This window comes from Capra hircus, assembly GCF_001704415.2.
Source record: "Capra hircus breed San Clemente chromosome X unlocalized genomic scaffold, ASM170441v1, whole genome shotgun sequence".
In the NCBI taxonomy this organism is placed as follows: Eukaryota; Metazoa; Chordata; class Mammalia; order Artiodactyla; family Bovidae; genus Capra; species Capra hircus.
In genome coordinates, this window is record NW_017189516.1 from 5,764,905 (window position 1) to 5,836,993 (window position 72,089).

At 37.1% G+C, this 72,089-nt stretch overlaps 1 protein-coding gene across 1 annotated transcript; it reads right to left on the reverse strand.

Annotated features, from left to right (window-relative positions):
* Nucleotides 1–5,641: 5,641 nt before the first annotated feature.
* CYLC1 (cylicin 1) lies at nucleotides 5,642–51,412 on the reverse strand. The gene is made up of 6 exons (XM_005700584.2): nucleotides 51,377–51,412; nucleotides 43,483–43,536; nucleotides 38,435–38,475; nucleotides 33,099–33,217; nucleotides 30,076–31,827; nucleotides 5,642–5,795 (listed from the first exon to the last, which is right to left on the reverse strand). Exons 1-6 carry the CDS (start codon nucleotides 51,391–51,393, stop codon nucleotides 5,763–5,765), a joined length of 2,016 nt encoding a protein of 671 aa, XP_005700641.2. The 5' UTR covers nucleotides 51,394–51,412; the 3' UTR covers nucleotides 5,642–5,762.
* Nucleotides 51,413–72,089: the final 20,677 nt, after the last annotated feature.

Below are 72,089 nucleotides of genomic sequence, written 5' to 3' on the forward strand. Positions count from 1 at the left end.
CATCTTTGTCAGGTTTTGGTTTTAGGGTGATGGTGGCCTCATAGAATGAGTTTGGAAGTTTACCTTCCTCTGCAAATTTCTGGAAGAGTTTGAGTAGGATAGGTGTTAGCTCTTCGCTAAATTTTTGGTAGAATTCAGCTTTTGTTTGCTGGAAGATTTCTGATTACAATTTCAGTTTCCAGGCTTTTGATGGGTCTGCTAAGATTTTCTATTTCTTCCTGGTTCAGTTTTGGAGAGTTGTACTTTTCTAAGAATTTTTCCATTTCTTCCAAGTTGTCCATTTTATTGGCATATAATTGCTGATAATAGTCTCTTATGATCCTTTGTATTTTTGTGTTGTCTGTTGTGATCTCTCCATTTTCATTTCTAATTTTACTGATTTGATTTTTCTCCCTTTTGTTTCTTGATGAGTCTGGCTAGTGGTTTGTCAATTTTATTTATCCTCTCAAAGAACCAGCTTTTGGCTTTGTTGATTTTTGCTATGGTCTCTTTTGTTCCTTTTGCATTTATTTCTGCTCCAATTTTTAAGATTTATTTCCTTCTACTAACCCTGGTGTTCTTCATTTCTTCCTTTTCTAGTTGCTTTAGGTATAGAGTTAGGTTATTTATTTGACTTTTTTCTTGTTTCTTGAGGTATGCCTGTATTGCTATGAACCTTCCCCTTAGCACTGCTTTTACAGTGTCTCACAGGTTTGCGGTTGTTGTGTTTTCATTTTCATTCATTTCTATGCATATTTTAATTTCTTTTTTGACTTTTTCTGTGATTTGTTGGTTATTCAGCAGCGTGTTGTTCAGCCTCCATATGTTGGAATTGTTAATAGTTTTTCTCCTGTAATTGAGATCTAATCTTACTGCATTGTGGTCATGAGAGGGTAACAGGCAGGAAGGCCAGGGGGTCTCAAAAAGGAGGAAATAGCCTGCAAGTGTCAGACATTTTTATCTCTCTTAAGCAACAAGAGGAAACAAACTAGTGATATTTTTTCCTTCTGTATGCAAATTTAAAAGGACATTTCTCTTAAAATACTTGTTGCCATAATAACACCTGTTTTCACCTGAAGTTAACTATTCTCAAACCTTGAGATAACCAATGCATTTCTCTTATGAAATGTTTGTCTTAAGCTATGCTAATGTACTATGCATTTACCCCAGACTCTGTCTTCAAGTCGGTTCTGCCTCATGGCTCAGAACTTACTTGACAAACCAGCATGCTATACTCAGATATTTTTCCCCTAACCTATGTAACTGAAACTATTTGTATGTTAATCTGTCCTTCTACAAGATTCAAGTTAATCACTTTATGGCCCAGGATGAACCATTTGGTGTCATGATTAGCCCAAAATGCATCTTATGGGTGAGGGGCCTGGTGCCATTCTGAGTTTTAGGACATTCCTTTCTTTCATTAACAGACTGCTAGTGACTATGTAACATCTGGCTGAAGACTAGGAGGGGAGTACTCTTTCTGCCCCCTTCTGATGCCTATCTCAAAGCTTTCTCTATCTCCTTTATACTTTAATAAGACTGTATTACACAAAAGCTCTGAGTGATCAAGCCTCGTCTCTGGCCCCAGATTGAATTCTTCTCTCCAGGGGCCAAGAATCTCATCATCTTTTCGTTCAACAACAAACTTTCAGTCAGAAAAGATGCTTGGAATGATTTCCTTTTTTTTTAAAATTTATTTATTTACCAAGGCTAGATTTATGGCCCCAGATGTGATCTATCCTGGAGAAGGTTCCATGTGCACTTGAGAAAAAGGTGAATTTCATTGTTTTGGAGTGAAATGTCCTATAGATATCAGTTAGGTTTAACTGGTCTATTGTGTCACTTAAAGTTTGTGTTTCCTAGTTAATTTTCTGTTTAGATGATCTATCCATAGGTGTGAGTGGAGTATTAAAGTCTCCCACTATTATTGTGTTATTGTTAATTTCCCCTTTCATACTTGTTAGCATTTGTCTTACATATCGTGGTGCTCTTATGTTTGGTGCATATATATTAATTATTTTTATATCTTCTTCTGGACTGATCCTTTAATTATTATGTAGTGTCCTTCTTTGTCTCTTTTCACAGTCTTTGTTTTAAAGTCTATTTTATCTGATATGAGTATTGCTACTCCTGCTTTCTTTTGGTCCCTATTTGCATGGAACATCTTTTTCCAGCCCTTCACTTTCAGCCTGTATGTGTCCCTTGTTTTGAGGTGGGTCTCTTGTAGGCAACATATATAGGGGTGTTATTTTTGTATCCATTAAGCCAGTCTTTGTCTTTTGGTTGGGGCATTCAACCCGTTTACATTTAAGGTAAGAATTGATAAGTATGATCCCATTGCCATTTACTTTATTCTTTTGGGTTCGAGTTTATACTTTCTTGTGTTTCCTGTCTAGAGAAGATCCTTAGCATTTGTTGGAGAGCTGGTTTGGTGGTTCTGAATTCTCTCAGCTTTTGCTTGTCTGTAAAACTTTTGATTTCTCCTTCATATTTGAATGAGATCCTTGCTCGGTACAGTAATCTGGCCTGTAGGTTATTTTCTTTCATCACTTTTAAGTATGTTCTGCCATTCCCTCCTGGCCTGAAGACTTTCTATCGAAAGATCAGCTGTTATCCTCATGGGAATCCCCTTGTGTGTTGCTTGTTGTTTTTCCCTTGCTGCCTTTAATATTTGTTCTTTATGTTTGATCTTTGTTAATTTGATTAATATCTGTCTTAGATACCCCAAGACACATTTTGAGTTTACCCTGTTTTGGACTCTCTGGGTTTCTTGGACTTGGATGATTATTTCCTTGCCATTTTAGGGAAGTTTTGAACTATTATCTTCTCAAGTATTTTCTCATGGTCTTTCTTTTTGTCTTCTTCTTCTGGGACTCCTATGATTAGAATGTTGTGATGTTTAACATTGTTCCAGAAGTCTCTGAGATTGTCCTCATTTCTTTTAATTTGTTTTTCTTTTTTTCCTCACTGCTTCAATGTTTTCTACCATTGTATCTTCTACCTCACTTATCCTATCTTCTGCCTCTGTTATTCTACTATTTGTTCCCTCCAGAGTGGTTTTGATCTCATGTATTGCATTATTCATTATTGATTGACTCTTTTTTATTTCTTTTAGGTCTTTGTTAAACCTTTCTTGCATCTTCTCAATTCTTGTCTCCAGGCTATTTATCTATAACTCCATTTTTTTTTCAAGATTTTGGATCATTTTCACTATCATTATTCAGAATTCTTTATCAGGTAAATTCCCTCTCTCTTCCTCTTTGTTTAATTTGGTGGGCATTTATCCTGTTCCTTTACTTGCTGGGTATTTCTCTGCCTCTTCATCTTCCTTATATTGCTGTGTTTGGGATAGCTTTTCCATATTCTGGCAGTTTGTAGAGTTCTCTTTATTGTGGAGTTTCCTTGCTGTGGGTGTGGTTTGACGGGTGGCTTGTCAAGTTTTCCTGGTTAGGGAAGCTTGTGTCAGTGTTCTGGTGGGTGGAGCTGGATTTCTCCTCTCTGGAGTTCAATGAAGTGTCCAGTACTGAGTTATGAGATGTCAATGGTTTTGGAGTGACTTTGGGCAGCCTGTATATTGAAGCTCAGGGATATGTTCCTTTGTTGCTGGAGAATTTGTGTGATATGTCTTTCTCTGGAACTTTTTGGCCCTTGGGTAATGCTTGGTTTCAGGGTAGGTATGGAGGCGTTTGATGATCTCCTGCCGATTAATGTTTCCTGCAGTCAGGAGTTCTCTGGTGTTTTCAGGATTTGGACTTAAGGCTCCTGCCTCTGGTTTTCAGTCTTATTCTTTTAGTAGCCTCAAGACTTCTGCATTTGTCACTTCCAAGGCGGTTCCCTCTGTTTTAGCTTCTTCTGTTTGCTAGCCTCTTCCGTGTCTAATTTCCACCCTGACACAGGGGGGCGGTGGTGGACACTTTTTTAGACTAATTTGTTCATTTGTGGTGTGGGGAGGGAGGAACGCTGCAAACAAATAACACTGGTGTCTGTGGGGAGTGCTCACAGTGTCTCAGCCACACTGGGTTTGCCCCCGCTCATGGTGTGTGTGCTTTCCCAGTCTATACTGCTTAGACTGTAGGTTTTTCTGCTGGAAGCTGTCTGATGCCAGCCCTGTGTTGCATGCACTTCCTAGGTCTAAGCCGCTCAGGTTCAGGTACTTGGGTACTTCACAAAGGTGCAGACTTGGTTGGGTCTGCGTTTTCTGCCCTTCCCTGGTCTGAGCAGCTCAGGTGACCAGGTGTTCGGTGAACATGGTCGGTGTGACTTATCAGCTTCCCTATCCCTGCCACTCAGTTTTCTGGGTGTACAACCAGTGCACCTTCTCAGGCAGATGTCAACCGTCCAGAATCCCAAGAAGTCTTGGTTAGCAGTGAAGTCTGTTTGCAGTTTGGTAGATGATGCGTCTCTGGGGCCATAATTGCCCCCTTCTGGCTCTGGCTGCCCTTGCCTGCTTGTCTCCAACCGGGGATGGGCCAGTCTGCAGCCAGCTAGCTCTAGTCAGTCCTTTGTTCTATGAGCGGGCCGTCGGTGTTTGGTTAGGGCTTTTCACCTTTTCGCGGGGTAGCTATCCCAGGGTTTGGTTTGCTATTCCAAGTTAGTTCCCTCAGATTGCCCTTGGGGCATTCAGGCCCGGTCCTTACTCTAAGCAATGCAGCCCGTGCCTCCCTGCCCAGCCCCCACTTGCTATGCACTGCTTCTTCCCTGGGAGTTATCATTGGGTACTGGGCCCATAATCTGTGGGTTTTAATTATTTATTTTTCCTCCCAGTTATGTTGCCCTCTGAGGTTCCAAGGCTCGCCAGACTCGTCAGTGAAAGTGTTTCCTGGTGTTTGGAAACTTCTTTCTTTTTTAAGACACCCTTCCCAGGATGGATTTCCATCCTTACCTCTTTTGTCTCTTTTTATTTTTTATATTTTTTCTTACCTCCTTTCAAAGACAATGGGCTGCTTTTCTGGGTGCCTGATGTCCTCTGCCAGCATTCAGAAGTTGTTTTGTGGAATTTACTCGGCGTTCAAATGTTCTTTTGATGAATTTGTGGGGAAGAAAGTGGTCTCCCCATCCTATTCCTCTGCCATCTTAGGGCCGCCTCTCAAAGTGCATTTCTAAAGATGGTTTGCAACAGTCTGGTTCAGTCAGGAAGAAAAAGCAACTACCAGAAATGCAGTGTAATTGTTTGTCTATATGCATGCATGGATGCATGCATGTATCTTTCCTTCCACATCCAGAAGGAATATGAAAAGCATATTCATAGGAATTTGTATAATGATTGATAAGCATATTTTATCCTCCTATGGTCACTTGCAATTTATCATTAAAGAAAATAATAAACTAAAGAAATAATTTCTAAAGAAAAATGATTGCAGTTGGAATTTTGTTTATGTATGTGGGTAGTAGGGATTATGATCTACATATATCTCTGTTTATTTTAATGGTGTGAAAGATCTGGTTCCTTCCATTTTATTTTTTCTAAATATAAAGTAAAACAGAAATTTAACAGAACACATAAGAGAATCCCAAGGAACATTTGAACACAGAAGTAGCTTCCAAAGTGAAGTGATGTAAAATGCTGCAAACCTTTGTCTTGAGTAGATCAGGCTTTTAGTAAATAAATCATACACCTCTATACATCACCTTTATAAATTACATGTAAAAAAATCAACTCCTGGTGCTCACAGAAGACTTGTTTTTATTTATTACAGTTCCACAGAAGTAGAAATGCTCATTTGAGAGTAGCTATTGTTAATTGTGGTAAGGCCATTCTGTGAAATGAAGTGATCAGTTGTTCTTTAAAGCAGCTTATGAATCCATTTTGCTTCAGGCTGAGGAATAAAGTAGCAAAAAGATTAAAATAAATAGTAGCATTGAAAAAAAGCTAGTAATTATAGAGAGTTCCTGATGTGTTAAAGACCACAATAAAACACACAAGTGGAAGCAAACTTGGATATAATTTTTATGTTTTATTATTAAAAATGTAGATCCCTGGATCCCACCCTAGAGTTAGCATTAAAAGCCTGAGATGGGGTCAGAAATAGCATGTTTAATAATTTCTCTGCATGATCCTAATCTTCCCTTAAAGATGTGAAATACTGAATACTAGTCCAACCACCAGCATTTGTGTAGGAACCAAGTCCTAAGCAATGTTACATTATGAACACAACTACTTTAATGGACTAGGACTTCAAAAGTTGATAATATAAAAACACAGAAATACATTTTAAATACTAATAGTCTCTCTAAATTCCACCACATTAATAAAAGTGTTTTCACATTTGCACATTATTGTCTATTGTTTGTGGAGTAGTTGCAAATTTCATCTAGTTGCAAACCTATAGTATTTTCCTCTATGTTCTCCCTTAACATTATAGTATAAACTTTTCCCTCTAAACTCAAGGTCTCACAACTTGTATTTTAATGAATAAATACTATGCTTTATATTTTAGAAACCCAATCTTCTAATTTTCTACATTTAGTTCAATTCCAAAATTTTTGTCTTATAGACAGTACTGAAATTGTCATCTTTATGCCCAGAGGGTTTTTTTTTCTTCTGCTGACTTGTTTTTATTACAATACATTTTTAATAATGGGATTACTGAATCAGATAGTACCATCCCATTTGTGACTTTCCATACATAGTCCCATATAAGTCTAGAAGAAATTTAACCAGTTTGTGTTGTTCTTCTTTTGCCATCAGCAGTGAATTAATGGTATAGATATATAGATATACATATATCTGTATATCTTACTTGGAACTGTTGAGGCTTCAGGGATAATGATGTATTTATTAATTTATTCACTATTCAGAGAGTAGTAGTAGAATTTCTCCCATACATAAAATAGTTTTGGGAGTGTTCAAAAAATGGAAATTTGCCTGAGGAAGGCAGATCATGGAATTAGAGCTTATTCTTGACAATCAGACGTCAGCAAGAAGACATCAAAACTAATGGTAAGTGAACGGAAAGGGTAGACTAGTTGCACACTTAGAGCGGAGCAAAGCAGCAGTGTATCAACACAGTTACATAACAGGTAAAAAGAAATATCTTGAAACTATATAATTTTTTTAAAAAATCAAAGAATCATCATGAAACAAATCAGTACTTTGCTCATCTTCCATTTATTTCTAGCTTAGTATTTCTTAAAAAAACAAAAACAAAAAACACTGTAACTGTAGGAGAGGTATCACAATTTTCCATTGCTGCTTTTATACCCCTTAGCCTTGCTTTATGCTTACTATGCCTCTTGCCAACTCTGTGTCACTCCCATCAACCATTTTATCTGCTTCCTTGTCTGGAAATTTTGTTTCTTCCTTCAGTTAATATCATCTTTCAATATCATACTCATATTCCATTTCATGATGCAATTTCATAAATTGGTTTTGGTATTAACTAGTTGGGTATTCTTGAACAGAAACTTCTCCCATTGCCTTTGCCTTTCAAAAATCTTTCTTATCTTTCATAACCCAGTTCATATATCACTTTTTCACCCTGATTGAATGAGTAAATGAGTAAGTTAATTCATAAACTGGGCAGACTAAAATTTCATACTATCTAGCACCGTCTGGAGTTTTAAAAATTCCCAGCAATTCTTTCATTCATTTCTTGCTAATTTCTAATAAATGACAAATTAATTGATTTATTAAATTAATATTGAGTGCCAGCCACTCTCTTGGACATATAAGTAAAGAGTTTTTGTCTTCAAAGAGCTTGCCTTTTACCAAAAGATACACACACACACACACACACACACACACAAAACATAATAAATAAGTAAATTACATAGTGGAAGGTAGAAAATTTCATAGGGAAAAAAGTAGATGAGGTGAGGACTAGTATGCTGTAGTGGGGATTGTTGCAATTTTAAATTGTATGATTAGATTAACCTCATTGAAAAATTGATATTTGAGCAAATATTTGAAGAGAGAATTAACCATATTGAAATCAGAGGAAATAAGATTCTAGGTTGAAGTGTGGATTTATGCAAAGTCCTATTCCTGGGATGTATGGAAGGATGCCAGTATGGCTTCATCAGACTGATGAAAAGGTAAGATCAGAGAGAACAGCAAGTCAGATTATCTAGGATCTTATTGGCAATTATAAACATTTTGACATTCATTCTGAGTGAAATTAAGTACCAGTGTTTGTTGTTGTTCTCAAGTTTTGGTTCATTAGGTTTAATTTAACTTTGTTAATTCTAAGTATATATTTTAATAAACTTTATCAATTAAATGATGTTCAATAAATTGAATCCATGTTAAGGACATGAAGAGGAAAGACTAGAATCAAGAAATATCTTAGGAGGCTACTGAAGTAATAAAGGAGAGAGATAATAGTGATGAGGACCAGGCGGGTAGCAATGTGGTTCATAAGCGGTCAGATTTTAGATATATACTGAATCAACAGGATCCAAGAAAGATTGTGAAAGAAAAATAATTAAGATGTTTATAATGAATTATAATATTATTCTTAATCTTCAAGAAAATGTGTCTTGAGAGTTTACTGTTTCCTTCAGTCTTTGTTAGATAGCTATCATCAAGATAAGGAAACTATTCCTTTTTATTTTTTAATATAAATTTATTTATTTTAATTGGAGGTTAATTACTTTACAATATTGTGTTGGTTTTGCCATACGTAAATTGGTGTTTTCATCTTAAGTAAATGCTGAAATTTATCAAATACTTTTCCATACATTTCCAGTTCTCAAGAATAAAGTAGAAGAGCAAAGAACATAAAGATGGAAAGTTTGTGTGGTATTTTTGACTGTTTCTATTCTCAGGGAGCTTCCCAGGTGGCTCAGTGGTAGCCAAGCAGGAGACAGAAGTTCAGTCCTTGGGTCAGGAAGATCCCCTGGAAAAGGAAATGGCAACTCACACCAGTGTTCTTGCCTGGGAAATCCCATGGACAGAGGAACCTGCTGGGCTACAGTCCATGGGATTGTACATGAATTAAAGTTGGACACGAGTTAGTGACTAAACAACAACAATTCTCAAGGAAGACTATCTTCAAGATTCTTATTGTTTAGTCACTAAATTGTGTCTGACTCTTTGTGACCATATTGACTGCAGCATGTCAGGCTCCTCTGTCCTTCACTATCTCCTGGAATTTGCTCAGATTCATGTCCATTGAGTTGGTGATTCTATCTAACATTCTCATTCTCTGTTGCCACCTTCTTCTCTTGCCCTCATTTTTTCCTAGCATCAGGGTCTTTTCCAGTGAGTCAGCTCTTCACTTCAGGTGGCCCAAGTATTGGAGCTTCAGCTTCAGCATCAGTCTTTCCAGTGAATATTCAGAGTTGATTTCCTCTGGGATTTACTCTTTTGATCTCCTTGCAGTCCAAGGGACTCTCAAGAGTCTTATCCAGCACCACTGTTCAAAAGCAACAATTATTCGGCATTCAGCCATCTTTATGGCTCAAATCTCATATCCATAGATGACTACTGGGTAAACCATAGCTTTGACTATAGGGTCGTTTGTTGGCAAAGTGATGTCCTTGTTTTTTTAATATGTTGTCTAGGTTTGTCATAACTTTCCTTCCAAGGAGCAAGCATCTTTTAACTTCATGATTTTAGTCACCATCTGAAGTGATTTTGGAGCCCAAGAAAATAAAATCTGTTACTGCTTCACGTTTTCCCCTTCTATTTGCCATGAACTGATGGTACTGGATGCCATGATTCTAGGTTTCTAATTTTGAGTTTTAAGCCATTTTTTTCAGTCTCCTCTTTCATCATAATTAAGAGGCTCTTTAGGTCCTCTTCACTTTCTGTCATTAGGATGGTATCATCTGTGAATCTGAAAAGTGAAAGTGAAGTCGCTCAGTCGTGTCCGACTCTTTGCGACCCCATGGACAGTAGCCTACCAGGCTCTGCAGTCCATGGGATTCTCCAGGCAAGAATACTGGAGTGGGTTTCCATTTCCTTCTCCAGGGGATCTTTCCAACCCAGGGATCTAACCCGGGTCTCCTGCATTGCAGACAGATGCTTTACTGTCTGTGTATCTGAGGTTGTTGATATTTCTCCTGGTAATCTTGATTCCAGCTTGCAACTCATCCAGCGATATTTTGCATAATGTACCCTATATCTGGAAGTTCTTTGATCATATCTTATTGAAGCCTAGCTTGAAGGATGTTTAGCATAACCTTGCTAGCATGTGAAATGAATGCAATTGTACAGTAGTTTGAACATTATTTGGCATTTTCCTTCTTTGGGATTAGGATTGGAATGAAAACTGATCTTTCCTAGTACTGTGGCCACTGTTGAATTTTCCAAATTTGCTGACATATTGAGTCCATCTTTCAGAATTTGAAAGTAGGGTGACAATATACAGCCTTGTGGTATTCCTTTCTCAATTTTTTTCTGTTGCATCTTGACCTGCATATAAGTTTTTCAGAAGACAGGTAAGGCGGTCTGATATTCCCATCTCTTTAAGAATTTTCCATAGTTTGTCATGATCCACACAGTCGAAGTCTTTAGCATGGTCAATGAAGCAGAAGTAGATGTTTTTCTGGAACTCTCTTGCTTTCTCAATGATCCATTGAATGTTAGCAATTTGATCTCCGATTCTTCTGTCTTTTCTAAACCAAGCTTGTACATCTGGAAGTTCTTTGATCATGTCTTATTGAAGCCTGGTTTGGAGAATTTTGAGGATAACCACGCTAGCATGTTAAATGAGTGCATTTGTACAGTAGTTTGAATACTCTTTGGCATTTCCCTTCTTTGGGATTGCAATGAAAACTGACCTTTTCAAGCCCTGTGACCACTGATGAGTTATCCAAATTTGCTGACATATTGAGTCCATCACTTTAATCACATTCTTTTAGGATTTTAAATAAGTCAGCTGGAAATTCATCACCTCCACTAGCTTTGTTCGTAGAAATGCTTCCTAAGGCCTACTTGACTTCTCAAAGAAGTCTGGATCTAGGTGAGTTGCCACACCATCACAGTTATTTGTATCATTAATACATTTTTTTTTATTGTTCTTCTGTGCATTCTTGCCAACACTTCTTAATCTCTTCTGCTTTGGTTAGGTCCATATCGTTTCTATCCTTTATCATGCCCATCTTTGTATGAAATGTTCCCTTGATATCTCCAAGTTTCTTGAAGATATTCCTAGTATCCTATTTTATTGTTTTCCTCTATTTCATTGCATTGCTTATTTAAAAGCCTTTCTTATCTCTCTTTGCTATACTCTGGAAATTTGCAGTCAGTTGGGTATATCTTTCCCTTTCTCCTTTGCCTTTCATTTCTCTTTTTTTTCCCCACTATTTGTAAAGCCTCCTCAGACAACCATTTGCCTTCTTGTAACTTTTTTACCTTTGGGATGGTTTTGGTCACTGTCTCTTATACAATGCTATGAACATCCATCCATAGTTCCTCAGGCACTCTACCTACCAGATCTAATTCCTTGAATCAATTTATTACCTCCATTGTATAAATGATTTGACTTAGATCATACATGATTGGCCTAGTGGTTTTCCCTACTTTCTTCAATTTAAGCCTGAAGTTTGCAACATGAGCTCATGATCTGAGTCATAGTCAGCTCCTGGTCTTGTTTTTGGTGACTGTATAGAGCTTCTCCATCTTTGGCTGCTAAGAACACAATCAGTCTGATACTGGTATTGACCATTTGATGATGTCCATGTATAATTATCTCTTGTGTTTTTGGAAGAGGGTGTTTCCTATTACCAGTTTGTTCTTTTGATAAAACTGTTAACATTTGCCTTGCTTCACTCTGTACTCCAAGGCCAAACTTGCCTGTTACTCCAGATATCGCTTGACTTCCTAGTATTGCATTCTAATATACCCTGTGAAGAAAAGGACAACTTTTTTTTTGGGGGGGGGTGTTAGTTTTAGAAGTTTGTCTAGAAGTTTAGTTCTTGTATGTCTTCAGAGAACCAGTCAACTTCAGTTTCTTCAGCATTAGTGGTGGGGGCATCAACTTCTATTACTATGATAATAAATGTCTTGCCTTGGAAACAAACCAAGATCATTCTTTCATTTTTGAGATTGCATTGGATGCAATCTCAGACTATTTTGTTGACTATGGGGGTACTCTATTTCTTCTAAGGGATTCTTTCCCACAGCAGTAGATATAATGGTCGTCTGAATTAAGTTCACTCAATTCTGTCCATTTTAGTTCACTGATTCCTAAGATGGCAAAGTTCACTCTTGCCATTTCCTGCTTCACCAATTTATCTTGGTTCACGGATCTAACATCCCAGGTTCCTAAGCAATATCTTTCTTTACATCACTAGACTTTCCTTTCACCATCAAACAAAGTCACAGAAGAGCACCATTTCTGCTTTGGGCTACCCACTTCATTGATTCTGGAGCTATTTGTAATTGCCCTTCACCCTTCCCCAGTAGCATATTGGATGTCTTCTGACTTGGAGGACTCATCTTCTGGTGTCATATCTTTTTGCCTTTTCACACTGTTCATGGGGTTCTTGTGGAAAGAATACTAGAGTAGTTTGCCATTTCTTTCTCAAGTGGACCACATTTTATCAGAACTCTTCACTCTGACCTGTCCATCTTGGGTGGCTCTGCATGGCATTACTCATAGATTCACTGAGTTATGCAAGTTCTCTTGTCACAACAAGGTTGTGATCCATGAAGGGGAGCTTTAAGAAAGAGTACAAGTGCAGGCATTTTCATTTCCTGGGAGAAGATCTTATGTTTTATGACAGAAATAGACATGTATCTGTGTATCTGCTTTGTTTAGTTCAGTGTTTGACACAGAATATTTGTTCAAGAAATATTTGTTGACTGATTAAACAAAAAATGAAGACGGATGATTCTACTGAATACTGAATTTTTCTAAATATAGTTACAATTCTAAATACAAATTTTTGATGTAACTGAACAAAACCAGAAATTGCTCTGGCAACATCTCAAAGTTCATCAGTCAACCTTCCTTACACGGCTTTTTTTTTTTCTTTTTGCTGGATAACTTAAACAAAAGCACAAAATAACTCCTATTTAGTGGTGGAGTTCAGTCTCAAATCCAGTTTTTGCGTTTCCTTCAACTTAGAAGTTGAATGAAAGGAGACAACCTACAAGAGTATGGATAAAAGAATAGGCTAAGGATACAGACTTGGAGATGCACACAGAAAGGTGAAATTTAAGACATAATAATAGATGAATGCTTCCAAGTACAGTGGAAGATGGAAACATAACATAGTCAGGTTCAAACATGCAAAAAAAGCATATCTATTTAATCCATATCTTTATGAGTGGTTGCTTGTTTTTGGAACAGGGTGTTTGCTATGACCAGTGCATTCTCTTGGCAAAATTCTGTTAGTCTTTGCCCTGCTTAATTTTGTATTCCAAGGCCAAATTTGTCTGTTACTATACCTGTATATTTGCACAATTGCACTCATCTCACACGCTAGTAAAGTAATGTTTAAAATTCTCCAAGCCAGACTTCAGCAATAAGTGAACCATGAACTCCCTGATGTTCAAGCTGGTTTTAGAAAAGGCAGAGGAACAAGAGTTCAAATTGCCAACATCCGCTGCATCATCAAAAAAGTAAGAGAGTTCCAGAAAAACATCTATTTCTGCTTTATTGACTATGCCAAAGCCTTTGACTCTGTGGATCCCAATAAACTGTGGAAAATTCTGAGAGAGATGGGAATACCAGACCACCTGACCTGCCTCTTGAGAAACCTGTATGCAGGTCAGGAAGCAACAGTTAGAACCAGACATGGAACAACAGACTGGTTCCAAATAGGAAAAGGAGTACATCAAGGCTGTATATTGTCACCCTGTTTATTTAACTTATATGCAGAGTACATCATGAGAAACGCTGGACTGATGAAGCACAAGCTAAAATCAAGATTGCTGGGAGAAATATGAATAACCTGAGATATGCAGATGACACCACCCTTATGGCAGAAAATGAAGAGGAGCTAAAAAGCCTCTTGATGAAAGCGAAAGAAGAGAGTGAAAAAGTTGGCTTAAAGCTCAACATTCAGAAAACGAAGATCATGGCATCCGGTCCCATCACTTCATAGCAAATAGACAGGGAAACAGTGGATGACTTTATTTTTCTGGGCTCAAAAATCACTGGAGATGGTGACTACAGTATTAAATTAAAAGAGGCTTACTCTTTGGAAGAAAAGCTATGACCAACCTAGACAACATATTAAAAAGCAGAGGCATTGCTTTACCAACAATGGCCCATCTAGTCAAAGCTATGGGTTTTCCAGGAGTCATGTGTGGATGTCAGAGTTGGACCATAAAGTAAGCTGAGCACCAAAGAACTGATGCCTTTGAACTGTGGTGTTGGAGAAGACTCTTGAGAGTCCCTTGGCCTGCAAGGGGATCAAGCCAATCAATCTTAAAGAAATCAGTCCTGAATATTCATTGTAAGGACTGATGTTGAAGCTGAAACTCCAATACTTTGGCCACTTGATGTGAATAACTGACTCACTGGAAAATACCCTGATCAAGGAAAGACTGAAGGCAGGAGTAGAAAGGGATGATAGAGAATGAGATGGTTGGATGGCATCACCAGCTCGATGAGTTTAAGTAAGTTCTGGGAGCTGGTGAAACCTCCAGGGAAGCCTGGAGTCCGGTACTGCATGGTGTTGCAAAGATTCGGCCACGACTCAGCAACTGAACTGAACTGAACTAATGAGTGGTTGCTAGTACTGATAATTAGGGGCAGAAAAATTAACTTGCTGGAAGTAAGTATATTTTTTATGGCTTATAACAGTCTCTTCAAGGTTAACCCCAAAAATGAACCATAGGAAAAACACTGAGTTTGGCATGGGATGAAGAATAAGTGACAAACATGAATATAGATACATAGTAATTAAGAAGGATAAAAGAAAACAATAGTTGTAGAAATTCAAAAATAGTTAAAGGTGGAGACATTTCCAATGAAAGCAAGAAGTCACAAGGTAATGAGGATGGAGACAAGGTCATAGCGTTTGGTGAAAGATTATTTCAGGACATCCCTAAAAGAATGCTTTTAATAGAAAAACTAGAGTAAGGGGACAAGAAAGGAGAACTGAAGAGAAAAATTCAAGAGCACTAGGAAAAAAAAATTACAAATACAATGTTTCAAGTTACAAGTGTAATTAACAAATGAACTAAAAATAAAGATTCATATTAGACAAAGAGAAGATGAATAAAATCTTCCATTTTGGAAGCGAGCCAACAGAAAATGTATAAAACTGAGAAAAAACTATATAAATACATTATGTAGAGATATAGAAGGGTCACAAAGAGTCAGACACAACTGAGCAACTGAACTGACTGACTGACTGCTATCTATTCTAATCCAATCATAGGCAGACATATTGCCTACATCTTTAAACCACCAGTAGGGAATACCAAGCTCTTCCTCCTGTGCTGTCTACAGTTGCAATTTATAGTTCATCTAGTTTAATTCGTCATTCTGGAAATGAAGAAACACGTTTGGAATAAGAAAGGGATTTATGTGCCTTATTTTATCATGAAGCAACATGTGTTTTAGGAAGAAAGTATATTTTAAACCTAGTTCTATAATTCAACAATTCCTATCTGTTTAACTTCAATTTGTAATTTGGCTGATTTTTAATAGAAGAAGTATGTTGAGGTCTTGAGGCTACTATTGGAGAAGGATCAAAAGCCAGAGGCAGGAGGCTTAACTCCAAAACTTTAGAATATCATAGAATTCCAGACTCCAAGGTACATTAATAGACAAGAGATCACCCAAAAGTTTCCATACCTACACTGAAACCAAGCTCCACCCAAGAGCCAATAAGTTCCAGCGCAAGACACAGCACAATAATTCTCCAGGAAAATAGGAACACAACCATGAGCATTAAAACATGGGCTGCCCAAAGAGATGCCAAGCCCATAGACTGTCCAAAAGTCACTACTGCACACCTCATTGCAAGCCAGAGAGTGGATCCAGCTCCACCAACCAGAACAGAGACACGAATTCTCCCAACCAGGAAACCTTTACAAACCACTGGTCCAACCCCATCTTCAGGGAGCAGTCTCCACAATAAACAGGAATCATGACCTTCCAGCCTGCAGAAAGGGCACCCCAAACACAGCAATCTAAACAAAGTGAAAAGGCAGAGAAATATTCATCAGGTGAAGGAACATGATGAAAACCCCCTGAACCAAACAGAAGATAAGGAGACAGGTAGTCTGCCTGAAAAAGAATTCAGAATAACAATAGTAAATATGATCCAAAATCTTGAAAACAAAATGGAGTTACAGGTAAACAGACTACAGAAAAGAACTGAGAAGATGCAAGAAATGTTTACAAGACCTAGAAGAAATACAGAGGAGTCAATCAATATTGAACAATACAATAGCTGAGATTAAAGCACTATGGAGGGAACCAGCACTAGAATGACTGAGGCAGAAGAGAAGATAAGTGAGGTGGAAGATAGAATGGTAGAAATAAATGAAGCAGAAAGGAGAAAAGAAAAATAATTAAAAGAAAGGAGAACAATCTTAGATACCTCAAGGACATTGTTAAATGCCCCAACATTCAAATCATAGGTGTCCTAGAAGAAAAGAAAAATAAGGGGCATGAAAAAGTACTTCAGGGGATACTAGTCGGAAACTTTCCTAAAATGGAGAAGGAAATAGTCATCCAAGTCCAAGAACCCAGACAACTCCTAACGGGATAAACCCAAGGTGAAACAGCCCCAAACATGTATTAATCAAACTTACAAAAATTGAAAACAAAGAACAAATATTAAAATCAGCAAGGGTAAAGCCAGAAGGGAATGGTTGGACATACTTAAAGTGAAGAAAGAGGAAAACCTTCCACCAAGACTACTCTACCAAGCTAAGATCTCATTTAGATATGAAGGAGAAATCAAAAGCTGTACAGACAAGCAAAACTGAGAGAATTCAGAACACCAAACGAGCTCTTCAACAAATGCTAAAGGATATTCTCTAGAAAGAAACACAGAAGAGTCTTATAAAAACAAGCCCAAAACAAAGGAAAGGGTAACAGGGTCACACTTATTGATAATTACCTTAAATGTAAATGGGTTAAATGCTCCAACCAAAAGACAAAGGCTGGCTGAATGTATACGAAAACAAAACCCCTCTATATGCTGTCTAAAACAGACCCACCTCAAACCTAGGGACACATGCAGACTGAAAGTGAGGGGCTGGAAAAAGATATTTTATGCAAATGGAGACCAAAAGAAAGCAGGAGTACGAATACCCATATCAGATAAAATAGACTTTGAAATAAAGCCAGTGATAAGAGACAAAGACCAAAGTATCAACCCAAGAAGAAAATATAGCAATTATAAATATATATGCATTCAACATAGGAGCACCAAATACATAAAGCAAATCTCAACAAATATGAAAGGAGGAATTAACAATAACACAATAATAGAGGGGGACTTCAATACTGCACAGTCACCTATGGACAGATCAACCAAATAGAAAATTAGCAAGGTAACATAAGCTTTAAATGATACAATGAGCCAGTTAGACCTAATTGATATCTACATGGTATTTCACCCCAAAACAATGGATTTCAACTTTTCTCAAGTGCACACGGAACATTCTCCAGGGTAGATCACATCCTAGGCCATAAATCAGCCTTGGTAAATTTAACAAAAATGAAATCATTTCAAGCATCTTTTCTAATTGAAATGTGCTAAGATTAGATGTCAACTACAGGGAACAAAAACATATTAAAATCACAAACATATGGAGGCTAAACCACACACATCTAAATAACTAACAGATCATGGAAGAAATCAAAATATGCATAGAAACAAATGAAAGTTAAAATATGACAAACAAAACCTATGGAATTCAGTAAAAGCAATGCTAAGACAGAGATTCATAGCAATACAAGCCTACTTCAAGAAACAAGAGAATCATCAAATAAACAACCCAACTTTTCACCTAAAGCAACTAGAAAAACAAGAAGAAAAAGAACTCAAAGTTAGTAGGAGGAAAGAAGTCATAAAAATCAGAGCAGAAATAAATGGGAAAGAAAAAAAAAGAAACTATAACAAACAACAACAAAACTAAAATTTCTTTCTTGAGAAGATAAACACAATAGACAAACTGTTAGCCAACTCATCAAGAAAAAAGGGATACTATTCAAATTCATAAAATTACACACAGAAATGAAGAAATCACAACAGACAAAACAAATATGAAGGAACATAATTGACTAATGTGAGCAACTATATGCCAATAAAATGGACAGTTTGAAAGAAATGGACAAATTTCAAAACTGAATCAGGAAGAAAGAGAAAATCTGAACAGACCCATCACAAACATGGAAACTGAAACTGTAATCAAAAATCTCCCAACAAAAGCCCAGGACCAGATGGCTTCAGAGGTGAATTCTACCAAAATTTTAGAGAAAATCTAACACCTATCCTACTCAAATATTACAGAAAATTGCAGAGTAAGATCAACTCCCAAACTCATTCTATGAAGCTACCATCACCCTAATACCAAAAACAGGCAAAGATGCCACAAAAACAAAACAAAACAAAACAGAAAACTGCAGGTCAATATCACCGATGAACATAGGTGCAAAAATCGTCAACAAAATTCTAGCAAACAGAACCCAACAACATATTAAGAAGACCATACATCATGACCAAGTGGGCTTTATCCCAGAGATGCAAGGATTCTTCAATATTTGCAAATCAATCAATGTGATACACCATATTAACAAATTGAAAGATAAACACCAAATGATTATCCCAATAGTTGCAGAGAAAGCCTTTGACAAAATTCAATACCAATTTATGATAGAAACTCTCCAGAAAGCAGGCATAGAAGGAACATACTTCAATGTAATAAAAACCTTATACAACAAAGCTACAGCAAATACTATCCTCAATGGCGAAAAATTGAAATCACTTCCTTTAAAATAGGGAACAAAACACGGGTGCCCACTCTCACCACTGCTATTCAACATAATTTTGAAGTCTTAGCCACAGCAACAAGAGAAGAAAAAGAAATAAAAATAATCTAGATTGGAAAAGAAGTAAACTCTCACTGTTTGCAGATGACATGATACTCTACATAGAAAACCCTAAAGATATCACCAGAAAATTACTAGAGCTAATCAATGAATATAGTAAATTTGCAGGATATAAAATTAACAACAGAAATCTTTTGCATTCCTATAAATTAATGATGAAAAACGGAAAGAGAAATTAAGGAAACAATCCTATTCATCATTGCAACAAAAAGAATAAAATATTTTGGAGTAAATGTACATAAAGAAACAAAAGATTTGTATACAGAAAACTATAAAACACTGATGAAAGACCTCAAAGATGACACAAATAGATGGAGAAATATACCATGCTCATGGATTGGAAGAGTAAATATAGTGAAAATTAGTATACTCCCAAAAGCAATCTATAAATTCAACACAATCTCTATCAAGTTACCAATGTTATTTATTAAAGAACTAGAACAAGTAATTCCACGATTTCTATGGAAACACAAAAAAACATGGAAAGCTAAAGCAATCTTGAGAAAGAGGAATGGAACTGGAGAAATCATCCTTCCAGGCTTCAGAATATACTACAAAGCTACAGTCATCAAGACAGTATGGTACTGGTGCAAAGACATAAACGTAGATCAATGGAACAAAATAGAAAGCCAAGAGATAAATCCATGAACCTATGGACAACTTATATTTGACAAAGGAAGCAAAACAAAAAAAATACTATGGAGAAAAATCAATCTCTTTAACAAGTGGTGCTGGAACAACTGGTCCACCATATGTAAAAGAATGAAACTTGAACACTTTCTAACACCATACACATAAATAAACTCAAAATGGATTAAAGATCTAAATATAAGACCAGAAACTATAAAACTCCTAAAGGAAAACAGGCAGAACACCCTCTGACATAAATCACAGCAAGATCCTCTATGACCCACCACCCAGAATAATGGAAATGAAAACGAACAGATGGGACCTTATTAAACCTAAAAGCTTATGCACAATGAAGGAAGCTGTGCAACGTGAAAAGGCAGCCTTCAGGATTGGAGAAAATAATAGCAAATGAAACAACTGATACATAATTAATCTCCAAAATATATAAGGAGTTCAGGCAGCCCAATACCAAAATGAACAACCCAAACAAAAAGTGGGCCAAAGAACTAAACAGACATTTCTCCAAAAAAGACATACCTATGGCAAAAAACAAACAAACAAACACATGAATAGATGCTCAAAATTACTGATTATTGGAGAAATGCAAACCAAAACCACAATGAGGTATCATCTCATGCTGTTCAGAATGGCCACCATGAGAAAGTCTATAAAAGATAAATGCTAGAAAGGGTATGGAGAAAAGTGAACCCTCTTACACTGTTGATGGGATTGCAAACTGATCCAGCCACTATGGATAACAGTGTGGAGATTCCTTAAAAAACTGGAAACAGAACTGCCATGTGACCCAGCAATCTCACTTCTGGGCATATACACCAAGGAAACCAGAACTGAAAGAGACACACGCACCCCAGTGTTCATTGCAGCACTTTTTATAATAGCTAGGACATGGAAGCAACCTAGATATCCATCAGATGAATGGATAAGGAAGTTGTGGTGCATATACAAAATGGAATATTACTCAGCTATAAAACAGAATATTTTGTATCAGTTCTAATGTGGTGGATGAAACTATAGCCTATTATACAGGGTGAAGTAAGCCAGAAAGAGAAACACTTATACAGTATATCAATGCATATATATATATATATATGGAATTTAGAATCAGTAACAATGATCCTATAGGGTAGAAAAGAGACACAGACAAATATTGATATTGAATTTCTATACATAGAAAATCCTAAAATAACTAGTATAGCTCATCAGTGAATTTAATAAAGCTATAATACAAAGTAAATACACAGAAATTTCTTGTATATCTGTTCACTAACAATTAAAGATCTGACAAAGAAATTAAATTAAAAAATTACATTTGCCATTGCATCAAAAAGAATAGTGAAATACCTAGAAATAAACCTACCTAAGGAAGCAAAAGACCTATAGTCCAGAAACTATAAGATGTTGATTAAAGAAATCAAAGACAACACAAACAGATGATGATATATACTATGTTCTTGGATTGAAATTATCAATATCATCAAAAAGAATATCCTACTTAAAGCAACCCCTGTCAAATTACCAATGAAAAATTCCCCATAAGTACAACCACAAAAATAAAAATAAATAAAAACCTTACAATTTTTATGGAAACACAAAAAGACCCCAAATAGCCAAAGGAATTTTGCAAAAGAAAAGCGGAGTTTGAGGAATGAGACTCCTTGATTTTAGGCTACACTACAATGCTACAGTCATCAAAACAGTATGGTACTGGCACTGAAATAAAAATACACATCCAATAAACTGGATCAAAAGCATAGAAATAAACCCACACACCTATGGTCAACTAATATAGGACAAAGAGGGCAAGGATATACAATGGAAAAAAGGCAGCATCTCCAATAAGTGTTTCTGGGAAAAGTGGACAGCTACATGTAAAAGAATAAAATTAGAAAATTCTATAACATCATACACAAAAATAAACTCAAATCGGTTAAAGACATAAATGTAAGATAAGATACTTTAAAACTATAATATCATATAAGAAATGAATTGCCAGTCTAGGTTCGATGCAAGATACAGGATGCTTGGGGCTGGTGCACTGGGATGACCCAGAGGGATGGTATGGGGAGGGAGGTGGGAGGGGGGTTCAGGATTGGGAACATGTGTACACCCGTGGCAGATTCATGTTGATGTATGGCAAAACCAATAAAATATTGTAAGGTAAAAAATAAATAATAAAATAAAAGATTAAAAAAAAAACTCTTAGGGGACAGTATAGGCAGAATGCTCTTTGACATAAATCATAATAAGTTCCTCTATGACTCACCTCCTAAAGTAATGGAGATAATAGCAAAAAATAAGCAAATGGGATCTAGTTAAAGTTAAAAGCTTTTGCATAGCAAAGAAAAACATAAACTAGATGAAAAGAAGACCCTCAGAATGAGAGAAACAATTGCAAATGAAAGTGAAAATTGAAGCCACTCAGTCGTGTCTGACTCTGCAACCAACTGACAAAGGATTAATCTCCAAATATCCAAGCAGCTCAGGCAGCTCAACATCAGAAAAACAAACCACCCAATCAAAAATGGGCAGAATACCTAAACAAACATTTCTTCAAAGAAGACATACAGATAGCTATTAAACACATGAAAAACTACTCAACATGGCTGTTATTAGAGAAATGCAAATCAAAACTATAATGAAGTATCACCTTGCACTGGTCCGAGCGGCCATCATCAAAAAATTTACTAATAATAAATGCTAGAGAGAATGTGGAGAAAAGGGAATGCTCTTGCCCTGTTGGTGGGAATGTAAATTGATACAGCCACTATGGAGAACAGTATAGAGATTTATTAAAAAAAAAAAAACAACTAGGAATAAAACTAGCATGTGACTCAGTAATCCCACTACTGGGCATATATCCTGAGAAAATCGCAACTTTAAAAGGCACATGTATCTCAATATTCACTGAAACACTATTTACAATAGCCAGGACATGGAAGCAAAATAGATACCCATTGGCAGATGATAAGATGAACAAGTTATGGTACATATATACAGTGGAATATTACTCAGCCATATAAAGGAACACATTTGTGTCAGTTCTAGTGAGATGGATGAACCTAGAGCCTGTTATAAAGAGTGAAGTAAGTCTGAAAGAGAAAAGCAGATATCACATAAAAATGTATATATATGGAATCTAGAAAAATGGTACTAATGAAGCTGTATTTAGGGCAGGGTTAGAGATGTAAACAGAGAATAGACTTGTGGACACAGCGGGGGAAGGAGAGGGTGAGACAAACTGAGAGAGTAGCTTGGAAACATATGCATTACCATATATAAATATCCAGTGGGCATTTGCTATATGACAGAGGGAGCTCAACCCAGTGCTCTGTCACAAGCTAGAGGTGTGGAATGAGGTGGGAGGAAGGTGGAAGATTAAAGAGGGAGGGAAAATATGTGTACCTATGGATGATTCATATTGATGTGTGGCAGAAACCAGCACAACATTGTAAGGCAATCATCCTACAATTAAAAATAAATTGTTAAAAATGTGGTACATATATACAATGAAATATTACCAAACTATTAAAAAGAACAAAATACCACCATTTGCAGCAACATAGATTGACTTATAGATTGTCATACTGAGTGAATCAAGAGAGAAAGAGAAGGACAAATATATGTTATCACTTATATGTAGAGTCTAAAAAAAAAAAAAAAAAGAGGTACAAATGAAACTATTTCCCAAACAGAAATAGAGTCACAGATGTAGAAAATACATTTATGTCTACTAGAGGGATAATAGGAAGGGAGGGATTAATTGGGAGATTAGGATTGACATATACACACTACTAGACATAATACAAATGCCTAATAAGGACTTATCCTTCAGGCCAGGGAATTCAATACTCTGTCATAATCTATATGGGAAAGGAATCTATAAAAAAGTGAATATATGTACATGTATACCCTGTATCCTTAGAGATAACAAGAGAACATTTCATACAAAGATGGGCACAATACAGGACAGAAATGGCATGGACCTAACAGAAGTAGAACATATTAAGAAGAGGTGAGAAAATACACAGAACTATACAAAAAATCTTCACGACCTAGGTAACCATGATGGTGTGATCACTCACTTAGAGCCAGACATCCTGGAATGTGAAGTCAAGTGGGCCTTAGGAAGCAACAGTACGAACAAAACTAGTGGAGGTGATGGAATTCCAATTGAGCTACTTCAAATCCTAAAACATGTTGCTGTTAAAGTGCTACACTGAATATGCCAGCAAATTTGGAAAACTCAGCAGTGGCCACAGGACTAGAAAAGGTCAGTTTTCAATCCAATCCCAAAGAAAAGCAATGCTAAAGAATGTTCAAACAACCACACAATTGCAATCATCGCACACATTAGCGAAGTAATGCTCAAAATTATGCAACATTATGTAAATTCAACAGTATGTGAACCAATAACTTCCAGATATACAAGCTGGATTAAGAAAAGGCAAAGGAACCAGAGATCACATTGCCAACATCTGATGGATCATAGAAAAAGCAAGAGAATTCCAGAAAAACATCTACTCTGCTTCACTGACTTCACTAAAACCTTCGACTGTGTGGGTCGCAATAATCTGGGAAACTTCTTAATGACATGGGAATTCGAGACCACCTTACCTGCCTCCTGAGAAGTCTGTATGCAAGTCAAGAAGCAACAGTCAGAACTGGACATAGAACAATGGCTGCTGCTAAGTCACTTCAGTCGTGTCTGACTCTGTGCGACTCCATAGATGGCAGCCCACCAGGCTCCCCTATCCCTGGGATTCTCCAGGCAAGAACACTGGAGTGGGTTGCCATTTCCTTCTCCAATGCATGAAAGTGAAAAGTGAAAGTGAAGTCGCTCAGTCATGCCCAACTCTTAGCGACCCCATGGACTGCAGCCTACCAGGCTCCTCCATCCATGGGATTTTCCAGGCAAGAGTACTGGAGTGGGGTGCCATTGCCTTCTCCGATAGAACAATGGACTGGTTCCAAATTGAGAAAGGAGCATGAGAAGACTGTATATTGTTACCCTGCTTATTTAACTCATAAGCAGAGTACACCATGTGAAATGTCAGCTGCATGAAGCACAGGCTGGAATCAAGATTGCCAGGGGAACTATCAATAACCTCAGATATGCAGATGACACCACACTTATGGTAGAAAGTCAAGAGGAACTAAAGAGCCTCTTGATGAAATTGAGAGAGTGACGTGAACACCAATGTTCATCGCAGCACTGTTTATAATAGCCAGGTCATGGAAACAACCTAGATGTCCATCAGCAGATGAATGGATAAGAAAGCTGTGGTACATATACACAATGGAGTATTACTCAGCCATTAAAAAGAATACATTTGAATCCGTTCTAATGAGATGGATGAAACTGTGAAGTAAGCCAGAAAGGAAAACACCAATACAGTATACTAACACATGTATATGGAATTTAGAAAGATGGTAATGATAACCCTGTATGTGAGACAGCAAAAGAGACACAGATGTATAGAACGGACGTTTGGACTCTGAGGGAGAGGGAGAGGGTGGGATGATTTGGGAGAATGGCATTGAAACATGTATACTATCATGTAAGAAACGAATGACCAGTCTATGTTTGATACAGGATACAAGATGCTTGGGGCTGGTGCACAGGGATGATCCTGAGAGATGATATGGGGTGGGAGGGGGGAGGGGGGTTCAGGATTGGGAACTCATGTACACCTGTGGTGGATTCATGTCAATGTATGGCAAAACTAATACAGTATTGTAAAGTAAAATAAAGTAAAAATAAAAATTAAAAGAAATAAAGCTGACTTAAAAGTCAGCATTCAAAAAAGGAAGATCATTGCATCAGGTCCCATCAGTTCATGACAAATAGATGGGGAAACAATGGAAACAGTGACAGACTTTATTTTCTTTGGCTCCAAAATCACTGAAGATGGTGACTTCAGCATGAAATTAAAAGACCTTTGCACCTTAGAAGAAAAGCTATGACCACACTAGATATCATATTAAAAAGCAGAGACATTACTTTGCCAACAAAAGTCTATATAGTCAAAGCTATGGTTTTTCCAGTAGTCATGTGTCTATGTGAGAGTTGGACCGTAAAGAAAGCTGAGCACTAAAGAAGTGATGCTTTTGCACTGTGGTATTGGAGAAGACTCTTGAGTATTCCTTGGTCTGCAAGGAGATCAAATCAGTTTTCCTAAAGGAAATCAGTCCTGAATATTCATCAGAAGAAAAGATGTTGAAGTTGAAGCTCCAATATTTTGGCCACCTAATGTGAGGAACTGACTCATTAGAAAAGACATGATGCTGGGATAGATAGAAGGCAGGAGGAGAAGGTGATGACCGAGGATTAGATGGTTGTTAGACATCACCAACTCGGTGGACATGAGTTTGAGCAAGCTCTGGGTGTGGGTGATGGACAAAGACCCCATGGACTGGGGTCACAAAGAGTCGGACATGACTAAGCAACTGAGCTGATCTGATGGACATGTATAAGTGAATTTCTTTGCTGTACACCAGAAACCAACAACATTGTAAATTAACTATACCTCAGTAAAAATTTAAAAAAATAAAATATTGTGTGATATCATATACAGAAAATTTAGAAAGAAAAACAAAATACTAAATTACGGAGAACAGATTGGTTGTTGTCAGATGTGGGGAGTGTGGGTGGTGGACAAAATGGTTAAAGGGAGTTAACAAGTACAAACTTCCACTTATAAAACAAATGTCATGGAAATACAATGCACAGAAGGGCAACTACAATTAATAATACTGTACCTATGTTTGACAATGTTAATAGAGTGCTTTTAAAAAATTTTCATCACATAAAAATAGTTTGTAGCTATGCACAGTGATAGAGTTGCATATACTATTGTCATGATTATTTCTAAATATATAAAAATATCAAATCTTATGTTGTAGACCTGAAACTAAACTGCCAGAGTATGCCAATTATATCTAAATAAAAATAGAAAAATTAGAATGGAAAACAAACACTCTAAACTTAGTTTTCTACCTACATTAAATGGAACAAAAATAATTCATTCAAACTTGAGGAGCAAGTCAATCTTCACAAGCATAATTTCATTGTGAATTATTTTAATCCAGGAATAATGCTGACCCTGAATCAAGGTACTAGCCTTATTTATGTGCTGCTGTAAGAATCAGAAGGACTCTGATTGGAGGAGTAAGGACATGGTTTTTCAAGCTCATACAAAAAAAGACAAGATGCATTAACACAGTCTGATCATTAATTTCCCACACAAAAGTGAGGTTATATATATTTTCTATTCAGGTATCAATTTAGAATGTAACTTGCACTATTGTGACTTCTTTCCTTCTAAAATGTCTCATTTGTTCATTTTAGTCTAATATTGCTAGAAAAGAAATACTAAGGAAAATGGATGTCAGATATGATATGATTTGCAGCTCTTTTAGAGATATCAAATTCTTAACCAATGAAATATAGGCCAGGTGACACTTTTTGAACTGTGGATACAGAAATAAAGAATAATAAAGGTCAGGTTCACTGTTGCATGGAGCCTAAATTCTAATGGTTAATATAATCAGCAAACATGAATAAACATACATTTTATATTAAGATACATTCTATGAAGGGGCTTCCCTGGTGGCTCAGTGGTAAAGAATCCACCTGCTGATGTAAATGTGGGTTTGGACTCTGGGTGGAGAAGACCCCTTGGAAAAGGAAATGGCAAGCCATTCCAGTATTCTTGCCTGGGAAGTCCAATGGGCAGAGGAATTTGGCAGACTATAGCCCATAGGTTTTTAAAAAGAGTCAGACATGATGTAGCAAACTAAACAACAGCAGCAACAACAACAATAATATTCTATGAAGAAAAATAAAGTAGGATTCTGAGTTAGAAGAGTAACTGGACAGTTGTGGGAGGGGATAACATAAGATATAGTAAATCAGGGAAGGCTTATCCAAAAAAATAATATTTAAGTTGAAAAACCAAATGATGAGAAGGACTAGTCATGCAAAAACTGGGGAGAATTCCAAGCGGAGGGAACAGTATATGCAAAAACTTGGCAAGAGAGCAATCTTAATGTATATGAGAAGCAAAAATAATAGTAGTTTGGGTGGGTCAAAAAATAAAATGGGTAACTGGTTCAGGATGAGGGTAGAAAATAGAGGCTGGATAATGTAAGCATTGAAAGCCAGGGTAAGAAGCCTGAGTTTATTATGAATGCAATGGGAAACCGTTAGTGTTTTAAGCAGTGGGCAATAGAGGCAGCAAGACTCTTCCAGTACTTCAGCAAAGATTATGATGAGTTTTGGGACCATTTAGGCAGCAGTAGTTGAGATAGAAGAAGCGGACTGATTCAGAATATATTTTGGAGTTAAGGTAGACAAGTTTTAGTGATTGATCTCATATGGGGGATGAGGAAAAGAGCAGAATCATAGATGATATCCAGATTTTAAAAGATTAAATGGGTGGATGGCAGTGCCATTTACTAAGACGGAGAATACTGGGAAGGACTAGGTTTTGAAATGGGTTAAGAATGTTGTTTATATATGTTAAATTTGAGATGTCCAGTAGACTCTACACTGAAAATTCCAAGTAGGTGTTTAGAATTTGTAACTCATTGGAAAGACCAAAGTTGGCTATGTTACTTTAGGAGTAATCAATACATAAATGACATTTAAAACTATTGAATTGGATGAACTCACCAAAGGAGAATTTTAGAGAGAAGGTCCAGGACCAAGTCTTAGATCATTCTAACATTAAAGGTGAAGAAGAGTAAGACATAATGAAGGTGGTGAAAAGCTACCAGTAAGTAGAAAGAACAGGATAGGATAGAGTCAAGTTAAGTAAGTGTTTTTTGAAAGAAGAGGTTGGTTTACATGATGCTGGATTATAGAATAACATGAGGAGAGAAGAGAGCTCAGTATGTGTGGCTACAAGAAGATATTTGGTAATCTTGAAAAGAACACTTTTGATTAGATGGTAGCTATACAAATTTAAGCTTATTACAGTGATAGTATGCATATATGCAAGGCCAGAACATATCCTGGAAGGTTTTTTTTTTTTTTTTTTACAACTAAAATTAATCCTCAGATTCAAGGATTTTTGTAGTATTTCTTGTATTTTACATATTTTTTCATAAAAACTGCTTTTGGAAGAGAGTTCAGCTTTTGAAGGGTCTCTTCTTCTCAATTACCTTAAAATTATCCACCAATATATTTTAATTTCTTACAAATTTTTTTGCTTTACTGGTTATCTGCCCGTTGACTTAGACTGAGCCCTAAACAATGGGGTCATTAACCAGCTTTGTCACAAAGCTGACATTTTGAGTCTGCCAGGAGAAAAATGGACTTAAAATCAGCCTTTTTGAAAGAGATAATAAGGATTAATTAATCTCTCCCACAAATGTAAAATATATGAAGAGCAAATGGAAGTCAATACATAAAGCTTTATTATAAATAAACCAAGGGTAGAAAAAAACTTGGAATACAATGTAAAGTGAGATTCCCACCATTCAGAAAAGGAAATGGAAGCCTTTTGAGAGATAAGAACAAGAATGGGGAGACAGAGAGGACGAGGAAGAAAGGGTGGGGGAAAATTAATTAAATATAAGGTCCAATCCCGCCATATCTACAGATGTTCTGAATTTAGCAGGACAGAGAACATGAAACCTACCATGCTGAGAATAGTCAATTAACACTGTGGGAAAGCAGAGGAAATACAAACTGATGCCCAGAAACCATGCAAATGAATCACACCTCAACTAAAGATCAGCGAGCCAACAAGTGAGATGTTCAACTAAGCTTCCCTTTACAGCCCTGTTTTAAAGGAAGGGGTATTGAAAGGGAGATCCTCTGTAGGAGAAAAATAGAAAACTTCAAATTTACAGATCCAAAGAGATTGGATCAACCTTGAAAATACTCCCCACCCCCTCGATTATCAGTACTAGTGACACCTCATAAAGATACTGTTAAAAATTAAATAATTAAATATACTTTTTTTGCATATCTGAATCCTAGTATGTTATGTTTCCATCTTGCTGTGTCTGAATTTGGTTGAATTTTTTACCATATTCAGCAACTTCCTAGGAAATGTCTTTATATCCTACTAAAATATGCCCCTTGAAAATTTTAGCAATTTTCCTTTTTTTTCCTTTCATAAGTGTAGAACAGTTACCACATTTGTAATATGATCCTTTTTACAAATAATTATGAATGATTATTTTTCAAATTATTTTACAAATAATCATGAATAGTTTCTTAAATCCCAAGCCAGTTCTCTCTGCTCCAATCTGAATACTATTCTTAACTTTTTGACATTTGTTTTGCAACTCTTTTGAGTCCTGGGGAAGTACTCTATCTTTTCTCATCTGTGAGTCTCAAACTTGTTAATATTCCAGTAAAAGAGAACTAATCTTCAGAGAAAATATGAATTCAAAATTTAAAATATATCTTTCATTTTTAATCCAATTTTCTCTAAAAATAAAACAGGAGCAAACATACCAAAGGAGCATATCTTGGCTTTAGAGGTGGAGGAGGCATCTGGCACCGACAGAGATGTTTGACTCTAGGTGATGGCAGTATAGGCTCACAAGGAGGTAGTGGTGGTCTTTCTCTTGACGGAGGAACTCTACCTGTACCTATTTTTTTTCCTTTTTCTTTGAATGTAGTCCTCCGAGATGGCATTTTGATTCCTCTTTTTGGTTCCACTGCATCCTTCTTTGAATCTGTAGATGTGGCATCTGATTCATCAACTCTCTTTTTAGGCCCAGGTTTAAATAGAGACTCTTCAGACTCAGCATCTGAACTTTTGAACATTTCAGTCTTCTTTAGGTATCTTTTGGAAGACACATCAGATTCAGCACCACTAGACTCTGTATCCTTTGCACTCTTCTTGGCGTCTTTCTTTGAATCTCGCTTAACCTTCTTTGACTCCCAATCAGACTCAGTTTCAGTAGACTCTCCAGACTTCATTGTAGACTTCTTTTTGTCATCTTTCTTTAAATCCTTCTTATCTTTCTTTGAATCTTTTTCACTCTTTTTTGCATCCCCTTCAGATTCAGAATCAGCATCAGTAGACACAACATCCTTCTTGGCATCCTTTTTATCATCTTTCTTGTCCTTTTTCGAATCTTTCTTGTCCTTTTTCGAACCTTTCTTTGCATCCTTTGAGTCTCCAGATTCTGCATCAGTAGACTCTGCATCTTTTTTGGCATCCATTTTTTTATCATCTTTCTTGCCCTTTTTTGAATCTTTCTTTGCATCCTTTGAGTCACCAGATTCTGCATCAGTAGACTCTGCATCTTTCTTGGCATCCTTTTTCTTATCATCTTTCTTTGAATCTTTCTTGCCCTTTTTCAAATCCTTCTTTGCATCCTTTGAGTCTCCAGATTCTGCATCGGATGCAGCATCCTTCTTGGCATCCATTTTCTTATCTTTCTTTGACTCTTTCTTGCCTTTCTTTGCATCCTTTGAGTCTCCAGATTCTGCATCAGTAGATTCTGTATCCTTCTTTGCATCTTTCTTGGTGTCTTTTGCACCCTTCTTATCTTTCTTAGCATCTTTCTTTGCATCTTTTGAATCTGCAGATTCAGCATCAGAGCCCTTCCCTTTTGCATCTTTTTTTGCATCCTTCTTTGTTGGCTTCTTTGAATTATTCTGTGAATAATTCTTTAACCACATATCAAATTCCATGGTGTCAGCATCCGACTCCCCTAAATGTACCATTAAACCCACATTTGAACTATTTTTTGAGCAAGTCTCTGATATGGCATCAGAATTATTCTTTGAGGTCTTAGAGTACTTCTTTGTACTTATGGATTCAAAATCCATCTCCTTGGAATCTTTTGAATATATCTTTTCTTTTTTTTGATGCTTTATTGAAACTGGTATAGAATCTTTGGATTCTGGGTTTGTTTCTGATTTGGACTTTGACTCCTTAGATAGTTGACTTCCATGTGATGATTTTGATGGAGTTTTTTCTGCTTTATTTCCTATTTCAGGTTTCTCATCTATTTCATGTGGGCCTGTATCTTTCTTGGACATTTTCTTCAAAGCTGTTCCTTTTTTGTCATCTTTGTACTTTTTAGATTCTGCCTTTTTAGAACGGCTTATATGAGTATAAGGATGTCTGAATGAGGCCTGTCTCATGACGGTTAAATTAATAGATGGACTTTGAAATTTTTTCCTTAAAGAATGCCTTATCCATATATGAGCTGGCTTCTGAAGTTCATCTAAATTTCTTTTATCATGTCTCTGAAAAAAATTGTTAGAATAATGATGTTTTTTAATGAGTTATATCTTTTTTATATCGAAACAAATAGTCTAGCTTTTCGATGACCATCTATTTAGATTGTGGCTGTTTCTTTTTCAACACTCTGTGTGTGTTTGTATGTGTATGTGAGAAAACTCCACTTTGGAAATAAAACAAATTTAAGAACCTCAGAGTATCTTCAGTGATTCATATTAAGATAAGAGGGGGTCCACAATGATTCATGACACTTCAGGACCTGGCTTCACAATAGATAATAAATTCCTTTAGAACTCCTACATGGGAGAAATATTTTGAAATATTTCATGTATCCTTCTGCCCCAAAATAGATTAAAAAAAATAAACTGATACTCTTGAAGTGTGCCATGATAATTCTTACAATAGTTTACAATTCTGTAGGCTTCAGGGTTAGCCTGATTTCTACATATACTTTCAATTTTTTTTTTTTTACCAAATTTAGAGCCTAAGATCTCTGCTGTGAAGCACTGCTGAAAACAAATACATAAAATAAAACAAGTGTCTTATTCTCATTAATTTGTGTAGCAGTAGCATATTATAATTATTAGTTTTTTATTTCTGTCCAAACATTTGTCAAGGCTGGTTGCCACAGTGACCACATAGACTAATTTTACATTTACTTCTTATATTTCTTCCATTGTTATATGGAATGAAAGGAAGCCCATGAAGAGAAGCATGAAACTTGGTTCTCTATAGGTGTAAATAAATGGCCCTTGAATAAATGTATTGACTATAGCTCTGCTTTGGGAGATGCTTTTAAAACATATTTTGCTATCACTATAGGTGACCTCTGTAAGCTAACTTTTCTTTTGGTTAGTTGTAAGAATAACTCCATTTTATAAAAGCAATAGAAAATTGGAATCTCCAAGTATCTAGTATTTGAATGCTAGATTAAAGAAAATGTAAAGGCCTTGAAACCTCAAGATTGGCTCCTATTCTAAGGCTCAAATTTTATATGTTTTTGCAGCTGGTAAACATTGCCTGAGAGATCCCACCAGTTTCGATATTGGATTCTCCAGCTTACCTAGCCTATAAGCTTTAAAATGCCTTTGAAATGGAGGAACATGTATAAATAAAGGTTCAGTCAGAAACAGTTGGGGACAATCTGCTATACAGGGAATTATACACCTAAAATATCTGCCTCCTAAAGATATCAAAATTCAAATTATGTATTTTATTTGTATGTGTGTATTGTAATATATTATATTTAGTTAAAAATGATCTTGTCAATACTCACAGGAACTGTGATTTGTATTTCTGAAGGTCTTAATCTCTTTTTTCCACCTGGCTTGGATGATTTGGGAAATGTTATTGTGAAATATTGTTGATTCCATAATTTTTTGCTTGATTCACCGACTGAAATGAGAGAGGATAAGAAACAATTTTGCAGCTAATAGCCATACTTTCATCAGTTCTGAAAAAAATTCCTGAGCAAGGAATATAGTTTAAAGTAAATTATAACTCAAAATATAGCTCCCCACCCTAGAGTTTGTAGTTTATTTGCATGCCAGTTAAGGAAAAATAAAAATTGATTAGTCCATTTAGAACCAAATTGTGTTTAAAATGATATTTGTAATTTTATTTTCTAGATTAAACCAATACATGCACTACCATGTATAAAATAGACAGCTAATGGGAAGATGCTGTATAACACAGAGAGCTCAGCTCGGTGCTCTGTGATTACAGAATGGGTGGGATGGGGGAGTGAGAGGAAGGCTCAATGGGGGGGATGTATATGCGGGGTTGAGAGGAGCTACTTCACGTCCAAGGTGAGGAGGGATGGCAATGAAGAGATACCCCTCGTACAAGGTAAGGAGCAGTGGCTTTTGCTGGAGCATCCGTGAAGAGATACCCCACGTCCAAGGTAAGAGAAACCCAAATAAGATTGTAGGTGTGGTGAGAGGGCATCAGAGGGCAGACACAATGAAACCAGAATCACAGAAAACTAGCCAATCTGACCACATGGACCACAGGCTTGTCTAACTCAATAAAACTAAGCCATGCCATGTGAGACCACCCAAGACAGGCAGGTAATGGTGGAGAGGTCGGACAGAATGTGGTCCACTGGAGAAGGGAATGGCAAACCACTTCAGTATTCTGGCCTTGAGAACCCCATGAACAGTATGAAAAGGAAAAATGATAGGATACTGAAAGAGGAACCCCCCAGGTCGGTAGATGCCCAAAATGCTACTGGAGATCAGTGGAGAAATAACTCCAGAAAGAATGAAGGGATGAAGCCAAAGCAAAAGCAATACCCAGTTGTGGATGGGACTGGTGATAGAAGCAAGTTCGATGCTGTAAAGAGCAATATTGCATAGGAACCTGGAATGTTAGGTCCAGGAATCAAGGTAAATTGGAAGTGGTCAAACAAGAAATGGCAAGAGTGAAAATTGATATTCTATGAATCAGAGAACTAAAGTGGACTGGAATGGATGAATTTAACTCAGATGACCATTATATCTACTACTGTGGGCAGGAATCTCTTAGAAGAAAAGAAGTAGCCATCATGTTCAACAAAAGAGTCTGAAATGAAGTACTTGGATGCAATCCCCAAAATGACAGATTGATCTCTGTTCGTTTCCAAGGCAAACCATTCAATATCACAGTAATCCAAGTCTATGCTCCAACCAGTAATGCTGAAGAAGCTGAAGTTGAATGGTTTTATGAAGACCTACAAGACCTTTTAGAACTAACACCCAAAAAAGATGTCCTTTTCATTATAGGGGACTGGAATGCAAAAGTAGGAAGTCAAGAAACACCAGGGGTAACAGACAAATTTGGCCTTGGAATATGGAATGAAGCATGGCAAAGTCTAATAGAGTTTTGCCAGAAAAACGCACTGATCATAGCAAACACCTTCCAACAACACAAGAGAAGACTCTACACATGGACATCACCAGATGACCAATACCAAAATCAGATTGATTATATTCTTTGCAGCCAAAGATAGAGAAGTTCTATACAGTCAGCACAAACAAGACCAGGAGCTGACTGTGGCTTTGATCATGAATGCCTTATTGCCTAATTCAGAGTTAAATTGAAGAAAGTAGGGAAAACCACTAGACCATTCAGGTATGACCTAAATCATATACTTATGATTATACAGTGGAAGTGAAAAAGAGATTTAAGGGCCTAGATCTGATAGAGTGCCTGATGTACTATGGACAGATGTTTGTGACATTGTGCAAGAGACAGGGATCAAGACCTTCCCCATGGAAAAGAAATGCAAAAAAGCAAAATGGCTGTCTGGGGAGGCCTTACAAATAGCTGTGAAAAGACGAGAGGTGAAAAGCAAATGAGAAAAGGAAAGATATAAGCATCAGAATGCAGAGTTCCAAAGAATACCAAGGAGAGATAAGAAAGCTTTCCTCAGAGATCAATGCAAAGAAATTGAGGAAAACAACATAATGAGCAAGACTAGAAATCTCGTCAAGAAAATTTGAGCTATCAAGGGGACATTTCATGCAATGGTGGGTTTGATAAAGGACAGAAATGGTATAGGCCTAACAGAAGCAGAAGATGTAAAGAAGAGGGGCAATAATACACAGAAGAACTGTACAAAAAAGATCTTCACGACCAAAATAATCACGGAGGAGTGATCACTCACCTAGAACCAGACATCCTGGAATGTGAAGTCAAGTGGGCCTTAGAAAGTATCACTACGAACAAAGCTAGTGGTGGTGATGGAATTCCAGTTGAGATCTTTCAAATCCTGGAAGATGCTGCTGTGAAAGTGCTGCACTCAATATGCCAGCAAATTTGGAAAACTCAGCAGTGGCCACAGGAAGGGAAGAGGTCAGTTTTAATTCCAAAAGGAAGGCAATGCCAAAGAATGCTCAACCTCCACACAATTGCACTCATCTCACACACTAGAAAAGTAATGCTCAAAATTATCCAAGCCAGGCTTCAGCAATATGTGAACCATGAACTTCCAGATGTTCAAGCTGGTTTTAGAAAAGGCAGAGGAACCAGAGATCAAATTGCCAACATTCGCTGGATCATGGAAAAGCAAGAAAGTTCCAGAAAAAACCTCTATTTCTGCCTTATTGACTATGCCAAAGCCTTTGACTGTGTGGATCTCAATAAACTGTGGCAAATTCTTCAAGAGATGGGAATACCAGACCACCTGACCTGCCTCTTGAGAAACCTACATGCAGACCAGGAAGCAACAGTTAGAACTGGACATGGAACAACAGACTGGTTTCAAATGGGAAAAGGAGTACATCAAGGCTGTATATTGTCACCCTGCTTATTTAACTTATATGAAGTGTACATTATGAGAAATGCTGGGCTGGTAGAAGCATAAGCTGGAATCAAGGTTGCCGGGAGAAATATCAATAACCTCAGATATGCAGATGATACCATCCTTATGGAAGAAAGTGAAGAGGAACTAAAAAGCCTCTTGATGAAAGTGAAAGAGGAGAGTGAGAAAGTTGGCTTAAAGCTCAACATTCAGAAAACCAAGATCATGGCATCTGGTCCCATCACTTCATGGGAAATAGATGGGGAAACAGTGGAAAGAGTGGCAGACTTTATTTTGGGGGGCTCCAAAATCACTGCAGATGGTGATGGCAGCCATGAATTTAAAAGACAGTTATTCCTTGGAAGGAAAGTTATGACCAACCTAGATTGCATATTCAAAAGCAGAGACATTTCTTTGCTGACTAAGGTCCGTCTAGTCAAGGCTATGGTTTTTCCAGTGATCATTATGGATGTGATAGTTGGACTGTGAAGAACGCTGAGTGCCTGAGAAATGATGCTTTGGAACTGTGGTGTTAGATAAGATTCTTGAAAGTCTCTTGGACGGCAAGGATATCCAACCAGTCCATTCTAAAGGAGATCAGTCCTGGGTGTTCTTTGGAAGGAATGATGCTAAAGCTGAAACTCCAGTACTTTGGCCACCTCATACGAAGAGTTGACTCATTGGAAAAGACTCTGATGCTGGGAGGAATTGGGGGCAGAAGGAGAAGGGGACAACAGAGGATGAGATGGCTGGATGGCATCACCGACTCGATGGACACGAGTTTGGGTGAAGTCCAAGAGTTGGTGATGGACAGGGAGGCCTGGAGTGCTGCAATTCATGGGGTTTCAAGGAGTCGGACACGACTGAATGACTGAACTGAACTGATATGTATATTTATAGCTGATTCATGTTACTGTGCAGTAGAAACTAAGACAACATTGTATATCAGTTATCCTCCAATTAAAAAAAATAATGAAAATAATAGTTACAGTTATATAATCAAACAGTAGGAATGGAAAATAAAAATTAACTGTTTCCTTCCATACATCTCCATCACCTCCGCTACCTTCATTTCATTTTGTTTAAATTGCAGAGCATATGACTTCCTCTATAGTCCCCACAATATCTATTAATAGCACAATAGCATAATAGCTATTAACAGAGCATCAGTTAAATATCTCAATTGATTAAGTGTTTATGTTTCTCCTCATCTAACCTCAATGACATCCCAAGCCATAAAAATTAGGGCCAAAGACCGAAATGCTTCATTCATTTCTGACACCTTTATGGCATTGAAACATTTATATCATCATATGTATAATGAATCACCAGTCCAGGTTTGATGCATGATACAGGGTGCTCAGGGCTTGGTGCACTGGGATGACCCAGAGGGATGGGATGGGGAGGCAGGTGGGAGGGGGTTCACGATGGGGGACACATGTACACCCATGGGAGATTAATTCCAATGTATGGCAAAACCAATACAATATTGTAAAGTAATTAGTCTCCAATTAAAATAAAAAAATTTTAAAAATTAATTGAAAAAAAAAAAAAAAAAGAAAGGGCTTACACACATTTGAGGGCACCCAGAATAGAGTGATCAGGAGGATCAAGCTATCTGGAAGCTATCAAAAGAAGAAAAGTGGGATAGTTTGGATAGTTCTTCTGGAGATTAACAAGAGATGTGATCATTATACTCAAATATTTAGAGTTGTTACATAAAAGAGTAGAAGAAGAGTAGTAATAGTAGTAATATGATAGCTGCAACTGCTAAAACATATATAGCACTTGCTATATGCTGGACTGTGTTTTAAGTAGTTTATATATATATCAACTCTTAGTCATTGCAAAACTTTGAATTAGATAATATAATTTATATTGACTCCATTTTACAGATGTAGAAAAATAAAGCACCTAGAGAGGTTAAATTACTTGCCCCCAAATCATAAATTTAGCATAAGAGTTAAGATTCAAGTACAGATCATTTGGCTCCAGAGTTCATGCTCTTAATTACAATGTCAGAGACTTCTTTGTTTCCTAAGGGAATAACTAGAATCAATGGATAAATTTGTAGCAGTGCAGGTAGATTTCAACTCAATATATTAAGAATTTCCTAAAGCTTTAGCTGTTCAACACATGAACTGTCAACTTTTTTCTTTCTGACTATAGAAATAGTTTAAACACACACACACACACACACACACACACCAATATTCATGCTTCTCTTAGATTTTAATAAAATCTCAGGGTTTTTTATGCTTTATCACATTGAATGGAAGAGACTAGTCATTTTCCCTAAAATTATTTTCAAATATAATTTTAATTCTTACTTGGTATGGAATTATCATATGTTTTGATGGTTATTTCTTGCCTGTTTAAAAAAGAAAATGTTTTAATTGGATTTGTACTATGTCTGATAATAATAATAATAGTGACTATTATTACTAAGATGCCTTTAATAGTAATGCTATCAGAAATTTGATGTGTTCTCTGAATTCCATTATTTAAGACTGTCTACCTATAATCCACAATTCCCTTCCTTTAAATCAAGTTATAGATGTATATGACTGTATTTCTCATCAGAAACTTGAATAAAAATAGACTATAGATCAAAACTGAAATAAAAACACTCCAGTTAAAATAAATAAATAGATTTATTTAAAAAAAACTTGGTAAAGAGAAGGAAATATAATCTTATGTGCATATCTAAATAAACTTACTAATGACAAATTTAACTTAGTAAAAAAAAACACTAATTTGAAAAATTCTATAACATGTAAAATATTTAATTATATAGAACAATAAATAAAATTAGTTCCCCTGCAATTTTCTAATGAAAACATGTAAATCAGCATGAACGATATATCTTCTAAATTCACTACATAAATTTTGAAGACAACCTACCATGTTTAACTAAAAAGCTTCTTGACGAAAGTGAAAGTGGAGATTGAAAAAGTTGGCTTAAAGCTCAACATTCAGAAAACGAAGATCATGGCATCTGGTCCCATCACTTCATGGGAAATAGATGGGGAAAGAGTGTCAGACTTTCTTTTTTTGTGCTCCAAAATCACTGCATATGGTGACTGCAGCCATGAAATTAAAAGACGCTTACTCCTTGGAAGAAAAGTTATGACCAACCTAGAGAGCATATTCAAAAGCAGAGACATTATTTTGCCAGCAAAGGTCCATCTAGTCAAGGCTATGGTTTTCCCAGTGGTCATGGATGGATGTGAGAGTTGGACTGTGAAGAAGGCTGAGCACCGAAGAATTGATCCTTTTAAACTGTGATGTTGGAGAAGACTCTTGAGAGTCCCTTGGACTGCAAGGAGATCCAACTGGTCCATTCTGAAGGAGATCAGCCCTGGGATTTCTTTGCAGGGAATGATGCTAAAGTGGAAACTCTAGTACTTTGGCCACCTCATGCGAAGAGTTGACGCATTGGAAAAGACTCTGATGATGGGAGGGATTGGGGCAGGAGGAGAAGGTGACGACAGAGGATGAGATGGCTGGATGGCATCACTGACCTGATGGACGTGAGTCTGAGTGAACTCCAGGAGTTGGTGATGGACAGGGAGGCCTGGCGTGCTGCGATTCAGATTCATGGGGTCACAAAGTGTCGAACATGGCTGAGCGACTGAACTGAACTGAACAACGTTTTAATATTCTTAGCACTTAAATTAAACCACTAATGATGTGTGAGAGGGGAATGTATAAGTGTTGAACTGTATTTTGAGTTGCTGCTACACATGGGGAAATTGGTCCACGGTATCTTCCATTTGGAAAGTATTCATTTAATTTTGTAATGATTGTGTTGTCTATTGAAGATATACATGGTATAATGTTTTTAATTTTAAAATTTTTATCTTTTTAAAATTTTTTTTATTTAACTATTACTTCCTTATTAATTAGCAGGAACAGTAGATTGTGACCATTGCTAATTCTGAGGTTGTACTTGTGTGTGCTAAGTCACTGCAGTTGTGTCTGACTCTTTGCAACCCAGAGTCTCTAGGTGTGGCTCAATCAAGTCTATCTAAAAACTCTCACAGGTTGTTTGGACACTCAGTTCTAGTTATGAATCACGCTCAGTTTTATGTATGAATTCATGGTCTTGAAAAAGAAAACTTCATAGATTTATGAAATTGTGCAAGCTTGTGATGTTTGCTTTTTCAAAAAAATAGATCAACGGTCTATTCATCTATATTGAAACCACATTTATTCTATAGCATAGCTAGAAGGTTAAATGGCCTGGGATCCTGGAAACTTAAAAGTTTGAAAGTTTGAAATGCTGGTTGGGTCACTGACTTCACATTCTCGGAAAAATACTTTGCACCTGTATTGATTTTGACTTCTTTGCTACAGTCTAAAGTAATCCTCTTCAAACTTTGTTTTGAGCATGACTCAATATGTGTGATGTGTGGATAATTCAAATTATGCTGTAATAATATACCTTATAAAGTATGCATTAAGATAGAACATTTTAAGAGATGAAATAAACCACATAAATTGAAGTTGTAATATCCTGTTCACATATTCCACTTGATTATCTTGCATGTACATCTCATTTTGGAAAACACTAGAGAAGGTAATCAAGAAACAATGAGAAATGGGAAAACAGTCAAATATCACAACATATCTACCTTGTATATGGGCTTCCCAGGTGGTAAAGAACCTGCCTGCCAATTCAGGACATGAAAGTGATGTAGGTTTGATCTCTGGGTTGGGAAGATTTCTGCCACTATTTTTGCCTGGAGAATCCCATGGATAGAGAAGCTTCTCAGGCTATGGCCCATAGGGTAACAAACAGTTGGACACTATTGAAGTGACTTACTGCCTTATATACAAGTGGCCTCAGTCTCAAATCATTAGGGCTTTAATATAGTTAAAATCCTGAGAATTTTTATTAATTCCAATGTGTACATCTTAGTGCAAGAAATGATTGTGTGCATACAGTTTTGTTACATAAGTGACCTGAACATATATTTTGAAATAAAGAGGAAAATTAGTGACAGAAGTCAGAAGAGAATGGAAGGCATATTTAGTTCTTAAAAAACAAAACAAAACAAAACAAAACAAAACCAAAAAAAACAACAAAAAACACTGACAATTTAAGATTTTTATCACAGCACAAATATTTTTCAAAAGTGAGTGTGACATAAAGACATTGTTTTTATATTAAAATAAAACAAATTTGTGAGAGATGTATGGGTAGCAGAAAGTACTAAAACAAATGCAAGTAAGAATTCTTCAGGTAGAAGGAAATGGCCTAAGATAATACATACTTAAGATAAAATAAAGAGCATAAAACAGCACATATTTGGGTGCAGAACATGAATATTAAGTATTTATACATAATAATGATAATCTGGTAAGCTTAAAATAAAATTTATAAATTTAAATTCAAAATTTATAGTGGTAATAAAGATTGGTGAAATAATTGGAGTTAAGGTGTTATAAGAAGCTTGATTCCCTGGGAGTTGCAAAGATACAAATTTATAATATAGTTCTATAAATTAAAACATAACCACTAAAGAATAACTAAAATTGTATAAATAAAACAATAGAAAAGGAAATATAATTAAAATGTTTGATTAATATAAAGGAAAGCAATAAAGGATAAATGAACAAAGACATGGGACAAATAATAAAATTAAAATGATAGATGTAAATCCAAACATAAAGCTATTACATTAAAAACAAATGGACTGGGGACTTCCCTGGTGTGCAGTAAGAATTTGTCTGCCAAAGCAGAAGACACAGGTTTGATCCCTGGTCTGGGAAGTTTCCACATGCTGTAGAACAACTAAGCCTGTGAGCCACAACTACTGAGTTTGTTTGCCACGACTGCTGAAGCCTGTGCACCTAAATCCTGTGGTCTGTAACAAGAAGCTACTGCAGTGAGAAGCTCATGCCCAACAAGAGTAGCTCCCACTCACCACAGCTAAACGCCTGCATGCAGCAAAAACGCAGCAAATTCTTTACTCTCTGAGCCACCAGGGGAACCCAAGAATACTGGAGTGGGTATCCTGTCCCTTCTCCAGGGGATTTTCCTGACCCAGGAATCGAACCAGGGTCTCCTACATTGTAGGTGGCTTCTTTGCCACCTGAGCTACCAGGGAAACCCAAGAAAGACCCATTGCTGCCAAAAATAAATAAAATTTAAAAAATCAAATAGGAGAAAATCAACAAGTTATAGAGCTTTTCTGCATAACACTGGGCCTATAATTAACAATACTGTGTTTTACACTTAAAAATTTGGTGAGTAGTTCTCATGGTTAATTTTCTTACCACAGAAAAGTATATGGACTAAGTACACCACTTAAAACATGAATCTGCACAGTGGATTATAATAAAGCTAAAATATGAGAACGTGACTTTTTTCTTTTTTGATTTTAATGGAAAAGGAATACACTGTGTACCTTAATGGATAATAAGCTTGTGGAGCTAAACTAATGTCAAAGTTAACTTTAAGATACATAAAAATAAACAAGAATATTTTATAATGGTAAAGGGGTTAATCCAACAGAAAGATGTAGTAATTCTAAATATGCATGCACCCACTGACATAGCTCTAAAAAACATAAAACTATAATTTATAAAAGGAAAAGTAATGTGCAAACTGACAATTATAGTTGGGAACTTCAGCATATTTATTTAAATTACTAATTGAACAAGAATAAAAGAATATACAGTGGAGATATAGAAAAGTTGAATAACATGATTGACAAAAGTTGGCATAATATAAAGACATTACACCAAATAACTCCACAATACTGTACATTTTTTTCAAGTTCACATGGAACATTTAACAAAAGTGACCATAGGCTAGGCAATAAGTGAGGTTCAACAAGTATCAAAGTACTAAATCATATGGCATATGTCTGCTGCTCACAATTGAATAAAGCTAGAAATCAACAACAGAAACTGAAAAATATCGAAACAATTGGAAATTAAAAATACAACCTATGGATCAAAGAATGAATTAAAATGGAAACTAGAAAATATTTTAAAAACATATTGAAGAGCATAAGGTAAATACAGTATTGTAATATTTGTGGGATGTAAAAACCTATTTAAAACTTTATAACTAAATTTGTAAATTAGAAAAGAGGAATAGCTGAAAAGTCAAGGACTTAAATATGTAGTTTAAGACACTAAAAACAGAACAGCAAAATAAAGCCAACATATATAAGAGGAAAAAACATTAAAATTATCATCAAAAAGAAATGAAAGAAGCAAAAACTTTATGCTAATATATTGAAAATTTTGATGAAATAGGAAAATTCCTTTTTAAAAAATATGAAATCTGAAACAAGGTTAAGTAGAAAATATAGATTACTGTATGTATACTAAAGACATTGTTTGATCATTAAAAACGTACCAACATAGAGAATTCCAGGTGTGGATGTCTTCATTGATTAAGTCTCCCAAACACCTAAGGAAGAGAAAGTAACAATTATTCAAAAAAATCTTCCAAAGAACAGAAAAAGAAGAATGACTTATCAATTTATTCTATGAAAAGAACATAACCTTGATACCAAAATCTGGTGAGGTCATTAATAAAAAAAAAAACACAGACTTATATCTCTCATAAATATAAATACCCAAATCCTTAAATATTCAATCTAATTCAATACATAGAAAGGGTACTCTACCACAATCAAACAGGATTTAATTCAGGTTAAACATTTGGAATTCACCACATTAACACATCAAAGTAAAGAAGGGAAAATTATATGAATATTTCAATATGCAGTCTAACAAATTAATGGTAAAATTTTAGCAAATAAAAATTGGAAAGAAATTTCCTTAACCTGATAAAGGATATATACAGAAAACTAGAGAAAATACAAATACTCAATGCTGAAGCATTAGAAATATTCCCCTTAAGCTCAGGAACAACAAAAGGATATCTGCTAGTCAACTTCAATGTAATATTTTACTGGAGGTTCTAGCTAGTGCAATAAGGAAAGAAAAATAAAAACACAATGTCAAGAATAGGGGAAAAAAGAAATAAAACTGTTATTATTTGCATAACATCATGTTTATGTAGAAAATCCATAATACCTATAGACACACAATTACAATTAATAAGATAATCTAGCAAAATATAGATATAAGATTAAATGTGAAAATAAATTATATTTAGATATACAACAAAACAATGAGAAAATATTTTAATAATACAATTTGTCAGTTCAGTTCAATCACAGTTGTGTCTGACTCTTTATGACCCACGGACTGTAGCAAACCAGGCTTCCCTGTTCCTCACAAACTTCCAGAACTTGCTCAAACTCATGTCAATCAAGTCAGTGATGCCATCCAACCATCTCATTCTCTGTTGTCCCCTTCTCATCCCACCTTCAACCTTTCCCAGCATCAAAGTCTTTCCCAATGAATCAATTCTTCACATCCAGTGGCCAAAGTATTGGAGCTTCAGATTCAGCATCAGCCCTTCCAATGAATATCAGGACTGATTTATTTAGGACTAACTGGCTTGATCTGTTTGCACTCCAAGACTCTTGAGAGTCTTCTCCAAGACCACAGTTCAAAAGTATCAATTATTTGGCATTCAGCTTTCTTTATAGACCAACTCTCACATCCATACATGACTACTGGAAAAACCATAGCTTTGACTAGACAGACTTTGTCTGCAAAGTAATGTCTTTGCTTTTCATATGCTCTCTAGGTTGATCATAGCTTTTCTTCCAAGGAGCAAGGGTATTTTAATTTCATGGCTGCATCCACCATTTGCAGTAATTTTAGAGTCAAAGAAAAATAAAGCCTGTCATTGTTTCTATTGTTTCTCCATCTATTTGCCCTGGAGTGATGGGACTGGATGTAGGATCTTAGTTTTTTGAATGTTGAGTTTTAAGCCAGCTTTTTCACTCTCCTCTTCCACTTTCCTCAAGAGGCTCTTTGGTTCCTCTTTACTTCCTGCCACAAGGGTGGTATCATCTATGTATCTGAGGTTATTGATATTTCTCCCGGCAATCTTGATTCCAGCTTGTGCTTCATTCAATCATCTACAGGAAGAAGTTGGATCCAACCAAAATGTGATACCCCACATCCAAGGGAAAAGAAGAAACCGCAACAAGATGGTAGGAGGGGCAAAATGTCATTTAGAATCAAACCTTATACAGCCCAGAGATGCTTGAAGGGTGCAAACAAAGCCTTGTGTGCACAGGACCCAGGGACCCCACAGGAGACTGAGCCAGACCTGCCTTTGAGTGTTTGAGTGTTTCCTGCAGAGGTACAGGTCAGTAGTGGCCTGCCTCAGGGACAGAGTCTCTGACTACAGCAGACCTGGGAGGCACAACATGTGGCATAAGACCTTTTGGAGGAGATTACCATTAGCCCCATTATAGAGCCACAGAGCAGAGGATTCACAAACTGGAGAAAAGTAATACCAAAAAAGTTCTTGCAGTGTTACAAAAGTTCTATGGGCCAGAACAGATTTCCCAACCTGGGGACTGCAAAGGGACTGTGAACTCCCAAGGAATTTGAAAGCCAGTGTGATTTGACTACAGAACGTCCACAGGACTGGGGAAACAAACATTTGGATGGCACAAACAAAATCTTGTGCACACCAGGACCCAGGAGAAAGGAGCAGACTGAGCCAGACTTGCCTGTGAGTGTCCGGGAGTCTCTGGTGAAAGCATGGCTCAACAGTGGCATGCTGCAGGGTAAGGGGCACTGACTTCAACAGTCCTGGGAGCCACATGGTGCTGGCATAAGTCTTTTGAAAGAGGTCGCCATTACTGCCATTACTCTTACCATAGTTTTGCCTCAGGCCAAAGTACAGGGAGGGAACACAGTACCACATCGGCAGAAAATTGGATTAAAATTCTACTGAGCAAGACCCCACCTATCAGAGCAAAATCCAGTTTGCCCACAACCAGTACCTAGTAGGGCTTCCCTGGTGGCTCAGACAGTAAAGTGTCTGCCTGCAATGCAGGGGACTCGTGTTTGATTCCTGGGTCGGGAAGATCCCCTGGAAAAGGAAATGGCAATCCACTCCAGCACTCTTGCCTGGAAAATCCCATGGATAGAGGATCCTGATAGGCTATAGTCCGTGGGGTCACAAAGAGTCAGACAGGACTGACTGACTTCACTTTCACTTTCAGTACCTAGCATCAGGAAGCTTCCACAAACTTCTTATCCTTATCCATCACAGGGCAAACAGAATGAATAGGACAATTACAGAAAACTAACCAAACTGATCACATACATCACAGCCTTATCTGATACAATGAAATTATAAGCCATGGCATGTAGGACTACCCAAGACAGATGAGTCATGATGAAGAGTTCTGACAAAAAAAATGATCCACTGAAGAAATGAATGGCAAGCCACTTCAACATTCTTGCCTTGAGAACCCCGTGAACAGTATGAAAAAGCAAGGGAATACAAAACTGAAAGATGAACTCCTCAGATCAGTATGTGCCCAATATACTACTGGAGAAGAGTGGAGAAATATCTCCAGAAGGAATGAATAAGCTGAGCCAAAGTGTAAACAATGCCCAGTTCTGGATGTGTCTGGTAGGGAAAGTAAAGTCCAATGCTATAAGAATGATAATGCATAGAAACCTTGAATGTTAAGTCCATGAGTCAAAGTAAATTGGAAGTGATCAAACAGGAGATGGCAAAAGGGAACATCGACACTTTAGGAATCAGTGAACTAAAGTGGGCTGGGATGCATGAATTTAATTCAGATGACCTTTACATCTACTACTGTGGGCAAGAATCCCTTAGAAGAAATGAAGTAGACCTCATAGTCAACAAGAGAGTAAAAAATGTAATCAGTTCAGTTCAGTTCAGTCACTCAATCATATCTGACTTTGCGACCCCATGAATTGCAGCACACCAGGGCTCCCTGTCCATCACCAACTCCCAGAGTTCATTCAAACTCACATCCATCAATTTGCTGATGCTATCCAGCCATCCCATCCTCTGTCATCCCCTTTTCCTCCTGCCCCCAATCCCTCCCAGCATCAGAGGCTTTTCTAATGAGTCAACTTTTCAAATAAGGTGGCCAAAGTACTGGAGTTTCAGCTTTAGCATCATTTCTTCCAAAGAAATCCCAGGGCTGATCTCCTTTAGAATGGACTTGGGTGCAATCTCAAAAATGACAGAATGATCTCTGTTTCTAAGGCAAACCATTCAATATCATAGTAATCCAAGTCTGTGCCCCGACCACTAATGCCAAAGAAGCTCAAGTTGAGTGGTTCTTTGAAGACCTACAAGACATTCTAGAACTAACACCAAAAAAAGAGATGTCATTTTCATTATAGCTGACTGGAACGCAAAAGTAGGAAGTCAGGAGATACTTGGAGTAATGAGCAAGCTTGGCCTTGGAGTACAAAATGAAGCAGGGCAAAGGCTAACAGAGTTTTGCCAAGAGAATGCACTGATCATAGCAAACACCCTCTTCCAATAACACAACAGACGACTCTACACATGAACATCACCAGATTATCAATACCAAAATCAGACTGATTATATTCTTTGCAGTCAAAGATGGAGAAGTTCTATACAGTCTGAAAAAAGACTGTGAGCTGTGAGCTGTGAGCTCACACTGTGAGTCGACTGTGGCTCCGATCATAAACTCCTTAGTGTCAAATTCAGACTTCATTTGAAGAAAGTAGGCAAAAACAATAGGTCATTCAGGTATGACCTAAAACAAGTCCTATATGATTAAACAGTGGAAGTGACATGTAGATTCAAGGGATTATATCTGATAGACAGAGAGCTTGAAAAACTACAGATGAAGGTTTGTAACATTGTACAGGAGGCAGTGATCAAAACCACCCCCCAAGAAAGAAATGCAAAAAGGCAAAATGGTTTTCTTAGGATGCCCTTACAGATAGCTGAGAAAAGAAGAGGATCAAAAGGCAAAGAAGAAAAGGACACATATACATGGGGTGTTGTAAAAAGGCTTAAGTGAACAATGGAAAGAAATAGAGGAAAACAAAAGAGTGGAAAGACTAGAGATGTCTTCAAGAAAACTACAGATAATAAGGAAGCATTTCATACAAAGATAGGAGCAATAAAGGACAGAAACGGTATGGACCTAACAGAAGCAGAAGATATCAAGAAGAGGTGGCAAGAATACACAGAAGAACTATACAAAAAAAGATCTTCATGACCCAGATGACCATGATGCTTTGATCACTCACCTAGAGCCAGGCATCCTGCAGTCCACAGTCAAGTGGGCCTTAAGAAGCATCACTACGAACAAAGCTAGTGGAGTTGGTAAAATGCCAGCTGATCTATTTGAAATCCTCAAAGATGATTCTGTGAAAGTGCTGCACTCAATATGCCAGCAAATATGGAAAACTCAGTAGTGGCCACAAGACTGGAAAAGGTCAGTTTTTACTCCAGTCCCTAACAAAGGCAATGACAAAGAATGTTCAAGCTACCCCACAATCACTCTTTCACACACTAGCAAAGTAATGCTCAAAATTCACCAAGCTAGGCTTCAACAGTATGAAAGTCAAGAACTTTCAGATGTTTAAACTGGATTTAGAAAAGGCAGAGGAATGAGAGATCAAGTTGCCAACATCTGTTGGATCATAGAAAAGGCAAGAGAATTCCAGAAAGACATCCACTTCTGATTCATTGACTATGCTTAAGCCTGTGGCTGTGTGAATCACAACAAACTATGGAAAATTCCTAAGAAGATAGGAATACCAGACCACCTTACCTGCCTCCTGAGAAACCTGTATGCAGACCAAGAGGCAACAGAACAGGAAATGAAACAATGGACTGGTTCCGAGTTGGGAAAGGAGCACATCAAAACTGTGTATTGTCACCCTGCTTATTTAATCTATATGCAAGTGAAATGTCAGGTTAAATGAAGCACAGGCTGGAATGTTGCTGGGAGAAATTTCAGTAACCTCAGATATGCAGATATCATCACCCTTATGGCAGAAAGTGAAGAGGGACTAAAGAGTCCCTTAATGAAAGTGAAAATGGAGAGTGCAAAAACTGGCTTAAAACTCAACATTCAAAAAAATGAAGATAACGGCATCCAGGCTCATCACTTCATGACAAATAAGTGGAGAAGCAATGGAAACACTGCCAGATTTTGTTTTCTTGGGCTCCAAAATAACTGCAGATGGTGACTGCAGCCATGAAATTAAAAGACACTTGCTCCTTGGGAAAAAACAAAAACAAAACAAAACAAAACAAAAAAAAACATTGAAAACCTAGACAGCATATTAAAAAGCAGGGGCATTACTTTGCTGAAAAAGATCCATCTAGTCAAAGCTATGGTTTTTCCAGTAGTCATGTACGGATGTGAGAGTTGGACCATAAAGAAGGCTGAGCATGGAAGAATTGATGCCTCTGAACTGTGGTGTGGAAAAGACTCTTGAGAGTCCCTTAGACTGCAAGGAGATCAAATCACTTAATTCTAAAGGAAATCAATCCTGAATATTCATTGGAAGGACTGATACTGAAGACAAAACTCCAATACTTTGACCACCTGATGTGGAGAGCTGACTCATTGGAAAAGACCCTGATGCTGGGAAAGACTGAAGGCAGAAGTAGAAGGGGACAACAGAGGTCAAAATGGTTGTATGACATCACCTACTCAATGGACATGAGTTTGAGCAAGCTCTGGGATATGTTGAAGGACAGGGAAGCCTAGTGTGCTGCGGTCCATGGTGTCACAAACAATCAGTCATGACTGAGGTGCTGGACAACAACAGAAAAATCACAAGGAATTGACAAGAGTACAGTTGATAGTACTGTATAGCATGATAGTAGGCCACATAAGAAAATCATGGCAAAATGAAGTGGAGCAAAAATGGAATCACTAGATGAATATAGTAGGGAAAGCTATCAGGTGACATAATCTCATGGCATAGATTCCAAGCAAGCTCTTTTTAAGGAATAGAGAAGAGAAAAGATTTGGAAATGCCACTGAGGAAACAAATCTACAGTACCTCTGAGTTCTGTTTTATAAGAGGATATGGGAGAAAATACTTTTCACTAGAGAAGGATTTCCTTATAATACTGTGTTTAAAAGAGATAATAATGTCTAGTAGTGACATAATTTGAGCCCTTTGTGATGTAAGAGGCAAGAGAAGATATAGGCAATATTAAACTATAAATACATTTTAAAAGCACTAGGGAACTAAATCATTAATTTCTAAATAAAATAATTATTTCCCCCTTTTTTTCAACTTATGTTGCATTTTCTGATTCTAGAAATAATACATACTTTTTGAAAAAAAATCCAAACATTATAGAAATATATCATTTTAACAGGGAATAGATCTCTATAATTTTTTAGAATTTGAATTTCGGAGTAAAAGGTTTTCTAAACTTTATTTTCATTGTTGAAGTTGTGCAGTTTTTCATATTTTTACTGATCTTTGACATTTTTTTCTACAAATTACCTATGGCATATTAACTATAGCTTTCTTACTGATTTTTACATGCTTTTAAAAATAGGTTGTGTCATAAGAATTTTCTATTTTTGTAAGTCAAAATGGCTGAATATTGATAGTTTTATATGGTTCAACCTAATATACATGGATATTAGCTATTAGCTGTAAGTCAATATGGCTTACATCATCATAAATTTTTGTATTACTGTCAGTAATATTCTTTTAAAGGAGACTGACGTTTAAAATAGAGACTAACACTGAATGATGTAGCCACTTAATCCTGAAGAAATACTTTTGTTTAATTAGTATGAATAATATTTTATCACCCACTTAATGATACCTCTAAAAATAAACTAACTATAATGTTTTAATTAGCAATAATATAAAGTCTTCTTTTTTATCAGAAAAACAGGATGGCTTAATATACTTTACATAGAAAATTAAATATACCAGAGTACCTTAATAAATTCTTACTATGTTTTATTCTGCTTTTCATTTTAAAGTGCCTTCACACACAGTAACTACTTCCCTTCTCCCTAAAATAAGATGTGGTTATAAGTACACATATACACACACTCAGAGTGATTAAAATATTCAAGGCCATGCAGCTATTTTGTGAAAGAGTCTGAACTAGTTAAATTTCAAAGTAAAACACTTAAGATGTTAATGGAAATTTTGTACCTCTGTTTAAAATACAACTTTCAGTCATGGCCAGTTAGCTCAGTTGGATAGAGCATGATGCTAATAAAATACAAGTTTTAATCTATAAGTAGCTACTATTAGAGGAACATTATTTATATTAAAATATAAATATGAAGCTAAATTGAGCATACTAACCGTTAAAAACGCTAAAAATTATTGAAAAGAGGACTTACAATCTTGGAAGAGACATTTCCCCTGCCTATAGGTTGCCAGGACTTTAACACTGTAAGTTCAAACTGGTAACGCTGAGTGATGACATCATAAAGAGACTGTAAACAGCAGGAACTTAAAGGGACAAGACACAGTAATTACATTTTACAGTGCATAAGTGCTTCTGAAATCTATTCCATAACTTTAGATGTGTTCACACAGAATGTTTTACAGTTTGAACTGAGAGAATAAGTTTTTCATTGATTGAATCTGTTTTTATTTTTTTAAGTTAGAGTAAAATTGCTTTACAATGTTGTGTTGATTTCTGCCCTACAACAACATAAATCAGCCATAATTATACATATATCACCCCCGTCTTGAATCTCCCAACCTTCTTCCTATCCCACCTCTCTAGGTCATCACAGAGCTCCAGGCTGGGCTCTATGTGTTATACAGCAACTTCTCACCAGTTATCTATTTTAAACATGGTAATGTATATATGTCAATGCTACTTTCTCCATTCATTTCACCCGCTCCTTCCCTGACTGTATCCACAGATGCAATCTCTAAATCTATGTCTCTATTCCTTTCCTGCAAATAAGTTCATCAGTAACATTTTCTGAGATTCCATATACATGTGTCAATATACAATATTTGTTTTTCTCTTTCTGACTTACTTCACTCTGTATAACAGGCTCTAGGTTCATCCACCTCACTGGAACTGACTCAAATTCATTATTTTTTATGGTTTAATAATATTCCATTGCATATATGTACCACTTCTGCTTTATCCATTCATCTGTAGATGGATATCTAGGTTGTTTTCATGTCCTGGCTACTGTAAATGGTGATGCAATGAATATTGGGGTACTTGTGTCTTTTAGAATTGTGGCTTTCTCAGGGTATAGTCCCTGTAGTGGGACTGCTGGGTCATATGGCAGATTTATTCTTTGATCCATCTCGTAGAGTAATGGAAATAAAAATAAAACAAACAAATGGAATCTAATTAAACTGAAAAGTTTTTGAAAGGCAAAGGAAATGATAAACAAGGTTAAAAGACAATCCTCAAAATAGGAGAAAATAATTGCAGATGGAACAACTGACAAGTGATTAATCTTTAAAATATATAAGCAGCTCAAACAGCTCAAAATCAGAAAGAAAAAAAACATAGCTCAATCAAAAAATCGGCAAAAAATCTAGGCAGACATTTCTCCAAAGAAGACAGATGACCAATAAACACATGAAAAGATGCTAAACTTCACTAATTATTAGAGAAATGCAAATCAAAATTACAGTGAGGTATCACCTCACACCAGTCAAAATGACCATCATCAAAAAATCTACAAACAATAAATGCTGGATAGGATATGTAGAAAAGGGAACCTTCCAACACATTTGGTGACAATGTAAACTGATAGAGCCATTATGGAGAACAGTATGGTGATTACTTAAACTAGAAACGAAGCTGATTGCTTAAGACACATCTAATTGCTTGATATCAGTTTATGTTAACATGAATTTTGGGCATGTATATGTCCACACAAATCTGTGTAACTATACACATACACCTGTGTATGTGTGCATGAGAGATATATGGGCTGAAAGGAAAATACAAGAATTTTCCTCTCTAAAGAGCAACTGTAGTGTGTACATTTTCTTCATGTTCAGGCTCCTTTTCCTCCAAAACTATATATAAGCTTGCAGATATTTTCCTTAAAAAAACACTTAAATATAGTATATTCTTAGATATGTAAACTAAGCAAAGGTAAAATGCCTATTAAAATAGTACCAAAGAGTATGAAAAAAAAATTTTTTTCCCATCTCCAAATTTGAACACAACTGTTGGTTATGTACAGAGTTACGTTTGAACAACTTATCAAATTGTACTTGGCAGGAAAGTTACAAATGTGAAATTTTCATCATATGAAATGAAAACTTGTGCAGTAGATAAGGATGTGTACAGGTATAATTGTCTATCTGTCCTAGATAAACATAAGTGAGTATCGTTTTGACCCTGAGAGGAAGAGCAATTCATTTGCTATTCTCATTAGTTTTTTTTTAACCTAATTTGCATTGGATTTTTCCTTATTTTTAAATTAATTTACTTATTTTAATTGGAGGCCAATTATTTTATAATACTATAGTGGTTTTTGCCAAACATTGACATGCATCAGCCATGGGAGTACATGTGTCGCCCATCCCGAAACCCCCTCCAACCTCCCTCCCCATCCCATCCCTCAGGGTTATCCCAATGCACCAGTCCCGAGTGCCTTGTCTGATGCATCAGACCTGGACTGGTGATCTAGTTCACATATAGTATTATACATGTTTCAATGCTAATCTATCAAATCATCCCACCCTCACCTTCTCCAACAGAGTCCAACATTCTGTTCTTTACATCTGTGTCTCTTTTGCTGTCTTGAATATAGGGTCATCATTACCATCTTTCTAAATTCCATATATATGTGTTAATATACAGTATTGGTGTTTTTCTTTCTGGCTTACTTCAATCTGTATAATAGACTTCAGTTTCATTCACCTCATTAGAACTGGTTCAAATGCATTCTTTTTAATAACTGAGTAATATTCCGTTGTGTATATATGCCTCAACTTTCTTATCCATTCATCTGCAGATGGACATCTAGGTTCCTTCCATGCCCTAGCTATTTTAAACAGTGCTTCAGTAAACATTGGGATGCACGTGTCTCTTTCAATTTTGATTTCCTCAGTGTATATACCCAGCAGTGAGATTGTTGGGTCGTATGGCAGTTCTATTTCCAGTTTTTTAAAAATCTCCACACTGTTCTCCATAGTGACTGTACTATTTTGCATTCCCACTGACAGTGTAAGAGAGTTCCCATTTTCCACACCCTCTCCAGAATTTATTGCTTGTAGACTTTCTGATGGCAGCGATTCTGACAGGTGTGAGATGGTACCTGACTGTGGTTTTGATTTGTATTTCTCTGATTATGAGTGATGTTGAGTATCTTTTCATGTTTGTTAGACATCTGTATGTCTTCTTTGGAGAAATGTCTGTTTATATCTTTGGTCCAGTTTTTGATTGGGTTGTTTATTTTTCTCATATTGAGCTACAGGAGCTGCTTGTATATTTTTGAGATTAATTCTTTGTTGTTTGCTTTGTTGGCTATTATTTTCTCCCATTCTGAAGGCTGTCTTTTCACCCTGCTTATAATTTCCTTCATTATACAAAAACTTTTAAGTTTAATTAGGTCCCATTTGTTTATTTTTGGTTTTATTTTCATTAATCTGGTAAGTGGGTCATAGAGGATCCTGCTGTGATTAATGTCAGAGAGTGTTTTGCCTATGTTTTCTTCTATGAGTTTTATAGTTTCTGGTCTTACGTTTAGATCTTTAATCCATTTTGAGTTTATTTTTGTGTATGGTGTTAGAAAGTGTTCTAGTTTCATTCTTTTACAGATGGTTGACCAGTTTTCCCAGCACCACTTGTTGAAGAGATTGTCTTCTCTGTGTATTCATGCCTCCTTTGTCAAAGATAAGGTGTTCATAGGTGCATGGATTTATCTCTGGACTTTCTATTTTGTTCCATTGATCTATATTTTTGTCTTTATGAAAGTACCATACTATCTTGATGACTGTAGCCTTACAGTGTGGTCTGAAGTCAGTCAGGTTGATCCTTCCAGTTTCATTCTTCTGTCTCAAGATTGCTTTGGCTATTCGAGGTTCTTTGTATTTCCATACAAATTGTGAAACTATTTGTTCTAGTTCTGTGAAAAATACCATTGGTGGCTTGATAAGGTTTGCACTGAATATATAGATTACTTTGGGTAGTATACTTATTTTCACTGTATTGATTCCTCCGATCCATGAGCATGGTATATTTCTCCATTTATTTATGATATCTTTGATTCCTTTCATCAGTGTTTTACAGTTTTCTATATACAGGTCTTTTGTTTCTTTAGGTAATTTTTTTCCTAAGTATTTTATTCTTTTCATTGCAATGGTGAATGGGATTGCTTCCTTAATTTCTCTCTGTCTCTTTTTTCCCCTCATTGTTAGTGTATAGGAATGCAAGGGATTTCTCTGTGTTAATTTTATACCCTGCCACTTTACTATATTCATTGATTAGCTCTAGTAATTTTCTGGTGGAGTCTTTAGAATTTTCTATGTAGAGGAGTATGTCATTTCCAAACAGTGAGAGTTTGTACTTCTTCTTTTTCCAATCTGGATTCCTTTTATTTCTTTTCCTTCTCTGATTGCTGTGGCTAAAATGTCCAAAACTATGTTGAATAGTAGTGATGAGAGTGGGTACCATTGTCTTGTTCCTACCTTTAGGGGAAATACTTTCAATTTTTCATCATTGAGGATAATGCTTGCTGTGGGTTTATCATATATGGCTTTTATTATGTTGAGGTATGTTCCTTCTATGCCTGCTTTCTGGAGGTTTTGTCTTTTAAATTATAAATGGATGTTGAATTTTTTCAAAGGCTTTCTCAGCATCTATTGAGATAATAATATGACTTTTATCTTTCAGTTATTTGTTAATATTGTGCATCACATTGATTGATTTGTAAATATTTTAGAATCCTTTCATCCCTGGGATAAAGCCCACTTGGTCATGATGAATGATCTTTTAAATATCTTGTTGGTTTCTGCTTCCTGGAATTTTGGTGAGTATTTTTGCATCTATTGCATTAATAACATTGGTGTGTAGTTATTATTATTATTATTTTTTACATGTTTGTCTGGTTTTTGTATTATGGAGATTGTCTTGTCATAAATGAGTTTGGCAGTTTACCTTTCTATGCAATTTTCTGGAAGAGTTTGAGCAGGATAGGTGTTGACTCTTCTCTAAATTTTTGGTAGAATTCTGCTGTGAAGCCATCTGGTCCTGGGATTTTGTTTCTTGGAAGATTTCTGATTACAGTTTCGAATTTTGTGCTTGTGATGGGTCTGTTAAGATTTTCTATTTCTTTCTGGTTCAGTTTTGGAAAGTTATGCTTTTCTAAGAATTCATCGTTTTCTTTCAAGTATTCCATTTTATTGTCATACAGTTGCTGATAGTAGTCTCTCATGATCCTATGTGTTTCTGTGTTTTCTATTGTGATTTCTCTATTTTCATTCCTAATTTTGTTGATTTGATTCTTCTCCCTTTTTTTCTCGATGAGTCTGGCTAATGGTTTGTCTATTTTATTTATCTTCTTAAAGAACCAGCTTTTAGTTTTGTTGATTTTTGCTACAGTCTCCTTTATTTATTTTTCATTTATTTCTGCCCTAACTTTTATGATTTCTTTCCTTCAACTAACCCTGGGTTTCTTCATTTCTTCTTTTTCTAGTTGCTTTATGTGTAACGTTAGGTTATTTATTTGATTTTTCTCTTGTTTCTTGAGGTAAGCTTGTATTGCTATGAACCTTCCCCTTCGCACTGCTCTTACTGAATCCCATAGGTTTTGGGTTGTTGGGTTTTCATTTTCATTTGTTTCTATGCATATTTTGGTCTCTTTTTTGATTTCTTCTTTGATTTATTGGTTATTCAGAATTGTGTTGCTTAACCTCTATATGTTTGCATTTTTAATAGTTTTTAATAGTTGACATCTAATCTTAACCACATTGTGATCAGAAAAGTTGCACTAGTGTTATGGCCCAGGATCTACTCTATCCTGGATAATGTTCCATGTGCACTTGAGAAAAAAGTGAAGTTCATTTTTTGGGGATGAAATGTCCTATAGATAACAGTTAGGTCTATCTGGTCCATTGTATCATTAAAAGTTTCTGTTTCCTTGCTAATTTTCTGTTTAGTTGATCTATCCATAGGTGTGAGTGGGGTATGAAAGTCTCCCACTATTATTATGTTACTGTTAAATTCCCCTTTAATACTTGTTAGAATTTGCCTTACATATAGCAGTGCTCTTATGTTGGATGCATATATATTTATAATTGTTATATATTCTTCTTGGATTGATCCTTTGGTCATATGTAGGGTCCGTCTTTGTCTCTTTTCATTGCCTTTATTTCAAAGTTATTTTATTTGATATGAGTATTGCTACTCCTGCTTTACTTTGGTACTCATTGCATGAAATGTCTTTTTTCAGCCCTTCACTTTCAGTCTGTATGTGTACTTTGTTTTGAAGTTGGTCTCTTGTAGACAGCATATATAGAGGTTTTGTTTTTTATCCATTCAGCCAGTCTTTGTCTTATGGTTGGGGCATTCAACCCATTTAAGGTAATTATTGCTAAGTATGGTCACATTGACATTTACTTTGTTGTTTTGGGCTCGAGGTTATACACACTTTCTGTGTTTCCTGTCTAGAGAAGATCCTTTAGCATCTGTTGAAGAGCTGGTTTGGTGGTGCTGAATTCTCTCAGTTTTTGCTTGTCTGTAAAGCTTTTGATCTCTTCTTCATATTTGAATGATATCCTTGCTGGGCACAGTAATCTGTTTTGTAGGTTTTTCTCTTTCATCACTTTAAGTATGTCCTTCCAGTCCCCTCTGGCCTGAAGAGTTTCAACTGAGTAATCAGCTGTTATCCTAATGGGGATCCTCTTGTGTATTATTTGTTCAATTTCCATTTTGTTTTTTATGTTTGCTCTTTGTCGTTGATCTTCGTTAATTTGAAAATATGTATCTGGGGTGTTTAATCTTGGGTTTATCCTGTTTGGAAATCTCTGGCTTTCTTGGACTTCGGTGGCCATTTCTTTCCCAATTTTAAGGAAGTTTTCAATGATTATCTCCTCAAGTATTTCTTCACGGCCTTTCTTTTTGTCTTCTTCTCCTGGGACTCTTATGATTTGAATGTTGGGACATTTAACATTGTCTCAGAGGGCTCTGAGGCTGTTCTTATTTCTTTTAATTCTTTTTTCTTTTTCCCGCTCTGCTTCATTCATTTCCACCATGCTATCTTCCAACTCACTTCAGTTCAGTTCAGTTCAGTTCAGTGTCTCAGTCATGTCCAACTCTTTGCAACCCCATGAATCGCAGCATGCCAGGCCTTCCTGTCCATCACCAGCTCCTGGAGTTCACTCAAACTCACGTCCATCGAGCAGGTGATGCCATCAAGCCATCTCATCCTCGGTCGTCCCCTTTTCCTCCTGCCCCCAATCCCTCCCAGCATCAGAGTCTTTACCAATGTGTCAACTCTTCCGATGAGGTAGCCAAAGTACTGGAGTTTCAGCTTTAGCATCATTCCTTCCAAAGAAATCCCAGGGTTGATCTCCTTCAAAATGGACTGGTTGGATCTCCACGCAGTCCAAGGGACTCTCAAGAGTCTTCTCCAACACCACAGTTCAAAATAATCAATTCTTCGGCACTCAGCCTTCTTCACACTCCAGCTCTGACATCCATACATGACCACTGGAAAAACCAAAGCCTTGACTAGACGGACCTTAGTTGGCAAAGTAATGTCTCTGCTTTTGAATATGCTATCTAGGTGGGTCATAATTTTTTTCTAAGGAGTAGGGGTCTTTTAATTTCATGGCTGCAGTCACCATCTGCAGTGATTCTGGAGCCACCAAAAAATAAAGTCTGACACTGTTTCCACTGTTTTCCCATCTATTTCCCATGAAGTGATGGGACCGGATGCCATGATCTTCATTTTCTGAATGTTGAGCTTTAAGCCAACTTTTTCACTCTCCTCTTTCACTTTCATCAAGAGGTTTCTTAGTTCCTCTTCACTTTCTGCCATAAGGGTGGTGTCATCTGCATATCTGAGGTTATTGATATTTCTCCCAGCAATCTTGATTCCAGCTTGTGTTTCATCCAATCCAGCATTTCTCATGATGTACTCTACATATAAGTTATATAAGCAGGGTAACAGTATATAGCCTTGACTTGTTCCTTTTCATATTTGGAACCAGCCTGATGTTCCATGTCCAGTTGTAACTGCTGCTTCCTGATCTGCATACAGATTTCTCAAAGGGGCAGGTAAGGTGGTCTGGTATGCCCATCTCTTTCAGAATTTTCCACAGTTTATTGTGATCTACAGAGTCAAAGGCTTTGGCATAGTCAATAAAGCAGAAATAGATGTCTTTCTGGAACTCTCTTGCTTTTTTGATGATGCAGTGGATGTTGGCAATTTGAACTCTGGATCCTCTGCCTTTTCTAAAACCAGTTTGAACATCAGGAAGTTCATGGACCATGTATTGCTGAAGCCTGGCTTGGAGAATTTTGAGCATTATTTTACTAGCATGTGAGATGAGTGCAATTGTGTGGTAGTTTGATTATTCTTTAGCACTGCCTTTCTTTGGAATTGGAGTGAAAACTGATATTTTCCAGTCCTGTGGCCACTGCTGAGTTTTCCAAATTTGCTGGCATATTGACTTCAGAACTTTCACAGCATCATTTTTCAGGATGTGAAATAGCTCCACTGGAATTCCATGACCTCCACTAGCTTTGTTCATAGTGATGCTTTCTAAGGCCCACTTGACTTCATATTCCAGGATATATGGCTCTAGATGAGTGATCACACCATCATGATTATCCAGGTAGTGAAGATATTTTTTGTACAGTTCTTCTGTGTATTCTTGCCACATCTTCTTAATATCTTCTGCTTCTGTTGGGTCCATACCATTTCTGTCATTTATCGAGACCATCTTTGCATGAAATGTTCCCTTGGTATCTCTAATTTTCTTGAAGAGATCTCTTGTCCTTCCCATTTTGTTATTTTCTTCTATTTCTTTGCATTGATCTCTGAAGAAGGCTTTCTTATCTTTTCTTGCTATTCTTTGGAACTCTGCATTCAGATGCTTATATATTTCCTTTTCTCCTTTGCTTTTTGCTTCTCTTCTTTTCACAGCAATTTGAAAGGCCTCCCCAGACAGCCATTTTTCTTTTTTGCATTTCTTTTCCATGGAAATGGTCTTGATCCCTCTCTCCTGTACAATGTCTGAAAACCTCATTCCATAGGTCATCAGGCACTCTACCAGTTCTAGGCCCTTAAATCTCTTTCTCACTTCCACTGTATAAGGGATTTGATTTAGGTCATACCTGAATGGTCTAGTGGTTTTCCCTACTTTCTTCAATTTAAGTCTGAATTTGGTAATAAGGAGTTCATGATCTGAGCCACAATCAGCTCCTGGTTTTGTTTTCCTTGACTGCATAGAGCTTCTCTATCTTTGGCTGCAAACAATATAATCGATCTAATTTCGGTGTTGACAATCTGGTGATGTGCATGTGTAGAGTCTTCTCTTGTGTTTTTGGAAGAGGGTGTTTGCTATGACCAGTGCATTTTCTTGGCGAAACTCTATTAGTCTTTGCCCTGTTTCATTCCACATTCCAAGGCCAAATTTGCCTGTTACTCCAGGTGTTGACTTCCTACTTTTGCATTCCAGGCCCCTATAATGAAGAGGACATCGTTTTTTGGTTTTTAGTTGTCAAAGTTCTTGTAGGTCTCACAGAACTGTTCAACTTCAACTTCTCCAGTGTTACTGGTTGGGGCATAGATTTGGATTACCGTGATATTGAATGGTTTGCCTTGGAAATGAAAAGAGATCATTCTGTCGTTTTTGAGATTGCATCCAAATACTGCATTTCGGACTCTTTTGTTGACCATGATGGCTACTCCGTTTCTTCTGAGCGTGTCCTGCCTGCAGTAGTAAATATAATATCATCTGAGTTTAATTCACCCATTTCAGTCCATTTTAGTTCGCTGATTCCTAGGATGTCGACGTTCACTCTTGCCATCTCTTGTTTGACCACTTCCAATTTGCCTTGATCATGGACCTGACATTCCAGGTTCCTATGCAATATTGCTCTTTACAGCATCAGACCTTGCATCTATTACCAGTCACATCCACAGCTGGGTATTGTTTTTGCTTTGGCTCCATACCTTCATTCTTTCTCGAGTTATTTCTCCACTGTTCTCCAGTAGCATTTTGGGCACCTCTGATGTGTGGAGTTCCTCTTTCAGTATCCTATCATTATACCTTTTCATACTGTTCATGGGGTTCTCAAGGCAAGAATACTGAAGTGGTTTGCTATTCCCTTCTCCAGTGGACCGCATTCTGTCAGACTTCTGCACCATGACCCACCCGTCTTGGGTTGCCCCACAGGCATGGCTTAGTTTTATTGATTTAAACAAGGCTGAACACTAGGACCACAGCCTTGTGTAACTCAATGAAACTAAGCCATGCCCGCGGGGCAACCCAAGATGGGCAGGTCATGGTGGAGAGGTCTGACAGAATGTGGTCCACTGGAGAAGGGAATAGCAAACCACTTCAGCATTCTTTCCTTGAGAACCCCATGAACACTATGAAAAGGCAAAATGATAGGATAATGAAACAGGAACTCTCCAGGTCAGTATGTGCTCAACACGCTACTGGAGATCAGTGGAGAAATAACTCCAGAAAGAATGAAGGGATGGAGCCAAAGCAAAACAAAACAAAACAAAACAAACAAACAAACAAACCAGCTGTGGATGTGACTGGTGATAGAAGCAAGGTCCAATGCTGTAAAGAGCAATATTGCATAGGAACCTGCAATGTCAGGTCCATGATCAAGGCAAATTGGAAGTGGTCAAAGAAGAGATAGCAAGAGTGAACGTCAACATTCTAGGAATCAGCAAATTAAAATGGAGTGGAAGGGGTGAATTACACTCAGGTAACCATTATATCTACTACTGTGGGCAGGAATCACTCAGAAGAAATGGAGTAGCCATCATGGTCAACAAAAGAGTCCAAAATGCAGTATTTGGATGCAATCTCAAAAACGACAGAATGATCTCTGTTCGTTTCCAAGGCAAACCATTCAATATCACAGTTATCCAAGTCTATGCCCCAACCAGTAACACGGAAGAAGTTGAAGTTGAATGGTTTTATGAAGATCTACAAGACCTTTTAGAACTAACACCCAAAAAAGATGTCCTTTTCATTATAGGGGACTGGAATGCAAAATTAGGAAGTCAAGAAACGCCTGGAGTAACAGGCAAATTTGGCCTTGGAATGTGGAATGAAGCAGGGCAAAGACTAATAGAGTTTCGCCAAGAAAATGCACTGGTCATAGCAAACACCCTATTCCAACAACACAAGAGAAGACTCTACACATGGACATTACCCGATGGACAACACAAAAATCAGATTGATTATATTCTTTGCAGCCAAAGATAGAGAAGCTCTATACAGTCAACAAAAACAAGACCAGGAGCTGACTGTGGCTCAGATCATGAACTCCTTATTACCAAATTCAGACTTAAATTGAAGAAAATAGGGAAAACCGCTAGACCATTCAGGTATGAACTAAATCAAATCCCTTATGATTGTACAGTGGAATTGAGAAAGAGATTTAAGGGCCTATATCAATCGATAGATCAAGTATCTGATGAACTATGAAATGTGGTTCGTGACATTGTACAGGAGACAGGGATCAAGACCATCCCCATGGAAAATAAATGCAAAAACAAAAAGGCTGTCTGGGGAGGACTTACAAATTGATGTGAAAAGAAGAGAGGCGACAAACAAAGGAGAAAAGGAAAGATATAAGCATCTGAATGCAGAGTTCCAGAAAATAGCAAGAAGAGATAAGGAAGCCTTCTTCAGACATCAATGCAAGAAATAGAGGAAAGAACAGAATGAGAAAGACCAGAGATCTCTTCAAGAAAATTAGAGATACCAAGGCAACATCTAATGCAACGATGGGCTCAATAAAGGACAGAAATGGTCTGGACCTAACAGAAGCAGAAAATATTAAGAAGAGGTGGCAAGAATACATAGAAGAACTATACAAAAAAGATCTTCACCACCCACATAATCACGATTGTGTGATCACTCATCTAGAGCCAGATATCCTGGAATGTGAAGTCAAACGGGCCTTCGAAAAAATCATTACCAACAAACTAGTGGAAGTGAAGGAATTCCAGTTGAACTATTTCAAATCCTGAAAGATGATGCCGTGAAAGTGCTGCACTCAATATGCCAGCAAATTGGAAAACTCAGCAGTGGCCACAGGACTGGAAAAGGTCCGTTTTCATTCCAATTCCAAAGAAAGGCAATGCCAAAGAATGATCAAACTACCACACAATTGCACTCATCTTACATGCTAGTAAAGATGCTCAAAATTCTCCAAGCCAGGCTTCAACAATATGTGAACCGTGAACTCCCTGATGTTCAAGCTGGTTTTAGAAATGGCAGAGGAACCAGAGATCAAATTACAACATCTGCTGGATCATGGAAAAAGCAAGAGAGTTCCAGAAAAACATCTATTTCTGCTTTATTGACTATGCCAAATCCTTTGACTCTGTAGATCACAATAAACTGTGGGAGATTCTGGAACAGATGGGAATACCAGACCACCTGACCTGCCTCTTGAGAAATCTGTATGCAGGTCAGGAAGCAACAGTTAGAACTGTACATGGAACATCAGACTGGTTCCAAATAGGAAAAGGAGTACATCAAGGCTGTATATTGTCACCCTGCTTATTTAACTTATATGCAGAGTACATCATTGAAATGCTGGACTGGAAGAAACACAAGCTGGAATCAAGATTGTTGGGAGAAATATCAATAACCTCAGATATGCAGATGACACCACTCTTATGGCAGAAAGTGAAGAGGAGCTAAAAAACCTCTTGATGAAAGTGAAAGAGGAGAGTGAAAAAGTTGGTTTAAAGCTCAACATTCAGAAAATGAAGATCATGGCATCCGGTCCCATCACTTCATGGGAAATAGATGGGGAAACAGTGGAAACAGTGTCAGACTTTATTTTTGGGGGCTCCAAAATCACTGCAGATGGTGACTGCAGCCATGAAATTAAGAGGCACTTACTCCTTGGAAGAAAAGTGATGACAAACCTAGATAGCATATTCAAAAGCAGAGACATTACTTTGCCGACTAAAGTCCATCTAGTCAAGGCTATGGTTTTTCCTGTGGTCATGGACGGATGTGAGATTTTGGGCTGTGAAGAAGGCCGAGCGCCAAAGAATTGATGCTTTTGAACTGTGGTGTTGGAGAAGACTCTTGAGAGTCCCTTGAACTGCAAGGAGATCCAACTAATCCATTCTGAAGGAGATCAGCCCTGGGATTTCTTTGGAAGAAATGATGCTAACGCTGAAACTCCAGTACTTTGGCCACCTCATTAGAAGAGTTGACTCATTGGTAAAGACTCTGATCCTGGGAGGGATTGGGGGAAGGAGGAGAAGGGGACAACAGAGGATGAGATGGCTGGATGGCCACATTGACTCGATGGACGTGAGTCTGAGTAACTCCAATAGTTGGTGATGGACACAGAGGCCTGGCGTGCTGCAATTCATATTGTTGCAAAGAGCTGGACAAGACTGAGCGACTGAACAAGACTTAAGTGGTGTCAGGAGCTTTCTGGTGTTCTCATGTTTTGGATTTAAGCCTCCTGCCTCTGTCTTTCAATCTTATTCTTACAGTAGCCTGAAGACTTCTCCATCCATACAGCACAGGTGACACATACAGCACACCTAGGTTAATGGATAAAAGATTCTTCACAGTTAGAAACACCCATAGGGGTTCACAGAGTTACATGGAGAAAAGAAGAGTGAGCAGGGAGATAGAGGTGACTAGGAGTTGAAGAAGGGGAGACAAAAGGGCAGAGAGCCATCTAGCCAGTAATAATTTCCCTGTGTGCTCTCTTCAGACTGGAACAGACAGAGAGATTCACAGAATTAAGTAGATAAGAGAAGGGCAAGGGAGGAGATAGAGGTGGCCTTTGGGAGAAGATGAAGTGTCAAAAGGGTAGAGAGCAGTCAAGCCAGTAATCACATCCTTGAGTAAAAGTGGGTACTGAGGATTTGATTCTTAAAGGTACAAAATTGATAACAACTACCAAAAAGCAAAGATTAAAAATCTAGAGTAGAGGTTAAACTCTCAAAATAAAATATTAAAAATACTAAACAAAATGAATCACAGAAATTTTAAAAATATATATAAGAAATTTGCTTAAAAATGGAGTCTTTTTTATAAAAATGAAAATTAAAGGAGAAATAAAGAACTTAAAAAGAAAAAATATAAAATGAAAATAATAAAAGTATATCTAGGAATTTTTCAGGAGATTTTGAATGTAGTGTGGGGTCAGATCAGTTTTAGAGAGTTCCTTGTTCCAGCTTATACCTATTTTCAAGGTCTAAGCTGCTCAGGTTCAGGTTCTTGGGTACTTCACAAAGGCACTCCGTTGAGTGTGCGTTTTGTGCCCTTCCCAGGCCTGAGGAGCTCAGGTGACCAGGTGCTTAGCAAGCACACTGTCCCAGGTGGGCTGTGCATCTTAATCACCTCCCTGGTCCCAGCTGCTCGGTTTCCTGGGTGTGCTGCAAGAGCACCATCTCAAGTGTGGCATGTGTCTCCTCTGGGGAGGTGATCTCTGGCTGTGACCCTCCTGGTAGATGTCAACCATCCAGGATCCCAGGAAGACTTGGTTAGCAACTGGGAGCCTTCTCACTGTTTGGTGGAGGAGGCAGTCTCTGGGGCCAAGATTGCCCCTTGCCTTCTGGCTCTGGCTGTGACACACCTGCCTCTCAACCTCCAGCAGGGAGAGGGGCTGGTCTGTAGCTGGCTAGCTCTCCTTTGACATTCACTCAATCCTTTGTTCTGTAAGTGGGCCAGGCTGTGCCTTAGGTTAGAGCTATTCTAGGGAAAATTTTTTTTTTCTCTCTCTCTCTTTTTCTCTCTTTGGCTATTCCACAGTTTGGGTTGCTATCTCAGGTTAACTCCTTCAGATTGTCCTCAGGGCATTCAGGCCCAATCCTTACCCTAAGCATGCAACCCACACCTCCCTGTCCAGCCCCTGCCACTGGTAGCAGATGTGAGCATCTGGGCTACATCTCCACTGGGAGTTGCAGTTAGCCGTGTAATCTATGGATTTTTTGTTTGTTTGTTTGTTTGTTTCCTCCTGGTTATGTTGCCTTCTGAGATTCCAAAACTCCCCACAGGATGAGAAGGTTTCCTGCTATTTGGAAACAACTGCTCCTCCTTCACAACTCCCTCCTCAGGATGGGTCTCCATCCCTAACTCTTTTGTCTGTCTTTGTGTGTTTTATATTTTGCCCTACCTCCTTCTGAAGAGAATGGGCTGCCTTTCTGGGTGCCTGGTGTCCTCCACCAGTGTTCAGAAGTGTTTTTTTGGAAGTCGGTTAGCACTCAACTGATCTTTTGTTGAATTTTTTGGAAAGAAAATATTCTCCCCATCCTATTCCTTCACCATATTAAGGTATCTCCAATTTTTTTTCTTTATTTTTGAAAATTTATGTTTCTTATATAAAATTGGCCCATTTTATTTCAGAAAATGGAAGGAAGTATGATTCAAGGCATCACATTAGTTTCTACTTGACCAATGGTATGCAGTATATCTCAGAATCCTTCCGTTGGGCAAATTTCACAAATCAGTCAAATGGTATTGCCTTCTGAAGGAAAGTACTGCAAAGCCACTCAATTTCTAAGTAAGAAATGTACCATAATCATATAAAGGAATAAAAAGAATACCAACTATGTATAAAGAACCTTAAAAATGTTCCTACCCTGAGGTCCAGCAATTCCACTCCTAGGTATGCATCCTAAGTAACATTATTGTCACACAAAGACATTCATTATAGTTTTACATAAAATATTAAAATTTGATAACACTCTAAGTGTACAAATTAGGGAGTGGTTTCAGTAAATCACAATATTAAAATTTCATTACAAATTGTATTCCACAGTAATGTTGTCTGTTTTGTTCATCACTGTATCATTAACATTCACATGAAAAAAACAAGAACATAAAACTGTACATATAGTTTTCTGTCTACTACATAAAACCAATACATTTATTGTGAAAAGAAAGGACATAAACACATCAAAATGCTAATAGTGAGATTATGGGTAGTTTTATTTTTGACTATAATCTTTTGCATTTAAAAATTCCTACAAAATATCTCTATATCGAGAAGCTAAAAATAGAGTGTCAATAAAAAATAAGCATTACTTTAGAAAAACTGTTGAGGTAAAACCAATTTAAAATAGCCTTGATAAAGTACTACTTTATTTTTTAAATATACTTATTAAGTCAATGAAAATAGTCAAATACATATAAATTCAGCATTAATGGACCAAAAAAAGTGGTGTCAAAATTTCCAAAGAGTAACTCCTAGTTAATTAAGGAGTATTAACTAGGTAATATCTATGAAAACATAAAGTTGTAAATGGCTTATTCTAAGTCTTATGAAGAATATGCTCAAACTTCTAATTTTTCATTATGAATCAAGATTGCTGGGAGAAATATCAATAACCTCAGATATGCAGATGACACCACCCTTACGGCAGAAAGTGAAGAGGAACTCAAAAGCCTCTTGATGAAAGTGAAAGTGGAAAGTGAAAAAGTTTACTTAAAGTTCAACATTCAGAAAACGAAGATCATGGCATCCGGTCCCATCACTTGATGGGAAATAGATGGGGAAACAGTGGAAACTGTCAGACTTTACTTTTGGGGGCTCCCAAATCACTGCAGATGGTGATTGCAGCCATGAAATTAAGACGCTTACTCCTTGGAAGAAAACTTATGACCAACCTAAATAGCATATTCAAAAGCAGAGACATTACTTTGCTGACAAAGGTCCGTCTAGTCAAGGCTATGGTTTTTCCTGTGGTTATGTGTGGATGTGAATGTTGGACTGTGAAGAAGGCTGAACGCCAAAGAATTGATACTTTTGAAATGTGGTGTTGGAGAAGACTCTTGAGAGTCCCTTGGAATGCAAGGAGATCCAACCAATCCATTCTGAAGGAGATGAGCCCTGGGATTTCTTTGGAAGGAATGATGCTAAAGCTGAAACTCCAGTACTTTGGCCACCTCATGTGAAGAGTTGACTCATTGGCAAAGACTCTGATGCTGGGAGGGATTGGGGGCAGGAGAAGGTAGATGTAAGAGACGTGGATTCGACCCTTGGGTCAGGATGATCTCCTGGAGGAGGGGACGGCAACCCTCTCCAGTATTCTTGCCTGGAGAATTCCATTGACAGAGGAGCCTGGCAAGTTGCAGTCCATCGGGTTGCATAGAGTAAAACATAACTGAAGTAACTTAGCACATAAGAACTCAGAAGTGAAAAATTTACATGGGGATTCAGGAGACCAGTGTTCAAATGTTGGTGTTTGTCACTAATATGGTGGCCCTGGACAAGCTAATTAAATTTCTTCTAGGGTTTCAATGTGTAATAGAGATGGATCAAATAACCGGTTTACCTGGCATGACATAGAATGTTAAAGATGTAGGAAGGTAGTAATAGAGTCATCCAGAGCTATATTCTTCATTTCAAAAACAGAATTAGGTTGAATCTTGTGTTGATACATCCTATATAAAACAAAGAAATGTGAATGCTTTGCATATAAAATATTAGCCCAGTAAGGTAATATCTCTATTTCTTATTGATGAGACATTCTGACTTTCAAACCTATGTAATGAAGATAAATGTTAATACTATAACTTTATGGCTAAAAATAAAATTTGAAATGTCTCTTCCACCCATTATTACCATTACCCAGGAAGCTCCAGTAGGAGCTTGGAGTTGGATATATTTTCATCAACTCTTATATTTTAATTACTCATGGATGTTACAAGTGAAGATGAACACTTAAAGGTTTATCAAAATAAACCTTGAAGTGAGTCAATAATCTGAATAAACTTGGAGCAAATTAAAAGGGGTAAAGTGTAATGTGAAACGAGCCAGAGATCTTATGTTTCCTGGAACATGAAAAGCAAGCCCTACATGTGTGTGTGTGCATGCATGTGTTAAGTTATGTCAGACTCTTTGTGGACCCATAGACTATACCCTGCCAAGCTCCTCTGTCCATGAAATTTTCCAGGCAAAAATACTGGAGTGGATTGCCATTTCCTACTCCAGGATATCTTCTGGACCCAGGGTCTAACCTGCATCTCCTCTGCCTTCTGCACTGGCAGGCAGGTTCTTTACCACTAGCACCACCTGGGAAGTCCAAGCCCTACATTAAGTTTTGGCTAGTCTGTTTTGTTTTTTCCTATTGTTGTTGTTTGTAATTTAATCTCCTATGCCTAGCAGAGTGTTGCCTCAGAGTAGATGATCACCAAAGATTTGTTGAATGCATAGATGTGTAAGAGACTGTATGAGGAGCAGTTTAGTAAAGTAGAGATAAAGGGCTGAGAGGTTGCAACTTAAATAGTACAAAAGTGGATATTTTTATAGCTTCTAAATGACATTTAATAATAAAGTAGGTGAAAGTTAAAGTCTTTCAGTTGTGTCTGACTCTTTGAGATCTCATGGACTATACAGTCCATGGAATTCTCCAGGCTAGAATACTGGAGTGGGTAGCTGTTCCCTTCTCCAGGGGATTTTCCCAATCCAGGGATCAAACCCAGGTCTTCTGCATTGCAGGTGAATTCTTTACCAGCTGAAGACACAAGGGAAGCCCAAGAATACTGGAGTGGGTTGTCTATCCCTTCTCCAGGGGATCTTCCTGACCCAGGGATTGAACCAAGGTCTCCTGCATTGCAGGTGGACTCTTTACCAACTGAGCTATCAGGGAAGCTAAAGTAGGTATTATGTTGCAATTATTGTGGTCTTCTATAGCTTTAGATATTCTTATTGGAAACATGTGCTCAGAAATTCTCATTTTCGAAGTACTATAAACACATGCATCCACACACACAATTATGAATCACAGAATCAGAAGAACTTGTTCAAAAAAGGCAATTTTATAAAGCTGATGAGAAAACTTTACTAAGTGTTATATTTATATGTAAGACCCCAAACAACAAAATGGGATTAAATTTTAAGAAGACAACTGAAGATCACTGACAAAATTCATTACATATTTATTGTGATTTTTCAAATGGAGACATATCAAAAAAGCAACAGAATCAGGAAACTTAAGGAGCAATATCCATGCACTACTTTTTATGGCTATTCTTATCAATACAAATACTTAACATAAAACTCCCATATTTCAGTAGGTGAGCATGTGTATCCAAACTATTCATTCAATCATTTTTTCTGCTAGTCCCCTCATATCCTTGATATTTATTCCCCCATTGAAAGATGCTGTGATAGACCTTATTGGTTGCCTATCCACTTCCCCATTCTTTTTTTCAGAATGTAATAATAACTGCTCTAATATTCCATGCTAGTTTATGACTTCTTCCAGTGTCTGTCCCTTTGTCTAAAATAGTTATCAACTTAAAAAAACTACACAATGTGAGAGTTGCAAGTTATGTTTTATTGGAGACAAAATAAAGACTGCAACTCTGGGGACAGCACTTCGGATAACTCTGAGAAACTTCTCCAAAGAGGCAATGGGAAAGATCAGTATATACGTGGTTTTTGTGAAAAGGAATACAATACAATCACACATTTTTTACAGAAAGTTTCTGCTAGTGAAACATTTTGTTGTGAATCGTTTTGATAAGCAAAAGCATCAGTCATCACCGTGAAGGATTTTAGCGCTTTTCTAGATATGAGGAGATACAAGAATTGGACTCATAAAATTCATTCCTGAAATTATCTATCTGAAGACCTGTCTTGCCAGATATTCCCTGGGTACAAAGTGCCTCATTTCTGCTCTCCACTCTGAATTCCTTTTAGGGGATGTTGAAGGTCAGCAGCTGCAGCAGCACAAGATTGCAAGTGCCAATGGTAAGTGCCAATTTGTAGTTGACAAGAACCCCTCGTGGTCATAGGTTTCCCTCATAGCTCAGTCAGTAAAGAATCTGCCTGAAATGCAGGAGACCCAGGTTTGATTCCTGGGTCAGGAAGATCCCTTGGAGAATGAAATGGCAACCCACTCCAGTATTCTTGCCTGGAGAATCCCATGGATAGAGGAGACTGGCAGGCTACAGTCCATGGGATTGCAAGAGTCGGACACGACTTAGCGACTAAACCACCATCACCACCTGATGATCATAAATTTAACCATACTTTGGGAGGCATTTCATGACCATTTCTTCCCACAGTGCTAGGTCCCATTCTTAGGTCTGCCTAAGATTTCTATGATAGGCCACAGAACATGCTGTTACTGGACTAGGTCTATCAACAGTAACCATAGGGTTCTGGATCAATCTGTCTTACTCAATCTGTTATGATCCAGGAAAAATCCCCTCTTGTTTTATCTTCCCATACCTAGAGTCACACTATTACAATAATCAATTGCATACAGAACTATATATTTGATCAACTGCTTTGAATCAACTAGTCATCATACTTTTATTGGAGGTTCAGTCACATATGGTAATATAAGTAACAAAATATTTGTAAAATAGGTAAAATACAAATAATGTAGTGACAATTAAGCCAAGGGATTCAATTAGCTATTGCTCAGTATATTTTCAGGTCATCTGACTTAGTCTATTATGTGCCAATCTTTGTCTTTCAGGAAATTATATATTGACACTGTCCAAAAGGCTCCCAGTCTAATTTCCTACTGGTTATCCTTGTGTGCATGCTAAGACACTTCAGTCGTGCTAGACTTTTTGTGACCTTATGGACCATAGACCACTAGGCTCCTCTGTGCATGGGATTCTCCAGGAAGGAGTGCTGGATTAGGTTGCCATGTCCTTTGTAAGGGGATCTTTCTGAGTTAGGGTTTGAATCCGCATCTTCTACATTTCCTGCATTGATGGGCAGGTTCTTTAACACTAACACCACCATAATTTAACTGTTCTCAAGATAAAGGAGGGCCTTAAAACTTAAATGTACACCCATAGTTGATTCATATCAATTTATGGCCGAAACCACTAAAATATTTTAAAGTAATTAACCTCCAAATAAAATAAATAAATTAGTTAAAAAGAAAAAAATATTAAATGGTCACA

Coding starts and splice junctions, on each gene's coding strand:
- CYLC1 (XM_005700584.2), bottom strand. Junction 33,218..38,434: donor ATATGATAATTCCATACCAA/GTAAGAATTAAA, acceptor CTCTCATTTCAG/TCGGTGAATCAAGCAAAAAA. Junction 31,828..33,098: donor AAATACAAATCACAGTTCCT/GTGAGTATTGAC, acceptor AATTTTTTTCAG/AGACATGATAAAAGAAATTT.